The sequence below is a fragment of the Tasmannia lanceolata genome, unplaced genomic scaffold, assembly GCF_043159265.1.
Source record: "Tasmannia lanceolata isolate RefF3 unplaced genomic scaffold, GAP_Taslan_0.1 ptg000019l, whole genome shotgun sequence".
In the NCBI taxonomy this organism is placed as follows: Eukaryota; Viridiplantae; Streptophyta; class Magnoliopsida; order Canellales; family Winteraceae; genus Tasmannia; species Tasmannia lanceolata.
Window position 1 is genome coordinate 7,039,962 of NW_027518696.1, and position 71,745 is coordinate 7,111,706.

The 71,745-nt window shown below is 41.0% G+C and overlaps 4 protein-coding genes across 5 annotated transcripts in view; 1 reads left to right on the top strand and 3 right to left on the bottom strand.

Moving 5' to 3' along the window:
- Positions 1-251: 251 nt before the first annotated feature.
- On the bottom strand, positions 252-14,406 carry LOC143853113 (potassium transporter 5-like). The gene is made up of 8 exons (XM_077362835.1): positions 14,146-14,406; positions 12,874-13,099; positions 12,380-12,628; positions 4,917-4,967; positions 3,591-3,851; positions 3,273-3,440; positions 2,922-3,176; positions 252-1,361 (listed from the first exon to the last, which is right to left on the bottom strand). Exons 1-8 carry the CDS (start codon positions 14,275-14,277, stop codon positions 394-396), a joined length of 2,310 nt encoding a protein of 769 aa, XP_077218950.1. The 5' UTR covers positions 14,278-14,406; the 3' UTR covers positions 252-393.
- A 9,052-nt stretch (positions 14,407-23,458) lies between these two features.
- On the bottom strand, positions 23,459-31,784 carry LOC143853035 (potassium transporter 5-like). Its single transcript, XM_077362737.1, has 8 exons — positions 31,496-31,784; positions 30,275-30,500; positions 29,934-30,182; positions 28,475-28,525; positions 25,921-26,181; positions 25,600-25,767; positions 25,257-25,511; positions 23,459-24,610 (listed from the first exon to the last, which is right to left on the bottom strand). Exons 1-8 carry the CDS (start codon positions 31,574-31,576, stop codon positions 23,658-23,660), a joined length of 2,244 nt encoding a protein of 747 aa, XP_077218852.1. The 5' UTR covers positions 31,577-31,784; the 3' UTR covers positions 23,459-23,657.
- An 18,473-nt stretch (positions 31,785-50,257) lies between these two features.
- Positions 50,258-59,374, bottom strand: LOC143852860 (uncharacterized). Of its 2 annotated transcripts, XM_077362486.1 has the most exons (4): positions 59,022-59,374; positions 51,935-52,001; positions 50,583-50,841; positions 50,258-50,513 (listed from the first exon to the last, which is right to left on the bottom strand). In XM_077362486.1, the coding sequence occupies exons 1-3, from the start codon at positions 59,088-59,090 to the stop codon at positions 50,612-50,614; spliced, it is 366 nt and encodes a 121-aa protein (XP_077218601.1). In that variant the 5' UTR covers positions 59,091-59,374; the 3' UTR covers positions 50,258-50,513; positions 50,583-50,611. The 2 variants fall into 2 exon arrangements, with proteins under 2 accessions (XP_077218601.1, XP_077218600.1); XM_077362485.1 differs by having other exon boundaries at positions 50,258-50,841; positions 59,022-59,372.
- A 5,716-nt stretch (positions 59,375-65,090) lies between these two features.
- LOC143852548 (cullin-1-like) overlaps positions 65,091-71,745 on the top strand; it is a 15,225-nt gene continuing 8,570 nt past the window's right edge. The window contains exons 1-10 of the mRNA XM_077361970.1: positions 65,091-65,229; positions 65,815-65,986; positions 66,507-66,606; positions 69,304-69,489; positions 69,685-69,732; positions 69,812-70,015; positions 70,107-70,184; positions 70,574-70,663; positions 70,787-70,867; positions 70,975-71,037. Of these exons, the coding sequence (XP_077218085.1) occupies positions 65,850-65,986; positions 66,507-66,606; positions 69,304-69,489; positions 69,685-69,732; positions 69,812-70,015; positions 70,107-70,184; positions 70,574-70,663; positions 70,787-70,867; positions 70,975-71,037 (987 nt within the window). The 5' untranslated portion in view covers positions 65,091-65,229; positions 65,815-65,849. The remainder of the gene's footprint in view (positions 65,230-65,814; positions 65,987-66,506; positions 66,607-69,303; positions 69,490-69,684; positions 69,733-69,811; positions 70,016-70,106; positions 70,185-70,573; positions 70,664-70,786; positions 70,868-70,974; positions 71,038-71,745) is intronic.

Sequence of the window (71,745 nt, forward strand, 5' to 3'; positions counted from 1 at the left end):
TAAAAAGAGAAAAACAAAAAACCAGGTATAAAATTAGAAAAAGATAGTTGAACCTTGAATGGATTTTCTTCCTAATGGTCACAGAGTAGCTCTTCTCTACCATTTTACAGCAAAAAAAGTAAGGTATTCCTAATGACACTTGCCTAGGTTTTAGGTAGTTTTTGGCTTAGAAACCCATTAAAGATTTTTCTATTTTACCTCTAAAGCACAAGTTCATTAGAAGACATCAAAATATCAACAACCTATAGAAGAAGATAGTAGAGAGGATTTAATGCATTTATTACTTCTCTATAAAAGTATTTGTCGCATAATGAGACAACAGCGAGTAAAACAAAACAAGCTGAAAAGGTTGAATATTCACTTCATTCAGGTTGAATATTCATTTTATTTGTTCTATAGCTCATAAGTCATTCCCACCTTGAGCAAACGCCTGTGGGGAACATCAAACAACTCATAGCTCTTCCTCAAGTTCCTCTTCATGGTGTTATAAGCATAGTCTATCAATACCCTTTTCCCAAAATGAGACCCTTTTTTGGCTACCACCTCATTCTCCCCCAATAGATGAACCACACCAACCTCAAACTCCCTCTCCACCAATTCTATCTCCTTGCCTATCACCTCACTCTTATTCTCTTCCTCCACAACCCCATCTGTAATGTCTGCAGACACACCTCCTGTTCTCTCATCATTGTTTGAGACCTCTCCATTATTTACCCCTCCATTATTACCAGCAACCAATGATGGTGATCGTAATTCGTTTTTTATAGATTGCTTCAACTTCTCCACCAGCATCCTCTCAAAAGACTCACTCTCATTTCGCTGGTCTGTGTATCCATACCTCACAGCACAACGGAAGACACCGAGCCCGCGTGGCTCAATACGACGGAAGAGGAATCTTTCCTCAACTGGAACTTTGCTTATGGGAAGTGATTTGATAGAGACAAAGATGAGGACGGAGTGTAGAGCTGGCACGGTATCGACGTACTGCTTGAAGATGGGCGGAATTCCATGCACTAGCTCCGAGTAGAAGAAGGCAATCCCCGGTATGCGGAGTATGTTCGAGTTGGATACCACCTCTTTGAGCGTTTCAATAGGGATTTTGTTTTCTAATTCATATTTGTATTTCTTACGATATACATAGTTCCATACGAACATTATAGTAATAAGGAATGCAACAAAGGCTAGAGGAAGATACCCGCCTTCCATGAATTTGTAGAGGACCGAACTTAGGAAGATGAGCTCAATAGAGCCAATCACTAGAACATATGAGAGTACAAGTAGAATGTGCGTCTTCCATATCATGATCATGATCAGTACTAAGAAGGATGATGTTAGAGTCATCACGAAAACCACCGCAATCCCTGTGCATTAGAGAGTGATTTATCACTATAAGACGTTATCATATGCTAGTAAAGAAAACAATATATATATAGAGGAGGAAAGTGTTTCTAGTAGGCCGACTAGAGATCATTCTCTAGTCCGCCAACCAAAAACACATGGGTCCCTTCCTATTTGGGTGATGCAAAGCATTCATTTGATGGGCCCTAACATAGAGACGGTGTCCACAAAAAAATTAGCTCCATAGGATCATCCCAACCCTATGATTTGTGGAGCTTAAAATGGACGGCTATAAACCGCCACAAATCTGTCCTTTTTTTAGCTCTAAAAATCGAAGGGTTAAGATGATCCTATGAAGATGATTTTTTTGTGGACACCCTATCTATGATGAGGCTTATCAAATGAATGCTTTAGATCGCCACAAAAAATGTGGGACCCATGTGTTTTTGGTCGGCGGACTAGAGAATGATCTCTAGTCGGGCAGACTAGAGACACTTCTCTCTCTCTCTCTCTCTCTCTCTCTCTCTCTATATATATATATATATATATATATATATATAGAGAGAGAGAGAGAGAGAGAGAGAGAGAGAGAGAAGTGTTGGTGCGCTCAACATATTCCTCATATATATATATGAGAAAACGGTTCCTACACATATGTGTAGATAAGTTATCTACACACTAGCTTAAAATACATTGGGGGCCACATTATTTGGGTGATCCAAACCATTCATATTTAAGGCCCTCACATAGATAGGGTGTCCACAAAAAATCAGATCCATAGGATCATCCTAACCATTCGAACTGTGGAGGCAAAAAATGGACTAATTTGTGAAGGTTTAAAGACATCCATTTTACCTCCACAAATCGTAGGGTTGGGATGATCCTATGGATCTGATTTTTTGCAGACACCCTATCTATGTGAGGGCCTTTAAAATGGATGGCTTGGATCACCCAAACAATGTGGGGCCCCACTGTATTTTAAGCTAGTGTGTAGAGAACTCTCTACACATATGTGTAGGAACCGTTTTCTCATATATATATATATATATATATATATATATATATATGGCACACAGTGCCTCAGTTCTAGTGATGCAACACCAATTATGGCACACAGTGCCTCAGTTCTAGTGATGCAACTTGGGTCAAATTTTAAGGAATTTGGGTTGAGCTTTTACCATAAAACCAGGTCGGGTTCGGGTTGATTCGAATTCATTTTTTAGCAAAAGGCCAACCTTACCCAAACCAAAGTGCACCCCTCCCCTAGGTCTCAACTTTGGTTGGTCAAAATCATTTATTTGATTGGCCTTGCTTTGTATCACTTATGACATAAAAATCAAATTAATCATCCAATTATATCACCAAATAATGTGTATTTTTTGTTGTTGAACACAGATTGCCAAAAAAATATATATATAGCCATCGGTTCACATTCAACAGCTAAAAATATAAGTTATTTGCTAGATTTTTGGGTTTTGGGCGATCCAAATCAAGGCCTATCATATGAATTGTTCAAACAAATCACAGGCGAGACTACCTGAAGCATTCAAATATGAAAGGAATGCAAGGAAACAACATATTACCATATGCATTGCTAATATTTTGAGCTGGCTTGAATCCGGCAGTGACGGCGACACATGCTAACATGAGTAGGTAATTCACCTCAGGTATATATACCTGCCCCGGATACTTACTCGATGTGTGGATAACCTTTACTCGAGGGAAGCATCCAAGGGAAAGGGACTGGTGAACGATGGAGAAGGTGGCGGAGATCAAGGCCTGGCTCGCAATGATCGCTGCCAAGACTGCAGCCACAAATGTAGGCCAATACATAGGGCCTGCATCATAATTAAGTGCACATAAATAGTAAAAATTGAGCATTTTTTGGGGGGTGCTACCAATTCAATCAATGGAGAAAGATAAGGTTCCTTCACCTGGAATGGACTTATAGAAGGCATCACCAACATCGAAATTGTGTTTACGAAGGTATGAAGATTGGCCAAAATACGCTAAAAGGATTGGTGGGTATACCATGGAACACATGCTTATTTGTATGGAACGAACTGAGAAGTGCCCAAGATCGGCAAACATTGCTTCGGCTCCTGCATAATCCGTTCTTAATAAGAACAAAGATAAAACACACAAATATTCGAGTGTAACAGATTTTATCAATTTAGTATGGTTTTAGTTAGAAACAATAAACTTCTGAAAATAAGGAAATAGAGGTTAAAGTGGGGAATGAGGTGGTTGACCTGTTATCGAAAGGATGACACCACCGAGAGAAATCCATGCATCTTTCTTGTTCCTCTTGAAATAATCAACTATATATTTGGGATTGATGGCCTTGATTACTGAAGGGTCATATTTGGCAAAATTGAATATGCCGATACCACCAATAAAGAAAAACCACACAATGAGGATCGGGGCGAATGTAGATCCAACTTTATCAGTTCCGAATCTCTGGAATAAGAACAAGAAGACCAAGACGGCAACCGATATCCAGACAATCCTCTCTGGAGTTATGAAATAATAACAATAATGAAAATGTTAGTAAATTCTAATGAAGAGGAATGATAATACTCCTTGTTTGGAGGAAAGAAATTACTCATCTAAATGAAAATAGAAATAGAGAAGCCTTTGAATGTGCATCACAAGCAAAAGTAACTAGGCTTTTTCACCAAATAGTGACATTTCAGAAGGCTCCTAATTTTTTTGTCGGTGACTAGTGTAACCACATCATTCCCTCGGCAAACAAAATAATCTGAATACCACAATTTCTCACAAAAATAAATCGTATATACGCTTTAGAGAACTTAGTTGAGCTAAGAGTACTAGAAAAGTAAAAAATTCAAGAAAAAAAAAAAGCACCGAATTAACACAAATTACTACTAGCTTTATCTTGAAGAGTGTATGGTGTCAAACCCCCTCCCCATATTTTAAAAGAGGGCAATCAAAACACATTGAATGATCCAAACCACCTATTTTCAAGGAAGTACCATGTACAATCTCCTCTTGGACAATCCGAAGCGTCCAATTAATGAAAATTTCCTTGTTAAATGTGAACTGTCTCTTTTATTGTAACCATCCATTGGTAAGACCTCAACAGAAAGGTTAGGATCTTTTGAAGATGAAGAATTTTGGGGCTTGCCTTGTCAGAGTGGATTTGAATGGATGAGTGCACCCTTCTACTGGTTGAAACATATGAATGGGCTCCATTTCAACTACTTATTTTCTTATTTTGTACAATTTAGGTTACCTTGTCTTAAACAATAGTCATCACTTTGGTTAAAATGCGATTTCTTTTGTGTTTCTTGAATTGCCCTTAATGTGGGGAATATTTGTCTTTATCCTTAGCTTGGTTCTCTTAAGAAGTTAAACGTTTTGAAAACATCATTATTCTGTGTGATTAATTGGGATTCATTTTATAGATAAGATTCATTACAAACTACGCAAAAAAAAGTAAGTTTGCTTAAATTTCGAAATAATTAGAAAATGTGAGTGGTTTCGCTGCTTTAGAGATACCACAAAAGACATGAGAAATGGCAACCAAAAAGAGGAACATGGCTTAAGAAGATTACCTTCGGTCATGGAATTAGTAGCTTCCTTTATTCCACTAACCGCAGATAAAACTATCCAAAAAGTTCAAAACAACTAGTCAGCAGAGAGTTAAAATCCATGAGTTTTGAACAATGATCAAAACATTTACAATAAACAAACTAAATGATGGTGTGTAAATAAACAAAAGTTTAAAAAACCGGTCAAGGAACAATAGTAGCATGCCTACAATATAATAAAACCAATAATTATCATAACAAAGCTCCGTGCAGTCAAGGAAAAAAAGTAATTGACTGAAAATATAAGAATTCGAGGACTAGCTAGTTTATTTTATCTTTACATCATGTCATTTTGAGAACAAGTCTCAATGGCTAGGGTCTACTGTACAAGCAGAGTAGCCTATATCCAAGATAAAATTACCCAAGCAGAATACTCAATGACAGGTAGAGCTTATCCAAGGATTTCTATCCCCCTCGTGAACAGCCCCAATTGAAATTTGGGTGTTTATCTTTTTAATTGCATAAAATACTTGCCATGCATCATGAATTACTTGTTTGGTTCACTGTACTACCATTTATATTATAGTCATGTATCAAGCCATAAGGCACCCCCTTCGAGTTGTTTCATAACTAAGGAAAAAAGTCCATTGTAAAACAAAGGATCCGTTTGGATGTAAGTTAGTGGAAATAGAAGGAAAGTAAAATGATACAAAAAGTAGAAACAAAGTAGAAGTAAAATCATATTTACTTTCTGCTTGATTTGAGAGAAAACTCTCATTATTTGCAAAATTCCTTGTAGATGATCGATCAAGGAAAGTAGAATGAACAGTGCATAACAACCAAACATCCCTGAGAAATGACATAATTTTACCCTCCCCTCCCAAAAAATTACTATTTTGATGCCAGTTTGTCAATCATGAGAGGGTGGGAGTAGGGGAGCAGGAAAAGCCACTTAAAAACATGAAAAAACAAAAATTAAAATAACATATTTAATTCACTATTTTTTAGAAAATCTCATGCTCTACCCACTCACGTCGTCTCAAATCTCTCCCCTCACTACTCTGCTCCTCTCACAATTGGGCCCAAGAATGTTTCATGGAATAATTTTTAATCATTGCAAACATGTCCTAAATGAGAAAAGCTTTCAATAATGGCACTCGTCCAATAATTTAACACTTCTCTAATTTGTTGGAATGAAACCAACGAGGTTGGAGGGAGAAGATGAGTTTCAAGAGAAGAAGACTGTTATCTTGATGCCAAACACACAAAGAAAGTAACCCAAGTTGTTGTACTACTCAAAACCCTTCCAAATTTCACTAAAAACTCTTACATATGAAGAAGATACATGGTCTAAAACTTAGCCTACCTTACAAATCCGAAATTAACTTTTCTTAATTACTATTAGCTATCCTAAGCACAACTAACACACTATCACATGAAAAATAAAAGCATTACATAATTCCAAAGTGGTCAAGACTTGTCTTCCAAGCTTCCAAAAAAGAAAGTAACTTAAGTCCAAAAAAAGTAGGTAACTTAAGTTCCAAGAAAGTAAGTAACTTGAGTCCCAAGAAAAGTAAGAAACTTAAGGCCCAAGAAAGTCAAGTTGATAGATGATCAAGATCTAGTGGTCAAGATTAATTTCCAACAGCCCATCTTAAGCTAGACCACTACCATGCCGAGTTTTGTCTTCATCTTGATGAATGTATCGGTCTTCAAAGCCTTCGTAAAAATATCCACAACTTGATCGTGAGTTTTGCAAAAACGAACATTGACAACTCCATCATTTACCAAGTCTCGAATGAAATAATACTTGATCCTTATGTGCTTGCTTTTGCCATGAAAAACTGGATTCTTTATGAGTGAGATCGTCGAACTATTATCACAAAATAAACTTGTACCACGATCTTGCAGATGTTTGAGTTCTTCTAATATCCATCGTAGCCAAAGAGCTTGACATCCCACCGAAGATAATGAAATGTACTCCACTTCCGCCGTAGAGAGAGTAACAACCGATTGCTTCTTTGATGCCCATGAAATTGCACCCGAACCAATGTTAAAAACATAGTCGGAAGTACTCTTGCTATCATCAACACGTCCGCCTCAGTCACTATCTGATGCAAGCCTCTCCTAGGCTTCTTGGACTAAGGATCGGGAGAGTGACAGACACACACTCAAATGCTCAAGAATTCGGATTCAAGAAAAACAGATTTACGCAAGTTCGGTAAAATGAGCGTATCTCCCTCGATATAGGTCGGAATGACTTGATTCAAAAGCCAAAATTTTAAGGACTCAAAGATCTACAACTTTGCTGACAAAAGTTTGCTCAGAAAAATACTGGAAAGGGCTTGAAATGGTGATGGAAGTGGATGAATGCGAATAGACAGATTTCTGAAAATAGAGCGGGGCAAAATAGAGAAAGATAACTTCAATGGCTACTCTTCTAGGTTGCTAAGGAAGATAGGTAACATAAATTCTTCTAGATTGATGGTTGCAACTCTTCAAGGATGCAAACAATAGGGGAAAGCTCCTACTCTTCAAGGAAGGAGTGAAACTCTTCTGGGTTTCAAGGAAGAACTCTTCAAGGTTCAAGAGAAAATGCACTAAGCAAATTTTTCATTCAAATATTCAAATAACCCCATTACATATGTTTGATACTCTTTAAATAGATAAATACATGAGAAAATTCGTTCAAACTAGTCCACTAACTAGTTTAGGGACTCACATACATCATTAATAGTTTTAGGAACTCTAAACACATTAACTAGTCAAAGTTAGCAAACACAGTCTACCAAAATAGCCATAACTCTTCAACCATTAAGCTAAATTAGGACCATGAATATCTGTTGGAAAGATAATTCAAAGACCTACAACTTCCTAGTTAAGCATTTGCTCTGATTCGTCCATCTAGAGGTCCAAAAACGGACTCCACAAAGTGGTCAGACTCATTAATGCGGGACTCCAGCTCGATAAGCGTGTCCATGGTGGTCTTTATGCTTAATGGATTCAAGTTGGACATGGGCCTTGTGTTAGGCTTGGATGCGAGCTGACCTTCTCACTTGCTTAGGATGGTTCATCTGGGCTTCAAACTTGTCAACCTCATGGGTGGGCTACATCACTATCACAATAACCAACCAAACTTGAATCTTCAACTCTTCCATAGCATATCCCATGATCAATGGTTCCACTTACATACCTTAGGATTCTTTTACCGGCTTCCCAATGACTTCTTTTTGGTGATTCCATAAATCTATTATTCATACTCACCTCAAACATAAGATCCGGTCTTCTGGCCGTCAAGTACATGAGACTACTAACAAGACTTCTATAAAGAGTTGCATTAACTCTTTTCTCATCCTCATTCTTACATAGTTTCAAGCCAACTTCCACAGGTGTGCTAATATGTGTAGCACCTTCCATTCTAAACCTCTTTAGCAAATCTTTTGCATATTTCTTTTGAGAAATAAAAATTCAATCATTTCTTTGGTTGACCTCAATACCAAGAAAGAAATGGAGAAGACCCATGTCGGTCATCTCAAATTCTCGCATCATATTTCTTTTGAATTCTTCACACATGCTTGAACAATTACCGGTAAAAATCAAATCATCAACATATAAGCAAACAACCAAAAACTCACATTGGGTGTTCTCTTTGATGTAGAGGGTGTGTTCATAAGGACACATTTTGAAACCGTTCTTCATGAAATATCCGTCAATGCGACTATACCATGCCCTTGGTGCTTGCTTCAAGCCATACAAAGCCTTCTTCAATCAGCACACTTTGCTTTCTTCACCTTTCTTCACATAACCGGGAGGTTGATCAACATACACCTCCTCTTGAAAAAACCCATTTAAGAATGCCGATGTGACATCAATTTGATAAACTTTCTAACTATTTTGTGCCGCCAAAGCTAGAACCATACGAATTGTCTCAAAACGAGCAACAGGAGCAAACACTTCTTTGTAATCAATTGCATATCTTTGCTTGTAGCCTTTTACTACTAAGCGAGCTTTATACTTTTCAAGTTTACCACTTGCATTCAACTTTGTCTTGTATACTCACTTCACACCAATAGTCTTTTCCCCATTTGAAGGCTCTATTAGCTCCCAAGTATTGTTCCTTTGAATTGAACACATTTCTTGATCCATTGCTTACTTCCACTTTTCTTCTTGACAAGATTCTTTAAAACTAATCGGATCGGCATCGGCAAACAAAGCAAAATTTGCTAACTCTTCATCGGTAATTCTTCTAGACTTTTCATAAATTTCTCTTATGCTTTTTGTCTTCCTTGGAGAAGAGTCGGAGCTTATTGAGGACAATGAAGATGAAGAAGATGGAGAAGAATATGGAGTGATAGGAGGAGCCATATTCTCTTCATTTTCTTCAATTCTACCTTTATGAGTATCTTTGCTTTCATCCATATCTACCAAAACTTCTTTCTTCTTCTCACTTTGATTCCAATTCCAAGTCTCTTCTTCATTGAACTTCACATCCCTACTTATGATAATCTTCTTGGTCATGGGATTGAACAACTTGTATGCTTTTGAACTTTCACTATACCCAACAAGGATGCATTTTTCATATTTATCATCCAACTTTCTTCGTGTTTCATCTGGCAAGTAAGAGTAGGCAATACTATAAAAAATTCTCAAGTGAGCAACACAAGGCATATGACCACTCCAAGCTTCTTGAGGAGTCATACCTTGAACATTTTTTTATGAAGCCTGAATGACACATGCAACGGCTTCCCCCCAAAACATATTAGGCATCCCTTTTGCTTTCAACATACTTCTAGCCAATTGCATAATCATCCGATTCTTCCTTTCGGCAACCCCGTTTTGTTGAGGTGTGTACCGAGTAGTAAGTTGATGCCGAGTCCCATTCGCTTTCAAGAAATTCTCAAACTCATGAGAAACATATTCACCACCTCTATCAGAACGGAAAGTTTTCAACATAAAACCACTTTGCTTTTCAACCAAGCTCTTGAAAAGTTTAAAGCATCAAAAGACTTCTGATTTTTCTTTAAGAAAATAAACCCATATCTTTCTACTATAATCATCAATGAAGGTGAGAAGATATCGATTACCTCCAATTGATGTTGTTTGCATAGGCCAGCATAAATCCGAATGCACTAGGTCAAGAAGATTTGATGCCCTCTAAGCCTTTCCAATGGGAAAAGAGTCTCTTTGATGCTTTTCAAGTGCACATCCTTTACACACTTGATCTTGGCGGTCGATGTTCGGCATGCATCTCACCATATGCTTCTTGTTCATGAGAGATAAAGTGCTAAAGCTCAAGTGACCATAACGAAGATGTCATAGCCATGACATATCTTTGACAATGGTGTTGAAACAAGGAAGACCTTCACTTTGAAACTTTAGAGGAAACATCTTGTTTTGAGTCATTCTCACCTTGGCTATGAGAATATGATTCTTGTCATTGATTTCACATACATCTTCCTTGAAATGAACATCGTGCCCTTTTATTGGAAGTTGCCCAACACTCAAGGGATTGTGCTTTAGACCGGGAACATAGAAAACATTGGAGATGCGCTTGACGCCTTTCTTTGTTTGAACAAGAATATCACCACTTCCCCTTATGGAAAGCCTCTTGTCATCGCCCGTTCGAACTTCACTTTGGAGAGATTCATCCAACTTTGCAAACACGCCTTTGTTGCCGGTCATATGGTTTCTACAACAACTATCAAGATACCACGTCTCTTCAAGAGCCACTTCTTGCACATTACAAGCAAGAAAAAGAGTGTCTTCTTCTTTACTTTCTTCCTTCTCACGCATGAAGATAAATTCTTTCTTGCTTTCTTCCGCAATCTTCTCTCTACAATACTTCATGATATGACCAAACCTTTGGCAATGATAACATTGAATTTGCGATAGATGTCTTCCTCTCCCTCTTCCTCTTGTAGAAAAACCACCTTCATTTTTTTATATTCTTGATTTCTTTCTCCACAATTTCTCCCTCTTCCACAAAAAGAATTTCTTCATCTTCTTCTTCCTCTTCCTCTAGAGTCACCCTTAAAAGAGACTTGAGTTTGAAAAGCTTGTTCTAGAAGAGAAGAATCAAATTGCTTCATTCGTAGTTCATGGGATTTGAGCGATCCCAACAAACTTTCTAAGGATAAAGTAGCTAAATCCTTTGATTCTTCAATTGCAACAACAATATACTCAAATTTTTGAGTCAAACTTCTAAGGATTTTTTCAACAATCCTTCGATCTTGAATATCTTCACCATTTACTCTCAATTGATTCACAAGAGAAATAACACGATTGTAAAAATCTTCAACCGATTCCGAATCATTCATCCTTAATGCATCAAACCCACATCTAAGGGTCTGTAATCTTACCAACTTTACTTTGTCTTCTCTTTTGTATGAGGTATAGAGTGTATCACATGCTTCTTTTGCCGAAGTCACCGATGAAATTCATTCAAAGATGACTTCATCTACCGCTTGATAGATAAAGAACAAAGCATTTTTGTCTATCTTTCGCTTGTCTTTTAACTCATTGAGTTGTTGTGGAGTGAGAGCCGCTTGATCCTCCGGTTCTTTAACACCGGTCTCAACAATATCCCATAGATCTTGAGATCCATACAACACCTTCATTTGAATGCTCCATTAGTTGTAGTTCTTGCCATTGAATCGAGGAAGTTGAGGTTGCAACATATTGGAAGCTATGATCAACCTTCAACCTATGCTCTGATACCACTTTGTTGGAATGAAACTAACTAGGTTGGAGAGAGCAGATGAGTTTCAAGAGAAGAAGATTGTTCTCTTGATGCCAAACACACAAAGAAAGTAACCCAAGTTGTTGTACTACTCAAAACCCTTCCAAATTAGAAGATACATGGTCTAAAACTTAGCTTACATTACAAATCCGAAATTAACTTTTCTTAACTACTATTAGCTTTCCTAAGCACAACTAACACACTATCACATGAAAAATAAAAGCATTACATAATTCCAAAGTAGTCAAGACTTGTCTTCCAAACTTCCAAGAAAGAAAGTAACTTAAGTCTAAAGAAAGTAGGTAACTTAAGTTCCAAGAAAGTAAGTAACTTGAGTCCCAAGAAAAGTAAGTAACTTAAGTCCCAAGAAAGTCAAGTTGATAGATGATCAAGATCTAGTGGTCAAGATTAATTTCCACCATAATTACCTGTCAAAGATGTCACAATTCTCAACAACCCACAAGCAGTCGAACATAGAAGTATCAAATAAAGTAAGGTATACCATTATTAAAATTAGACAGAGCAAATACCACTACCCTAACAATAATAATAATAATAATAAGAATACAAGAGAAAAAATTAAAATTCCTGATCGTCTTTAATGACGATTGGAAAGAGGAATATTGTCATCTAAACCTCGATCTATCTTCAACTAAATTTAAATTAGAAAAGTACGAGGAAGTGCTATATTATAATTTAATCCTAAACAGGATAAAAGAGATGAATAACTAAGTTCAGTTTACCAAACCTGAGATGCAGGGAGTGAGAATTCCATCACCAATGACCATAGAAGTACCAAGCATGGTCACAAACAGTAGAAGATACTTTGCAAATTGGCTATTTTCGAGTGTGGATTTCACTCGTGAAGCTCGACTGAGGCGGCTACTCGGCACTTCTAACTCGAAATTTGACACATCTTTGTCTTCAGCTTGGTGGCTTGGTAGCAGTCCAACCTTAGCATAACGGCAGATCAGTGAATATAAAGCGAATGTCCCCCCTACAAATACAACGGCTTAACATTACAAGAATAGTGAAAAACAAAACAGTAAATTTCCATGAAAGATGAATCAAATAATCATATACAACGGATTTACAAATTGGATGCAGAAAAGATTTATCTGGCATGTCGATTGTGGGCACCACCTTCAATTGCTAATGACTGCGAAATTCCTCCAGTTTTGGATGATACTAAAGGCCTAAAACTCAGTAGTATAACAACTATAGCAGGTTTCTTATTCTTACCTTCGCCATTATCGTTTGCCTGGAGGATGATCAACACATATTTGATCACAGGAATGAAGGTGATGGTGTAGAAGATTAATGATAGAGCGCCCAAGATATCGTCGTTGTGTTTGATGCCGTTGGGGAAGATACCCGGGTAGGTATAAAGAGGAGAAGTGCCAATATCGCCATAGACAACTCCGATGCTCTGAAAGGCGAGTTGCAAGATGGTTGTCCAGCCTAATTGCTGTAAAAAATTCAAAACCCTCATGTATCACTCAATGGAAGCATAGAAAACATTTACTTTTGCTTCATTTTCATGATGATAGTTATAAGTTTGAGGTAAAAACATTTCAAACTGATTTTATTTTTTTTTGCTTTTCACAATGATTTAGAAGGAAATGATATGGTTATTATTGCATATTTAAGGGAATATCATTATAAAATGAAAGTCCCACTAAATAAAATTTGAACCACATTGGTTCAAGTTACTTTTTTCATGTGTAATCAAACAATGAAAAATCAAGAATATTAGAAAATGATTTTCATTTGGAAATTTATTTTTACAAAAAAAAATCCATACACAGATTGAGAAGCCGAGCGTAAAAACAATATAAATGAGAGTTGAAAAATATGGTAGTCGAAAGTCAAGTTTGGAACCAAACATCTTTATCATTTATACTGTTCGATATGTCGGGATATTATCATGAATCATAATGGGATTGGCTTGCGACCCTCACTTAACATATAAACAGACTATACCAAACAAGCACGATATTCAATCCAAGTAAAAGTGTATCGAAATGAATAGTGTATACCATACAAGCAGGATATTCAATCCAAGGAAAGCGAATCAAATCATAACTATCCCTCGATCACAGAAACACACACTATCTTAAGCCGTGCTCATCATCTTCTTGTGTTGAAAATCTAATAAGGGTATCTCCTTTTGCAAATGCAATGGTCATTTGGGCTCGAAAGTGAGGAAAGTTAAGGTTAAGGCTTTTAGATTTTTAAGAAGGTAGGGTTTAGGGTTTTAGGATTGATAAAAATAATTGGTGATTGGAATTTACAGGGACAATAGACAAAGTACACTCAGTCAAATCCTAGGTACCTGATGAAGAGAAAAGTAGTGTTTCATCAAAACTACAGAACCCAACATATCTCTCATCTCAATCAAAAATACAGAAAAATCAACTTATAGAAGAGAACCGAATAAAAAAAGAGTATAAGAAGAGTGAAAATCCATAGATTTTTCCGAAAATATAACAGTAAAGTTTACTGAAAACATACCTTAAGTCGGTTTCCATGGCCGTAATCAGATTGAGATTCGAGCGAGTTAAACCGACGCAATGAAGCTTTATTCTCATTCGATTCCTTCGCCGGAATCTCGCCGGAGACATCTTTTTCGGTGATTTCCTCCATATTGGAAACCCTAATGAGAAAAGAATGTGAGGAATGTAGAGATGAAAATTAGGGTTTTGCTACTCCCACAATTTATAGGGAACCAAAGCGCGTTAACAACGTGTTTATGCTTGAGACCCCGCCTTCCATATTTACTTGCCATCCTTTTTAAGCTTTCAAGTTTCCTAAACTAAAACAGATACCGCTCTCTGTTTTAACTTTTAAGAGGAATGATAGAATGAAGGGCGGGAGCCCCTATTCGTTTTAATATAAGCTTTGAAAAACCTTTTTTAGGCGCTTCGCTGTGAAAAACCCACCAACCGAGCTGATTTGCCCTTCATTCTATCATTCCTAGCGTTTTTAATAATTACAATTGGGAGATGATTTTTAAGTCACAGTAACAGAGCGGCGCATTATCCTACAGTGGGGTGGGGGTGGGGCGAGAAATTCATCGCCAATTACAAAATATATCACTTTCACGTGAATTTCTCAGTTATTAGAAACTTATATTTATACTATTTTAAATAGAGGAACGCTAGATCGCCTCGTTGGCACTCCCTTCTTTAACTACGATTAATAAAGGGAAATGATATTTACGCCCCTTTTATCACCAGGGACACCCATTTGCCAGTGTACTGTGCAATCAAAGCCTCTGAATTTTTCTGACATAAAGTACATGAGCCCCTTTTTTGCCGTTGATACACTGACGCTGGGTGTCCCTGGTGCTGAAAAGGGGCATAAATATCACTTCCCATAATAAATCGGCAAAACATTCGGTCAAAATTGTCGGCCTGGTATCATGTCTCACTTTATTGGGGGCTATTTTAGACTCAACAAAAAAAAACCATCAAACGAGATTATATCTGGTGGCCGGCCCCACATTGTTTGGGTGATCCAAATCGTGCATTTGTTGGGCCCCAATGTAGATAAGGTGAGCCCAAAAACTCTTTTGTACTGTCAATTTTAAACCTACATAAATTGGAGGGTTAGGATCATCCTTTGAAGTAGATTTTTTAACAATCGTAGATGATTTTACGCGATGTACGTGGGTTTATCTCATGAAATTCAAGTCTGAAACACAATCTCTTTTGAAATCCTTTTTTGCTCTTGTTCAAACCCAATTTAATCGCAAAGTTTGTTCTATAAGATCTGATAATGGTGCTGAATTTCTCTCTATGTCATCATTTTTTGAACAAAATGGAATCTACACCAACGCAGTTGCGTTGCCACACCACAACAAAATGGTGTTGTTGAACGTAAACACCATCATGTTCTTGGAGTTGCACGTGCCTTGTGTTTTCAAGCTAAATTGCCTATCACTTTTTGGGGCGAATGTGTATTAACCGCAACTTATCTCATTAATCGTATGCCCACACCTCTTCTCTTTGGAAAAACGCCATATGAGGTTCTTTTTCACAAACAACCATCTTACTCTCATTTGCGAGTGTTTGGTTGTCTTTGCTTTGCCACTAATACCAATCCCCATCGTAATAAATTTGATCCCCGTGCATGGAAGTGCATCTTTGTGGGTACCCTCATGGTCAAAAAGCGTATCGTGTATATGATCTCAATACTCAAGAAATATTCTCGAGTCATGATGTAGTCTTTCATGAAGACGTTTTCCCTTTTTCCTCATCCGTTTCTAAATCTTTGAACCCATCCATACCCGTATTACCCTTGCTTGCAACTGATTACTCTTCACTTGAGCCATCTCTTGTGTCATCACCCTCCAGCTCTGATTGCGTTCCTCCAACCACTATGGATGTCACACCCACCATTCCTGCATCTCCATCTCATATGGTACCACCTGACGCTTCCCTTGAACCTACCCCTGTTTTACCTGTCACTCGCACTTCTAAACGACCTCGACAACCCTCTACATGGTTGCGCGATTATTATTGCTCCATTGCCACGTCCTCTTACCCATCATCTTCGTCTCTGTTGCCAAATTCTACCAAAGGTACTCGCTTTCCTTTATCTCATTTCATTTCTTACGAGCGATTTTCTCCTGCTCATCGTGCATTCGTTGCAGCAATCTCTACTGTTTCGGAACCTACTTTGTTTGCTCAAGCTGTGCAGAATCCGAATTGACGTCATGCTATGGACATTGAACTTCAGGCACTTGACAAGAATGGTACCTGGACCGTTGTGCCTTTGCCGCCACATAAAAAACCCATTAGTTGCAAATGGGTTTACAAGATTAAGCATCGCTCTTATGGGAGCATTGAGAGATACAAGGCCCGTCTTGTGGCTAAAGGCTACAACCAAACTGCTGGTCTTGATTTTCATGAAACATTTGCTCCTGTTGCAAAGTTGATCAATGTCAGATGCCTTCTTGATGTTGCCTCCATTCGTAAGTGGTCCCTTCATCAATTAGAAATACATAATGCTTTTTTACATGGCGACCTCGACGAAGAAGTCTATATGACTCTTCCACCCGGTTACTCTCAACAGGAGGAGAAGCTTGTATGTCGTCTACGAAAATCCATTTATGGGCTCAAACGGGCATCAAGGAATTGGTTTTCCAAGTTCTCATCGGTTGTTCGCGCTGCGGGATATACGCAGTCAAAGGCTGATTATTCCTTATTCACTCGTTCCCATGGTGCATCTTTCACAGCCGTTTTGGTGTATGTTGACGACATTATTGTCACTGGCAATAATGATGATGATATTGCTTCCCTCAAGACTTTCCTACACCGTCATTTTCACATGAAGACCTAGGTTCCCTCAAGTATTTCTTGGGAATTAAAGTAGCTCGCTCTCAGTCTGGTATAGCTATATCTCAATGCAAGTACACTCTTGAAATACTTGATGACATGGGTCTTCTTGGTGCTCGACCTGCTGATTTTCCGATGGAGCAGACATTGAAACTAACTACGGATGATGGTGAGCCTCTTCGCGATCCCACTATTTATCGACGTCTCGTGGGCCGATTGATTTATCTCACCATCACTCGCCCAGACATCGTCTACTCTATTAATATTCTAAGCCAGTTCATGCATGAACCTCGCAAGCCCCACCTTGAGGCCACAATGCGTGTCCTTCAATATTTGAAAGGGTCTCCTGGTCAAGGTCTTCTCCTCCCTTCTAATAGTACTCTCGAACTCAAGGGATTTTGTGATTCTGATTGGGGTAGGTGTCCAATGACTCGCCGTTCAACCACTGGCTATTGCATGATGCTTGGCAATTCCCCAGTTTCTTGGAAGACCAAGAAACAACACACGATTTCCCGTTCGTCTGCAGAGGCAAAATATCGTGCTATGGCTTCCGCAAGCTGTGAACTCACTTGGCTCTTATATCTTATAAGAGATTTAAGTGTGCCACATCGGCATCCTGCAACTCTATTTTGCGACAATCAAGCTGTCCTTCACATAGCCGCAAATCCAGTCTTTCACGAGCGGACGAAGCACATAGAGCTCGATTGTCATCTCGTTCATGAGAAAATTCAGTCAGGCATGATTTGCACACGTTACCTTCCAACCTCTCAGCAACTTGCCGACCTATTTACTAAGCCTTGGGGAAAGCTCAATTTCAAAATCTTATTCGCAAGTTGGGTCTTCACGACATTAACACGCCAACTTGAGGGGGAGTATTAGGAAGTTTGTGTCCTAGGAAACGTTTGTGTCTTTATTTAGAAGATTGACTCTTCTATTGGAAAGACACAAATGCTCTTTCTTTATATTTGTATAGTGCAATATTAATTGTGTCTTTATTAGAAAGACAATAGCTTGTATATAGAAAGAAATCCCATGGTAGGGGATTCTATATTCGGCAATCCCATTGCAATGGGATCCATTATTACTACTGTACAAGTTTTATTATTCATCTTGAATGAGATTATTAGACACCATTCTCCTAAATTTACATTTTGTACATCCAAAAAATACATTGTCACCATAAACTGTTTTTTTTTTTTAATTGTTTTTTTTATCGGTAATTTGGGGCTAGGGGTATTTTTTTTTTATTGTTTTTTTATCGGTAATTTGGGGTTAGGCAGACCGACCAGATAGATATATACTAAAAAAACAGCAAGATGATACAAACCAGAAGAAGGGTCTCAAGAATAGCCCACATTACATATTCTATCATAGGGAAGTCCCAAGAAGTCATCAGCTGCAATTTTAAAGAGCTCAGGGGAAAAAGAGTGTCCACCGGTATAGAGGCTCCTTTGATCGGGCAATTAGATTTGGATAATAGATCTGCTCCTCTGTTTTCTTCGCGCCAAATGTGGGTGATGGTCCATGCAGAAAAGGTATTGAGGGTAGAAATTGCAGTGGCTATCATAGGTTTCTCTCTACAGGGGCCTTTGAAGAGACCTTTGATGGAATTAACAGCCAAAAGGGAATCGGATTCGATCCAAATATTGGGGAGATGGAGCTCTTTTGCCAGGTGAATTCTGTGAAGAATGGCTTCCAGTTCAAGATCTTGAATGGTGCTAGAAGGGACATCGACTGAAAAGTCAGCAAGGATAACTCCACTAAAGTTCCTGATAAGGCCTCCAATCCCTGCATCATTTGTTGAAAGTGATGCATCTGTGTTCAACTTGAATCGGTGGGTGGCGGGCGGAATCCATGTGCATGACAGAATAGTTTGCTTGAACTGAAAGAGGGGGAGATGAAGTTTATTTTTATCACCTCAACCTATTATTAATATTCTTCATATAAGTAGGGAAATGATAAATTTGATATTAATATTCATCATATAAGTAGGGAAATGATAAATTCGCCCCTTTTCTTTACATGGGACAGCCAGTTGAGATGTATGTGGCAATCAGGTCTGTTGAATCTTTCCCATGTGCAGTACAACAGCCCCTCAATAGTCAACAGATATACTGCAGCTGATTGTCCCAAGTAAATAAAAGGGGCGGAGATAACACTTCCCTACAAGTATTATTCAATACCTAAAACAACTTTCATTGTAGAGTAAAACCATGGTGTATCTATGAATTCCATGCCCAAAAGCAAGTTAGTCTAGTTAGAGGATAGCTTTAGCCTAACTATTAAGCGTTGTGATAGGATTCATGCCTAAGGCTCAAAAGTCTTTCACATGCCCAATCTTAAGTTTGAAAATGTCACGAAATCTCTTAAACTTTTTAATGGCATCGGAACAATTCATTGCCAATATGACCTAGTATGCTTAATATTTTATTGATGTCTAAAATTTTGCCTCCACAAGTTTACAGAAGTGTCCAGAATCCGAACTTTCGTCAGTTGAGCATTGCTCTTTCTACTCGAATAAAAGAGGGGAGTTGTAGAGGTTCAAATCCACATGTTTATCCAATATGCATTTCCTCATAACTCATATCTTCCACCAAACTCTGGTAAAACTAATTGCAGAATTCTCATTGCGTCCCACTTCACATTTTAGGTTAGGCCCTCACATAATTCTTCCGCTGGATGTATCGGTTGCCTCCGTGTAAACTTTCACATGTAAAAGCTTTAATGACTTTAGAAACATTTCAAACTCAGAGCATGACTCTAGCCATGATTACCTGTATGTATCACTACATCCTATATGATTATGTATGAACTACTTTATAGATATTGTACCAATATTTGCCACATTCAGCTTAATGATGTTTTCTTATTTCCTCTCTTATGCTTTCTTATTTCTTAGTTGCTCTGCTTTTGAAGGCTTGTTTGTGTAGTTTAGGCACATTCTTCAAATCAATCAATAAATGTGCAACATAATTTAAGAAGTTTTCCTATTCATATATATATATGTGTGTGTGTGTGTGTGTGTGTGAAACAAGAAACAATGATAGTACCCATGAAACAAGTATTTTTGTTTTTTTGGGGCAACTTTACTAAATTATGTAATAAAATACTTAAGTCGCTATTGGACGTGCATCTTTTACTAGTTCCTATAAAGTATAAATATAGTTTAGGTCACAAAGGTAAGACATTAGCTATAATGAAATTTACGTCTACATCTAGAAAATTTATATGAGGAATTAAATAGCTACAACGAAATTAAGTCTCATTTTTAACTTATTTAATAGGAGATTTTATATGATCGGCACCCTCTTTTGATGAGTGGGTGTTTGGTATGGATGACAGTGTAAAAAACATCTACTGATCAAATGTTATATTTTCCTATAATAAGTTCAATAGGCATGCTGGGGCACATGATATAGTTTCACATGGCAAAAAAAAGAGATACAAGAACATGGGAGTTATTGTGAGAAGCATTCCTATGTTATATGGGAGCTATGAAAAGAAAGGTGTGTAAAGGAGACGGGAAGGAAAAGATAAGAGTGCTAATTACATTATTTGGAAAGTCAAAGAATGGATCACAAGCACATGTAAGAAATTTACATTACATCCCAATAACAGGTTTGAATGTGAAGTTCTAAGATGGTTGGACATTACTCCCCAATATCACAAAGATAATAAAATCAGTCTAATTCAATGGAGGAGGCCAGAAATAGGAAGGTTCAAGCTAAATGTTGATGGAGCATCTAAAGGTAATCCAGGAAAGTCGGGCGGAGGGGGCATTATTAGAAAGGATAAAGCAAAGATGTGTGTAGCATTCTCACATTTTTATGGTGAAGGATCCAATATGCAAGCAGAATGTAGGGCCCTTTTAGATGGATTAAGACTTGCTAAGTCTTTAGATATAAAACTACTTCAGATTGAATCTGATAGCAAAGTGCCAGTAGACATGGTCCTAAATATAGCTCAAATTCCTTGGGTCATTCAATACTATTAGTCAGACATTTCCTGGCTAATGCAAGAGCTTACCCTCTATATTTCTCATGAATATCGAGAGGGCAATCAAGTTGCAGATGCTTTGGCAAATGAAGCATGCCAAAGTCAGACCAATCAACAAAAGGAGTAATGAGATGTGATAGTGTGGGGATCCCTAGTCTCCGTCAGAAGGGTTGGTCATGTTTCTTGTATTTAAGCAAGCTTTAGACGTACATGTCCTCATTGTTTTGTAAGCCTGTTTGGGCCTTGATCTTTAGATTTTTCTAGTAAAATCATCAGGTCCGTCCCGGGACCTCAGTGCAAAATTCCGGACTAAAAAAAAAGGCATGCTGGACGGGGCATGTTCAAATAATAAATAATGGCATTAGTAAGAGAAAAAGATGTTTAGGAAGAGCTTATATAACGACTATATTTAAGTTCGTGATCTGACTATTTGAATTGCCTAATGCAATTTTAAGGCACATCTCGGTCATGGGGCCTATAATATGAATGGTCTAGATCATTGTGTCATGTAGGGTGCTCCAAATCACATGAAATAGTGCTAAGTTGTCCACACTCCACAGTGACCATCAATTTTTAACACAGGAAACAGTGACGTGTCTTTACATATATATACCATTGTCATATCATGCAAATCTCCCAGGACTTTTTTGTATGATATGAAATCAAATATGCTTAGACAACTTCAGATGCTTGAATAAATCTCTCAAGACAATCACAGAGGCCTAAGGCCACTTTAATAAGGTACCTCTAAATGTTATTTCGAAACCGTGAGTGGCACAGTTGGTCCCATTACTAGTAATACCATAATGTCTTGCATGTACAAAGTCTCAATCAGCGTTATGGAGAGTCCCATTACTATGATTTTTTGAAAAGGGGTTTTTGCGAACGAGAGCCCTAAGGGCACCCGTTAAGGCGCTTTGGTAATGATATTTTGCACATGTTTTCATAGATAATTATAAGAATGTGTGTATTTTTATCAAAATATTTGTACCTTAGCAAAACCCTTTTTTTAAAGAGAGCGACAAGAAGCTTTTTCCTTACAGCCCTCCTAATAACTCACTTTCTTGAGAATGACAGAGACAAATAAACCTTGAATCAGGAATACACTTAGGCCACGTTTGGATACCAACAAGATTTAGATTTGGATTTAGTTGATATTTTAATCTGGATCAGATCCTTAGATTTCCAAATCAGCTACAACAGTGCAAACAATTCCGATTTTCAAATCTATTCTGCGAGACATTATTTGGAAATCAATATTTGTGGCAACGTCCTTCACCATCGCTGCTCCTCGACGTTGCTCCGGCAGTAGCAAGACATCCCTCCCTCCCTCCCTCCCTCTCTTAAAACATGATCATGAAGATGATTGATGTGTTTTGTATCCAAAATTCAAATCCAAATCAAAATACAAATGCACGAGGCATCCAAACGGGATGCTAAGAAGATTTTGATTTGGAATTCTCACATTTGCAGCCCTTTTGCGTTGAAATTTGGATCTCGATCAAATCCTTGAATTTCCAATTCAGCGACTGACAATGAAAAAAAATAGATTTCCAAATAAGCTGTGAAAATAAGAAATTTGAAATCCACAAATCTGGCAATTTCCTTCACCCTCTTGGCTCCTCAACCTCTCCCCTGCAGCAGGAATTACCCCCTTCCCTCTCTGTCTCCCTCAACCATGGTTTAAAATTTCAGTTTCGGTAACCGTTTCGGACCCCACTGAAAACCGAAATTTCGGTGAAATCCGAATTTCAGTCCGAAATTTGGTAATTTGGTTCGAAATTTCGACCAAAATTTTGTAACACTTTTTTTTTAATAAATAATGGCATTTAATCGAAATTTCGGAAATGACGAAAAATGAAATTTCGGTAAATTTCGGTTTCGATCCCCACCGAAATTCGGTCGAAATTTAAAACCATGCCCTCAACATGAGCTGGCAGATCTATTCATTTCAATTCCAAATCCAAATACAAAATCTGAGGTATCCAAACGGGCCCTTATTTCCTATGACAAATATACCCTTATTTTGGGAATCTTTGGGGTTCCATCCATGGATAGAACCGGAATGATGTTCGACAATTGGAGATCCGAAGGTCATGACCAGGTGCGATGTTTCGATGGGGCCCACCATGCGGAGATGACTCCCGACCCTAGCATATTCAACAACCTACCTAAACTCTAGTTGTTCCATAGAGTGGTATGAATTTAAAAAAAAACGGGTTGCCGATTCATGGAAGTATTACAAAACCGACACAAGAACGGATCATCACAAGTGGAGATTTTAAACAAAATAATAATAAATTCGCAACAAAAGTAAGGTTTTACTCTAGGGAGATGATATTTTCACCCCTCCCTCTGCTGTACGCATTGGCCGCCTTTTAAAGTGATTTGACGTCAAAAAGTTGCCCACTGTTCACGTTATAAGGGAGGGCGAATGCGTACTGAAGAGGGGTGAAAATATCATCTCCCTTATTCTATTGATGAAGAAATACAACCAAAAAAAAAAAGTAAGGTTTTCTTCTATAGCATAGCATAAGCCAAGGTTTTAGACAGTTTTGGGCATAGAAACCCATTTAAGAATTTTCCATACAACCACTAAAGCACAAGATAATTGGAAGACTTCAAAAGACAAGCCGGTTCACTGCAGCTGATATCGTGTCCCTTGTTTTATTCACATCTTTCTTTGATCTACAGCTCGTAAGTCACACCCACCTTAAGCAAACGCCTGTGGGGAACACCAAACACCTCATTACTCCGCCTCGAGTTCCTCTTAATGAAGTTGTAAACATGGTCTATCAATACCCTTTTCGCCAAATGAGAGCCTTTTTTTGCTACAACCTCATTCTCCCCTATGAGATGAACTACATCAGCCTCAAACTCCCTTTCCACAAATTCCATCTCTCTCTCTATCACCTCTCTGTTCTCCCCTTCCTTCAGAATCTCGTTTGTAATTTCTGATGACACATTTCCTGTCCTTTCATCTTTCCTTGAGGCCTCTCCAATATAACCACTAACCGATGATTGTAACAAAAATTCATCTTTTACAAAAAATTTCAACTTCTCTACCAGCATCCTCTCAAAAGATTCTCTCTCATTTCGATGGCCCGTGTATCCATACCTCACAGTACAAAGAAAGACAGCGAGCCCACGTGCCCCAATACGACGGAAGAGGAATCTCTCCTCTACTGGAACTTTGCTTATAGGAAGTGAATTGATAGAGACAAAGACGAGGACGGAGTGTAGAGCTGGCACAGTATCCACATACTGCTTGAAGATAGGCGGAATTCCTTGCACTAACTCTGAATAGAAGAAGGCGATCCCCGGTATGCGGCATATGTTTGAGTTGGATGCCATCTCTTCGAGCTTTTCAATAGATACTTTGTTTTCCAATTCATACGTGTATTTCTTACGATATACATAGTTCCATACGAACATGATAGTCATAAGAAATGCAACAAAAGCCATAGGAAGATACCCACCTTGGTCGAATTTGTAGAGGACAGAGCTTAGGTAGATGAGCTCAACAGAACCAATCACTAGAACATATGAGAGTACAAGTAGAATGTGGGTCTTCCATATCATGACCATGATCAGTACCAACAATGACGATGTTAGAGTCATCACGAAAACCACCGCAATCCCTGTGCATTAGAGAATGATTAATTACTACGAGATGTTATCATATGCTGTAATAGGATTAGCAAAGAAAAAATATAGTGTGTTAGAATATGTGTCTCCTAAATTTATCACGGTGTAAGAGGGATGCTATACCAATAAAGAAAAAAAAAAAAAAGAGGGATGCTTCAATAGGGAGCGATGCCAATTATGGAGCACAGGGTCTCACTTCTAGGGAAGGAACTCAGGTTGAATTTGGATCGAGATTTTACCATAAACCGGGTGAGGATCAGGTTGATTCAAATTCATTTTCTAGCAAAAGCTCAACCTTACCCGACCCACTAGCACCCCTAGCCCTAGGTCTCAACTTTGGTTGGTCAAAACCATTTATTTGATTGGCCTTGCTTCAGATTACTTATGGCACAAAAATCAAATTAATCATCCAATTGTATCATCAAATAATGTGTATTTTTGTTGTTGAACATGAACTCTCAAAAACTATATATAGCCAACAGTTCAAATTCAACAGCTAAAAATATATATCATCGGCATGATTTTTGGGCCTTAGGGGATCCAAATCAAGGACTATCATATGAATTGTTCAAATCAGTCTACGGTGAGACCTACTTAAGCATTCAAATATGAAAGGAATACAGGGAAACAACATATTACCATATGCATTGCCAATACTTTGGGTGGTCTTGAATCCAGCAGTGACTGTGACACATGCTAACATGAGTAGGTAATTCACCTCGGGTATATATACCTGCCCCGGATACTTACTCGATGTGTGGATGATCTTTACTCTAGGGAAGCATCCGACGGAAAGGGACTGTTGAATGATGGAGAAGGTGGCGGAGATCATGGCCTGGCTACCAATAATCGCTGCCAAGACTGCAGCCACAAATGTTGGCCAATACATACGGCCTGCATACACAAATAGTAAAAAGTTGAGCGCTTTTTGGGGGGTGCTACCAATTCATACAATCGAGAAAGATAAGGTTCCTTCCTTCACCTGGAATGGACTTATAGAAGGTATCTCCGACATTGACTTTGTGTTTACGAAGGTATGATGATTGACCTAAATACGCTAAAATGATTGATGGGTATACCATGGAACACATGCTTATTTGTATGGAACGAACTGAGAAGTGCCCAAGATCGGCAAACATTGCTTCGGCTCCTGCACAATCCGTTCTTTATAAGAACATAGATAAAGGCACAAATATTCATGTATATCAGATTTTACCTATCTAGTATGGTTTCAGGTAGGGATGACAATCTAATGAAATTAAAATAAGGAAATAGAGGTCATAATCTATCTAGTATGGCTGACCTGTTATCGAAAGGATGACACCGCCAAGAGAAATCCATGCCTCTTTCTTGTTCCTCTTGAAATAATCAACTATATATTTGGGGTTGATGGCCTTGATTACCGAGGGGTCATATTTGGCAAAATTGTAGATGCCAGTACCACCAATAAAGAAAAACCACACAATGAGGATAGGGGCGAATGTAGATCCAACTTTATCGGTTCCGAATCTCTGAACTAAGAACAAGAAGACCAAGATGACAATCGATGCCAAGACAATCCTGCCTGGAATAAAGATAATAACAATAATGAAAAAGTTAGTAAATTCTAATGAAGAGGAATGATTATACTTGTGTATAAGAGAAGGCCCTCATGTGCATCACAAGATAAAGTAACTAGGCCTCAAATCTTGGCTGCTCATTCACCCCCATTATACCGAGCCAAGGAATGTGTATGGACAAAACCAAAGCCAGGGGTGTCAAAATTGAATACTGATGCCTCTTTAGAGGGGGATCGCCCATCAATTGGAGGAATTCTTCGCGATTCTAATGGTGAAATCCAGGGAGCCTTCTCGATCAATGTAAAGCCCAAAGCAATCCACGAACTTGAGCTAAAGGCTGTTCACTATGACATCAAGCTTGCAATCCTGAAAATATTAGGGAGCTGCAAGTAGAACCAGACTCATTAACTGCTGTTAACGTCATTAAAGGCCATTTTAAATGCCCATGGAGGAAGAGACCCACTCTTCTAAATACCTCAAGGAATTTGACAATTGGGAGATATCTCATATTTGTAGAGAATCAAATTCTGTGGTCTGATTTCCTCTCCAAATCAGATTGTGCGATCAAAGGAGAAACATCCCTCTTTTTTCTATATATTCCTGGCCTCCTCCCCTCTTTGAGCTTGTATCTAAATTAAGATATGCATGAAGTTTTCGCTCGTTTGTAATTTTCATTTTTATTAATGATCTGGTGGGGGTCTTTCCAACCCCAGCTTACCAACCCAAAAGATAAAGTAACTAGGCTTATTTAACCAAATTGAGCTAGAAGAATCCCATTAATGTATGTCCACTCAAAGGAAAAGACCCATTAATGTGCATCGCAAGCAAAAGGAACTATGCTTATTCACCAAATAGCGACATTCTAAAAGGCTCCTAATTTTTTGTTGGTGACATGTCTAACCAAATCATTCCCTCAACAGACAAAATAATTAAAATACCACAATTTCCTACAAAGACAAATCGTATATACGCATTATAGATCTTACTCGCGCTAAGAGTACTAGAAAAGTATCAAATTCAAGGGAAAAAAGAGGGAAATGTTATTAGCACTGCTCTATTTTGATGATCGCACTCCTCACATTATTTAAAGTACGGTATGGCCCGCACCATAGGATGATCCAAACCGTCCATTAGATGGGCCAGCGCCCAAATAGGTTGTGCCCCAAAAATTATTTCCATAGGTTGATCCTAACCCTCCGATCCATGGAGGGTTAGGATCAACCCTCTAACATGAAGTCCCTCTACAGATGGGAGGGTTAGGATCAACCTATGGAAATGATTTTTGAGCACAACCTATTTAGGCCGTGGCCCATCTAATGGACTGTTTTGATCATCCTATGGTGCGGGCCATACCATACTTTTAACAAAGTAAGGAGTCTTATAACATTTCCCACAAAAAAAAACACCGGAATGAATACAAATTACTATTTACTACTATCTTTTCCTTGAAGAGCGTGTGGTGTCAAAACACATTGAATGATCAAAACCATCTAATTCCTGGGCAGCATCACGTACAATCTCCTCCTTTGGACAAATCGAAGCGTCCAAACAATGAAAATTTCCTTGTTAAATGTGTGGTGTTATTTCTTTTAGGTGGTGATAAATTCACACCTTCTAGGATAAATTCACCCCCTGTCACTATTTAGCCAGTTGTTAAAGCCCACATCCACCGTCTCTCTCTCTCTCTCTCTCTCTCTCTCTCGCCTACAATCTCACGCCTTTCTCTCTCACAAGTCACAAGGTTTTTGTAGGGTTTTAACCCCATGTAACCTCACAAAGCCAAACCCTTCAAAGCTCTGAAACTCTCCAAAATTGACGAGAAGAAGGGTTTTGTAGGGTTTTAAACGCCGATAACCATACAAAGCCTTACACGTCTACAAAGCTTTCTTCTCCTACACTAAAATCTGCTGAAAATTTAGGTTTTGGATTTGAATGGATGAGTGGTGGAAAGTATATAAATGGGCTCTAAATGGCCTCCATTATTTTCTTACTTTGACCAATTTAGCAACAATCATCACTTTGCATAGAATGCGATATCTTTTGTGTGTCTTGAATGTGCGGGATATTTGTTTTTATCCTTAGCTTAGTTCTCTTCAGAAATTATACTTTTTGACAAAATCATTATTTTCTGTGACTAATTGGAATTCATTTTAAAGATAAGATTCATTAGTAACTAACCTAAAAAAAACGTAAGTTTTCTTAAATTTCGAAATGTGAGAGGTTTCTTTGGTTTTAAAGTTACCACAAAATACATGAGAAATGACAACTGAAAAGAGGAACATGGGTAAAGAAGATTACCTTCACTCATGGTACTTGTAGCTTCCTTTATCCCACTAACTGCAGATAAAACTATGCAAAAAGTTCAAATCAACTAGTTAGAAGAGAGATAAAACCCATGAGTTTTGACAATGATCAAAACATTTACAATAAACAATAGTATATATAGTAGCTTGCCTACAATATAATAACAACAATAATTATCATAACAAAGCTACATGCAATCAAAGAAAAACATGTAATTGACTAAAAATATAAGAATTCGAGGACTAGTTTATTTTAGGGCAGTGATACCCCACTCCACCTCCAACCGTCCTCTCTCTCTCTCAACCTTGATGGGGCCCAAAAACTTTATTGTTTAGATCTTTGAACAAGGTGGACCCTACCCATTCTCTCACAACACTCTCTCCCCTCTCTATTTGAACATGAATCCTTAGTGGGGCCCAACTATGAACACTTGAGGTCTTGGAAGAAAGTGCACACCATAAAGAGTCTATTTTTCAAAAAAAAAATCACTTGTGGTCACTTTATTCAAAGATCCAAACCGTTCATTTGTAGCGACCTAGCATACACAGGCCTTGCCCAAAAAATCATCTCCCTAAGATGATCCTAACTCTCCACAATGTAGAAGTTTTTATTAGAGGCGTCATCATTTTAGATTGGAGGGTTAGGATCAATGGAGATGATTTTAGGGGCACAACCTATTTGCGTTGAGGCTTAACAAATGAACGGTTTGGATCTTCAAAGGTGGATACAATAAAAAGTAAAAAAAAAAAAAAAAAAAATTTAAATCACTTTAGCCCACTCGGTGTAAAGACCCAAACCGTTCATTTGATGAGCCCCAATGTAAATAGGCCTCTCCCCAAAAATTATCTCCTTACGACGATCCTATCTCTTCAATATGTAGATCTAATTGGAGCGTTTGGATCATCCTACGGAGATGATTTTATGGGCGAGGCCTATTTACGTTGGGGCCGAAGAAATGAACGGTTTGGATCTTCAAACCAAGTGGGCTCAAGTGATTTTTTTTTTAAATAAATTATAGTTTTTATTGTATCCACCTTCAAAGATCTACACAATTCATTGTAGGTCCCACCAAGGGTGTGTGCTAAAAAAGGAAAGAGAGGGAGAGTAGTGATCTCCATCGGATAATCCTAACCCTCCAATCGAATAAGTAAAAGCCTCTACTGTTTGGAGAGTTAGGGAGATGATTTTTTTGGGCAAGTGTTATGGCCCCACCAAGGGTTCACGGTTGGAGAGAGCACTTGAAGTATCTTTTTTTAATGGTACTTGAACTGTTTAGTTTGTAATATTGCTTTATTATTTGGATGAGCTATGTCCATTATTATATCGATTATTTAATGTTCAGGCATAATTGTTTTCCTCCCCCGTGCATCATCCCACTAGTTCTTGATTATATCTAATGAAGAGTAGAAAGAGGAATATATATTGGCATCTAAACCTCAATCTTTAACCAAACCTGAGATGCAGGGAGTGAGAACTCCATCACCGATGACCATGGAAGTACCAAGCATGGTCACAAACAACAGAAAGTACTTTGTAAATTGACTACTTTCCAGTGCGGATTTCAATCGCGAAGCTCGACGGAGGCGGCCATTTGGAAGTTCTAACCGGAAATTCGACACATCTCTATCTTCAGCTTGGTGGCTCGGTAGCAGTCCCACCTTGGCGTAACGGCATATCCGTGAATATAAAGCAAATGTCCCCCCTACAAATTATTACAACGTATGACTTAACATTACAACAATATGAAATGAAAAAAAAAACAGTAAATTTCCATGAAAGATTTCTTATTCTTACCTTCGCCATTGTCATTTGCCTCCAGGATGATCAACACATATTTTACAACCGGGATCAAGGTGATGGTGTAGAATATCAATGATAGCGCACCCAAGATATCATCGCTGTGTTTGATTCCGTTGGGGAAGATGCATGGGTAGGTATAAAGAGGAGAAGTGCCAATGTCTCCATAGACGACTCCGATGCTCTGAAAGGCGAGTTGCAAGATGGTTCCCCAGCCTAGTTGCTGTAAAAAAATCCAAAGACGTCGTGTATCACTTAACAGATGAAAACAAGGAATATGATAATGAAAAAAAAACTTAAACAGATGATTTTACTAACTCCTAACTGCTGTATTATTCCTTGTTTTCTTCTGTCTTATCACTCTTCTCTATTATTCTTTTGGTTTAGTTTACGGTTTATAGTTTAGGTATTTCTTAAACAGAAATATTGTCCCCAGGAGTCAAATAACTATGGCGGGTGATTTTAACAGTGGGATCATTCCAAATAGACCTGGCAAACGGGTGGGCTGCGCCGGGTCACCCGTTTTTTCCCAAATTCAACTTTTCAAGGAAACCTCATCTGCAAAAACCCGTTTCTGAAATCCTAACCTGCAAAAAAAATGGAAATGGGTTCCACATTGCTTTCTAACACCCTAATCTACAAAAAGGAAACCCCATCAAAGCATAAAATCGAAATCTTAAAATCTATAAAATTCGACCTAAAACTAAGGAAAAATGAAAGACTAAAAATCACCCCTAACAGAGTAAACCCAAATAAAGATAAGGAGATGATGAATAGAACCCAAGTAGCAAAAGAGAAAGAACACATAAAACCTGAATTTCGGCCCAAAAAACCGACATTTCGCCCGTCTTTACCGAATTTCGGCTAGGTCCGGTCCGAAATTTGAAATCATGGTCCCAGCGGTAGGGAAACCTGGAAAATATATGACCTCTGGGAAAAGTATAAGCAAATGTGGAGAATAGAGGGAGAGGAGAAAGAAATGTACGTCCACGAAACGTAGAAGAAGAAAAACAAGTATTTAAGAAGAAATTAAGGTAGGGTTCAGGGTTTTAGGATTGATAAAGAAGTGGTGGTTAATTGAAAATTGTAGGGACAATATTCAAGTCCACTGGTCACTCTCAGATAAAGACAAAACTGTTTCATAAACCCGTCTCCCAACTCAATAAAAAATACAGAAAAATCAAACATATTGACAGAAGAAAGAGAAGAAGAAAAAACCTTTGGTCGCAGGGAAGCTCTACTCTCATTTGATTCCTTCACTGGAGGTGCCTCTATCTCGCCGGCAATTTCCTTCTTCATATCGACAGAGGTAAAACGTGAAAAGAAAGAGAAAGTCAGACTAGTTTGGAATATGAAAAACACGTCTTCCTCCTCCTCCTCTCCCGTATTTTATAATAAAAGGGAATAGAAGGGACGAATTTTCTTTTCTTTTACACATTTCTCCTTGAACAGCTCTTTAAACATCGGGAATTGCTAGCGTCCATTGCAAAAGACATTTCGCAGCCACCTCGTGAATGGAGACAAAAGGGCTGGTCTGACGAGAATAGAAGTGGAGTATTATAGGGTACATGCTACCAAAACAAGAAGCCTACACATCAAATCTCAGTGGAATAATTTTAGTCTATTAAACTGCTAGAACGCGTTGAGTCTATTTGAATTAAACTTGAAACACAAGAAACACTTCTTTTGGTTTATTTAGAACATTATCAGTGCACGTGCCAGTCAATGGGAAAGTTAAAGATAAAATATTAAAGTAACCTGATTAGAATGATCGGATGATCCTAGGCCCTTGATCAATAACGGCCTTAGCATGATAATGACAGCCCTATCTTTTGATAAAATTATTCCATGGAATATTCATGGGCAAAAATGGGAGTTGGATAATGACGTCCAACTAAGACTTAATGCCATGTGCCTCCTTTTTTTTTGAACGGCCAAAGTGAGGTCTGTCCATCGCCCCCCCTATCTCTCATAACTTGCCCACAGATATCCCATGAAATATATATTTTCCCGAGATAGTATTCCCTCAACCCTAATCCAATCTGACCTGAACCTCGGGTTGAGAATGGCCAACCCTAACCCAACTCATCTACCCGATTTCGGGTCGGGTTGGTTCGGGTTGTTCACCTTAGGCCAAAAAGAAAAATACAATAACCCAAAGAAAATCAAGATAAATTAGAGGACGCAGTTCGGGTTGGGTTGCCAACGCCCCAACCCTAACCGAACCCAAATTTAAATCGGGTTGGGAACCCTAACTTAACCCAGCCCTCCTCGAGGAAATGCCAACCCAACCCGAGCCAAAATCTAGTTGAACCGGTTGGGGTTCGGGTTGACCCCGACCCAAGTTGCACCCCTAGTTCTTCTTCTCTCTTTTTCAATCCTCTTTTGTTTACATTTTTTTGTTTGTGTTTCTCTTGCATTGTGTTGGTATTTGGTAAACACACTCTGTAGAGATTTTATTTTGATTTCTCTTCTTCTAGCACTTGATATCATAGCCAAAAGCTTAACCTGTTAGAGTTGGTGGTTTCATTTCTCTCATCAGTCTTACTCTAGTTTACAATATCATTTTCCATACAAATATAACTATGCAAATACTTACAATCCCCAACAAATATCTACACTAGTTTACAAGCTCACGTGCCGAAAGCTTAAGCCGTGGTGATGATGGAAAACTATATGTCAATGGCAAATACTAACAATCCCCAACAAATAATGAAGAGCAAATATAGAAGCGTCCAATAAAGTGAGTACAGTATGTGTTACTATAAAAACGAGGGAGTGGGTAACATTCTCAAAAAAGAAATGAGATATGCTATACAGCCTTGCATATTCTTGTAAAAGCAATCCTCAATTGATTTTAACCATCCATTCGATGGCCCACAACCTAAATAGGTTGCACCCAAAAATATTATAGATCAGAGGGTTGCGAAAATGATTTTGGGGGCACAATCTATATACCTTGCGGCTCATCAAATGGACGGCTTGGATCATCCTATTTTGTGGACCGTACACTTCATTTTGAAAAACATAAGTGGGGCCTACAATCAAGCCTTAATGTTACTATACGACCTAAACCATAGGATGATCCAAACCATCCATTTGATGGCCCACAACGTAAATAGGTTGCACTGCAAAATATCATTTCCAAAGGATGATCACAACCCTCCAATCTATAGAGGTTTCCGATCTAAATGTTAGATGGTTGATCATATTTCTCTATAGATCGGAGGGGTAGGATCAACCTATGGAAATGATTTTTCGGGCACAATCTATTTAGGGTGTGGCCATCTAATGGACGGTTTGGATCATCCTATGGTGCGGGTCATACCGTACTTTTAATAAAGTGAGGAGTGCCCTCATCAAAAACACTAGTGCTGATAACATTTCCTATCTTTTTCATTAAGGGATTTGCTAAGGTCCATCGCAAAAGGCTTTTCGCGGCTGGTCTGTCGCACGTCAGACCAGCCACCTCGTGAAGGTGCAATAGACCAGCCGCGAAATGCCTTTTGTGATGGATGCGGCAATTCCCTTTTCATAAAATATGATTTCATAAAGGTGCACACTTTTTGCATGAATTGAAGAGTACTATCTCGTGGGTGGAGGATAATGACAGCAACCCTCAAATATTTTTGGGATGTGCTAGCGTCCATCGCTAAGCCACGTTTGAATACCCCACAAGATTTACAATTGGATTTCTCACATTTGAAGTTGAGATTTGGAAGTGGATCAGATCCTTGGATTTCCAAATCAGCTACAACATGAAAAAAATCTGGCAAGACATTATTTGGAAATCTATATTTGTGGCAATTACATTTCACCCTCGCTGCTCCTCGACCTTGTTGCTGCAGCAGCCAGACGTCTCTCTCTCTCTCTCTCTCTCTCTCTCTCTCTCTCTCTCTCTCTCTCTCTCTCTCTCTCCAACAAGAGCATGAGGGTGATTGATGTATTTTGTATCCAAATCCAAATCCAGATACATAAACATGAGGTATCCAAACGTGACCTAAAGGCATTTCACGGATGGGCTGTTGCATGTGAGAGCAGCCACACTGGCTCACTTTTCAGCAGATTTTGTCTTCATTCACGAGGTGGCTGCGCTCAAATGCAACAGCCCATCCGCGAAATGCCTTCTGCGATGGACATTAGCAAATCCCAATATATTCAGGGAGATGATTTTTTCGCCCCTCTATAGGATAATGTGCCCCACTTTTAATGTGAATTGTGGGGCCCCGTTTGGATGCCGAGAAGATTTGGATTTTGATTTCCTCACATTTGCTACCCTTTTTGCATTGTAATTTGGATCGGATCAAAGTCTTGGATTTCTAATTCAGCAGCTGACAGTAAAAAAAAATCAGATTTCTAAATTTGTTGTGGAAATAAGAAATTGGAAATCCACCAAGCAGTTTCCTCCACCCCCTTTGCTCCTCAACCTCTCCCCTCTACTAGGGAGTACCCCCTTCCGTGTCTGTCTCCCTCTACATGAGCTGCCGGATCTATTCATTTTGTATTCAAAACTCAATTCTAAATACAAATACAAAATGGGAGGTATCCAAACGGGCGCTTTAATGCTTTTTGAGATTACATCACGTTAAAAGGGGGCGCATTATCCTACAAGGGGGTGAAAAAATCATCGCCCTATTTTAATTAGAAAATGTATCTTGTCAAATATTTTTATTAGAAAATGTATCTTTTTATATGTGCTTTCCAAGCATGTCCCTGGTGATCTCCGAGGAGTCACCTTCCTCCCCCTTTCCGCATTTAGCTTTTAAAATTCAGGTTTTAGTTTATTAAATCCAGGTTTGAGCTTGTAAAATTAAGGATTTTACAAAATCCATGTATCCATGGCCCCTGTTTGGATTCCAGAATTTTTTTGGAAATGTTATAAAGGAAAATATTTCTAAAATATCATACTTTTTTTTACACATGAAAAGAGATCATTTGAACTAGTCCTATTCAATTTTGACTATAGTAAGGGATTTGCTAAGGACCGTCGCAGAAGGCATTTTGCTGGCAGGCCGTTGCAGGAGAGGGCAGCCATATAGGCTCAATTTCAACAGAATTTGTCTTATATCTGAGCTGTCTATCATGCAACGGCCTGCCCGTGAAATGCCTTCTGCGATGGTCCCTAGCAAATCCCTTGTAATAATATCCCTCCGAATTAACCATAGTATCGGGGATGATTAGTTATTCTGTCTATTGTTGTTTGAACTTTTTTTTTTTTTTGATAGGTAAGCTGGGGTTAGGCGGGACCCCTACCAGATATATTAAACAAGGAACAAAGATACAGCATGAAAGCCCAAAGACCCCCAGCACAGTGCACAGAGAGCAACGAAAACAACATAAACCAGAAATCACTCCAGCATTAGCTAGAGCAAACAGACCAAAAGGACCAAGCAAACATAAGCAAAACAAACATACAAATAGGCTCCCAAAGAGAAATCCACAGCATGGGAATCTCATATGCTTCGTCCAAGGGAGAACTTGGAGAACGATGGGAGCCCGTATGGAGTAGGAAGGAAGCTGGAGGTCGATTGTTTTTTTTTCTCTGGACCTTATGCCAAACACCTTGATCCGACAAAGGGGACTGAAAGTCAGGATGGTCATCATGGCCAAATTGAATCTGTTTGCCTTTCTCATTAGCATGCTCGATTTCATCCTCTAGAACTGCAAATTTGTTTGGATGGATTTGATCTAGAAGAGCTGAAAATAAGGCCACAGAGGGTTGAGAAGTGATAGGGTCCGGACTCAGCACTGAGGGAATCCGGACTCAGCAATCCGGACTCAGCACTGAGGGGTCCGAACTCAGCATCCAATTAGCTTCTGGCACGTGGCCCTCACAAGGACCGTTGGAAGGCCAACACCTGTCTCCCCTAGGTGTGACACCTGGACCAATCAGGGACCTCCACCTGCCCTCCTTAGGCATGAAACCTGGTCCATACAGAGGCCACCACCTGGCTCACAACTACCACCTGTCTTAGACAGGTGGCTCAGAATCACTATAAATAGCCTTCACTTGTTCTAAGGTGAGGGTCCTGAAAATCTGAGAACCAAAACTCTAAGCTTTTTGCTCTGACATTGCTCTACACTCCTGCTCATACTGACTTGAGTGTCGAAGCACCCGTCCGGAGTATCACTCCGGGTTGGTCCTCTGACCCTTTTCTTTCTTGTCTGTACTCTGTGCAGCGCAGGACTCAACCAGCTATTCAGCCGTGGCTCGTTAGCCCGGACCACCCAGTCCTACCATAACCTGTTACCGATTTTAGGCCTAACAGATTTGGCGCCATCCGTGGGACTACGCAACAAAAAAGCTGTTCGAAAATCTCACCCAGATAAAAATGGTAGGACAGACCGGCAAGCGAGCACCTCCGACTTCTCGGGCTACCCGGGCTACGGCCCCCCGTGAAGGACGAAGTGAGCGTCTGGCCTCACAGGTGGAGGTCGGGGCGGCCGTGGAGCGGACTTCGCCCCACTCGGACCGTTCAGACCCCACCCCGACCCCGAGGGAGATGAGGGCCCTTTTTCAGGAAATGACCGCTGTAGTTGCGCAGTTCAGGAATGCGGCTCCCGCACTCCAGCAACACCCCGTCGAGGTTTCTCGACCTGTTCAGAGGGGAGAAAGCTCCCGCAGAGAACGCGCGTCTCCACCCCGCGACCAAACTCGTCACTCCACTCGAAGAAACCACCACTCGCGGGACAGGAGCGTGCGTCCTGAGCCTCGTCGACAGCATCGCCGGTCACGATCTCCTTCCGTGCAGAAGCGGGGCAGCAAGAGAGACCCTATGCACGGAGAGGGATCGCGGCACCGGCGAAGGAGTCCCCTCAGCCAGTCCGGATCCGCAAGGAGCCCATCAGCCGTAAGAAGTAGACCTGCCCGTCTGGCCGAACAGAGGGATGATCCGATGTTGCTAAGAATCCAGAAGATCGATAACAGAATCGAGGAGCTGGCTAGAGATCATGGCCGCCCTGCTTCAAGGATCTTTAGTAGCAATCCCCCTTTCACAGATCGGGTACTCGGTGCGGCAGTCCCTTTGGGCTTCAAGATGCCACAGATCCCGCAGTATGATGGGACCACCGACCCCGTGGATCATCTGCAGACCTTCAGGACCACGATGCTTCTCCAAGGGGCGTCGGACGGGTTCCTTTGCAGGGCACTCCCCACCACATTAACCGGAGCCGCAAGAGATTGGTACTCACGGCTCAAGCCCAAGTCCGTTGACAATTTCGACGACTTCGGGGACGACTTGGCCCGGCATTTCATGAGCAGCAGGAGGCCTCGAAAGACGACGGCTTCACTAATGGCCCTGAGGCAGGAAGACGGTGAGGCCTTAAAAGCGTTCGTTGGCCGGTTCAACAGGGAGGCCCTTCAGGTGCCCAACCTGGATCCCTCCGCGGCAACGAATGCTCTTCTGGCCGGAGCCCGGTCCACCGACTTCCGAAGAGCAGTCGCCCGGCGAAATCCGCAGTCCTTGGCAGATCTGATGACCGGGGCGGAAGAGTACATCTCCGTCGAGGAGACTCTCGCTGCCCTGGATTCCGTCAGCAAGAGAAGACCAGAGGAGAAGAACCCCGCCAAGCAGCGTAGGGATGACAGACCTCAGAGGAAGGAGAGCAGTCCGTCCCGGAAGGAAAGGAGCTCCCCCCGGCCTCGAAAGGAGAGTAGCCCCCCGACGAGGGAGCGCTACACGCCCCTCACCGCGTCTAGGGCTCAAATTTTGGCAGCCATCCGGAAAGAAGACTTCATCCGGTGGCCGAAGAAGCAGACGTCGGAGGCAGGCACCCAAGACATGTCCAGGTATTGCCGGTTCCATAAGAGCCACGGCCACGACACCAACGCCTGCATTCATCTCAAGGAGGAAATCGAGCAGCTGATAAGCAGAGGGTACCTCGGGAGGTACTTAAAAAATAACGACAATAGAAGGGAGCGCCAGGACAACCCGAGACCCAGAGACAGAAGTCCTCGAGACGCCCAACCCCTGGGCGACCGCATCCAGGCTCCAGCCCCGGCCGTTCTCCCTCCTCAGGTACCTCAACCTCAACTCCAACCTCATGGTGTTATTGGTACCATTTCAGGAGGGCCGACCGCGGGAGGGACCTCTTCATCGGCCCGCAGAACCTATGCCCGGCAGGTCAACGCCATCCATGCCTGCAGCAAGAGGGCCGAACCAGAAAATGAGATATCCTTTTCGGAGGCAGATCTGGACGGTCTGATCCTCCCGCACGATGATGCCCTGGTCGTCACAATGCTAGTGGCGAACTGGGAAATGAAGAAGATCCTGGTCGACAACGGGAGCTCCGCCGACATCCTCTACTACCACGCCTTCGAACAGATGATGATCGGAGCTGACCGTCTGAAGCCGGCCAACTCAGATCTGTTCGGATTCTCGGGAGAAGTTGTCAAGGTCGAAGGGCAGATTGAGCTTCCAGTTCTGATCGGGGAGCCGCCCTGCCAGTCCTTCGCAATGGTGACCTTCCTGGTGGTTAAGGCCAAGTCGGCCTATAACGCCATTCTAGGACGCCCTGGCCAGAACCTCCTCCGAGCGATTCCCTCCGCTTATCACCAGAAGATGAAGTTCATTACGCCAGGAGGCGTAGGTGAAGTCAGAGGGGATCAGCCCCAATCAAGACAATGCTATGCGGCAGCACTGAGAGGGAAGAATGCGTCTGAGTCTCTTCCAATCGAGCTGTACGATCTGAGAGACGAAGCGCAGATCACAGTCAACCAGCCCGCAGAGGACCTCATCTCTATTCAATTGAGCATCGATGACGAACAGAGGGTTGTCCAGATCGGCTCTGCCCTGCCAGAAGCCGCGCAGCAGGATCTCGTTCAGTTCCTCAGGGCCAATGCAGATGTCTTTGCCTGGACTCCTTCAGACATGCCCGGCATTGACCCGTCGATTAGCACCCACGAGCTCGGTGTCGATCAGACCTGCAAGCCCGTGAAGCAGAAGCGTAGACACTTTGCACCGGAGAGACGGAAAGCCATCAGAGAAGAGGTGGAGAGGCTTTTGAAGGCCGATTTCATTCGTGAGATCCAGTATCCGGACTGGCTCGCGAATGTGGTAATGGTAAAAAAGTCCAACGGGAAGTGGAGGACCTGTATAGACTTCACAGACCTGAACAAGGCCTGCCCAAAAGACAGCTACCCACTTCCAAAAATAGACCAGCTCATTGACGCTACAGCGGGTCACGAGCTGCTCAGTTTCATGGATGCTTTCTCGGGATACAATCAAATCAGAATGTACGAGTCTGACATCCCGAAGACATCATTCGTTACCGACCAGGGGACGTATTGCTATCGGGTGATGCCTTTCGGACTGAAGAATGCGGGAGCCACTTACCAGCGTCTCGTCAACAAGCTGTTCAGAAATCAGATTGGCCGGAACATGGAGGTCTACGTTGATGATATGCTAGTGAAGAGCAGAAGTGCTTCCAACCACGTCTCCGACCTCGAAGAGGCCTTCCAAGTCCTGAGGGAACACAACATGAAGCTTAATCCGACCAAATGTACGTTTGGCGTCGGAGCGGGCAAGTTCCTGGGCTTCATGGTAAGCCAGAGAGGAATAGAGGCGAACCCGGAGAAGATCAAAGCGGTAATGGAGCTGACTCCTCCCAGCACTATCAGAGAAGTACAGCGGCTGACCGGGCTGGTGGCAGCTCTGGGGCGGTTTATCTCAAAATCCGCTGAGAGATGCCTCCCTTTCTTCAATGCGATCAGAGGTATAAAAACCGCGCCCTGGACTCCGGAATGTCAAGCAGCGTTCGAGGAGCTGAAGCAGTATTTGTCCTCCCCTCCCTTGTTGTCCACGCCGGAGCCAGGAGAAGAGCTGATTCTGTACCTCTCAGCGGGACCCTTGGCGGTTGCAGCAGTACTGGTCAAAGAAGAATCTAATCAGCAAAAGCCGATCTACTATGTTAGTAAGGTCCTCCATGATGCAGAGACCAGATATCAGAGAGTAGAGAAGCTCGTGTGCGCCCTCATTACGGCGGCCCGGAAGCTAAGGCCGTACTTCCAGGCGCACACAATCAAGGTCCTGACAGGACAGCCCCTCAGACAGATCCTCCACCGGCCAGACACTTCGGGCCGGCTTGTCAAGTGGGCCGTGGAGCTCAGTGAGTTTGATATCAAGTTCCTACCCAGGCCGGCGATCAAAGCTCAGATCCTCGCTGACTTCATAGCCGAATGCACAGTTCCGGACCCAGACCCCGGGCTAGTAGCAGTTCCATCTCCAGAAGCAGAGCTGGCCGTGCCAGATCCTCGGGTCGTTTCCAGAGCATCACCGCCCCCCGGGCCTGAGACCGTCATCCCGCACCCAGTTTTTGATGAAGAGCCGCTCTGGGAAGTTTACGTGGACGGGTCATCGAACAAGACAGGGTGTGGTGCAGGGCTAGTTCTCACTGGACCAGAGGACTTCGTCCTGAACTATGCCTTGAGGTTCGGTTTCCGTGCGTCCAATAATGAAGCAGAATATGAAGCGCTCATCGCCGGGATGAATCTTGCTGTGCAGACCCGCGCTCAGAGGCTAAAGGCGTACTGCGATTCACAGCTCGTCGTCTGTCAGATCCAGGGAGTATATGAAGCCCGTGAAGAGCGAATGATCAAGTACCTGGGGAGGGTTCGCAGTCTTGCCGTTCATTTCAAGAGCTTTGAGGTCGTCAGAATCCCCCGAGCAGAGAATGTAAAGGCAGATGTGCTATCAAAGCTCGCAGCCTCAGGTTACACCGCCCTCAGGGAAATTCGCATGGAGTTCCTGAAGAGGTCCAGTATCGACGCCCAGTCCGTCGTGGTGATGCAGATTGACGATGAACCGTGCTGGATGGATGAGATAATCAGGTATCTGCGCAGCGGAGAGCTCCCGGGAGAGAGAAAGGAAGCCCGTAAGGTCATGCAGAGGGCAGCGAGGTTTTCACTGGATGGCGAGACTCTATACAAGAGGTCGTATACCCTCCCGTATCTGAAGTGTCTTCGCCCCAGTGATGCCTTGTTAGCCCTGCAGGAAACCCATGAAGGAATCTGCGGAGAGCACCTCGGGGGCAAGGCCCTGGCCATCAAAATCCTCCTGAGAGGTCTGTACTGGCCTACGCTGAGGAAGGACGCGCTGAGCCTTGTGAAAAAGTGTGAGAAGTGCCAGAAGTTCTCTCCAGCCGTCCACCAGCCACCCGTCCCGATGGCCCCGATCATCAGTCCTCTTCCCTTCGCAGTATGGGGGATGGATATTCTGGGCCCCTTTCCGCCGGCCTCAGGAGGCCGTGAGTTCGTCGTTGTCGCCATTGATTATTTCACCAAATGGGTAGAAGCAGAGCCTCTGGCCAGGATCACAGAGCAGAATGTACAGAACTTCTTCTGGAAATCGGTGGTGTGCAGGTTTGGAATCCCCCGGGTCCTCATAACGGACAATGGCAAGCAGTTCGACTCGAGGAACTTCCGAAAGTTTTGTTCTGACCTGCACATAGAGCAAAGATTCACATCTGTGGCACATCCTCAGACGAATGGGCAGACAGAGGTGACGAACAGAACCCTCTTGCAGGGGATAAAGAAGAGACTAGATGGCAAGGCCGGGCGTTGGGCAGATGAACTGTATCATGTGCTCTGGGCGTATCGGACTACTCCGCGTACGGCCACAGGCGAGTCGCCTTTTAATCTCTCCTTCGGAACAGAAGCAGTGATCCCGGTTGACATCGGCGCCCCCTCCCCAAGGATCGTCCATTTCAGTGAGCAGCTCAACGGGGACGGACTCCGTGCCAACCTTGACTTGCTTGAAGAAGTCCGTGAGGAATCTCAGATCAGGTCGGCGGCCTATAAGCAGAAAGTATCCAGATATCATGACGTCAAGATCCGACCAAGAGAATTCCGCGCTGGCCACCTAGTCCTGAGGAAAGCCTCCGTTTCCCAGCCAAGAAGCGTGGGCAAGCTCTCTCCGACCTGGGAAGGACCATACCGAGTCAAGGAAGTCATCCGCCCAGGAAGCTATCGGTTAGAGTCCCTCGACGAACAGATGCTGCCACATGCTTGGAATTCTAGAAATCTTCGGATCTACTATCAGTAATTTTGTTTGCCTTCATAGGCTTGTAAAGAACTGCTGTAATCATCCAAATTCTGTAATGAATAAAATAAGTTTCCCAAATAATTGTCCCTCTTTGAGTAACTCATTTAGCCATCAGTATATAGCAGCAGTGGTGCACTCCGGCTCATCCTAGTGGCTTGGAGATCAGTTCCAGCCAGGACGCCCGCAGTGGAAACCACCTCCAAATATTTCCTAAGTGTTTGAGTACCAAGCTTCCAGCTCGGCTCTCGCAGACTTAGGACGAGCAGCAGTGGTGCACTCCGGCTCATCCTAGTGGCTTGGAGATCAGTTCCAGCCAGGACGCCCGCAGTGGAAACCACCTCCAAATATTTCCTAAGTGTTTGAGTACCAAGCTTCCAGCTCGGCTCTCGCAGACTTAGGACGAGCAGCAGTGGTGCACTCCGGCTCATCCTAGTGGCTTGGAGATCAGTTCCAGCCAGGACGCCCGCAGTGGAAACCACCTCCAAATATTTCCTAAGTGTTTGAGTACCAAGCTTCCAGCTCGACTCTCGCAGACTTAGGACGAGCAGCAGTGGTGCACTCCGGCTCATCCTAGTGGCTTGGAGATCAGTTCCAGCCAGGACGCCCGCAGTGGAAACCACCTCCAAATATTTCCTAAGTGTTTGAGTACCAAGCTTCCAGCTCGGCTCTCGCAGACTTAGGACGAGCAGCAGTGGTGCACTCCGGCTCATCCTAGTGGCTTGGAGATCAGTTCCAGCCAGGACGCCCGCAGTGGAAACCACCTCCAAATATTTCCTAAGTGTTTGAGTACCAAGCTTCCAGCTCGGCTCTCGCAGACTTAGGACGAGCAGCAGTGGTGCACTCCGGCTCATCCTAGTGGCTTGGAGATCAGTTCCAGCCAGGACGCCCGCAGTGGAAACCACCTCCAAATATTTCCTAAGTGTTTGAGTACCAAGCTTCCAGCTCGACTCTCGCAGACTTAGGACGAGCAGCAGTGGTGCACTCCGGCTCATCCTAGTGGCTTGGAGATCAGTTCCAGCCAGGACGCCCGCAGTGGAAACCACCTCCAAATATTTCCTAAGTGTTTGAGTACCAAGCTTCCAGCTCGGCTCTCGCAGACTTAGGACGAGCAGCAGTGGTGCACTCCGGCTCATCCTAGTGGCTTGGAGATCAGTTCCAGCCAGGACGCCCGCAGTGGAAACCACCTCCAAATATTTCCTAAGTGTTTGAGTACCAAGCTTCCAGCTCGGTTCTCTCAGACTTAGGGCGAGCAGCAGTGGTGCACTCCGGCTCGTCCTAGTGGCTTGGAGATCAGTTCCAGCCAGGATGCCCGTGGTGGAAACCAACTTCAAATATTCCCAGCTCGGTTCTCGATGAAGCACAGAAATAATACGTACAAAAAAATAAGAATGCTGTACAGACAGTTTAACAAAAAATGTATTTGTATTCAGTATTCATATTCGCATTACAAAATTGCTCTCTTCGCCGAGCTGGCTTACAAAGAATAGGCGTTACCGACTGTGCAAACAAAAAAGAAAGAAGGCTGCTGCTCAGGCCTCCTCGTCGGCCACCACCTCGGTGACGACCCCTTCGGGAGTGAGGGCTGCGAGCTCGCCACCCTCCGCCGAGGAGACGGCGGCCACAGTCACCTCCGCATCCACCTCAATAGGCCGGGAGGAGTCCGGTTCGTCTTCCTCCTCATCTTCCTCGTCCTCTGGAGGTGCATACGGGACGGTTAGCGCGTCCAAGGAGATGCCGGGGTGAATCCTCTTCACCTGCTCGGAGCAGAGAAGGAAACCCGCCCTGTAGGCCTGGAGGCCTAAGTCGAAGTGCTGGGCCTCCTTCCTCTCCTCAGTTTCCTTCACGGCCGCCTCCACGGCCGCCTTTTCCTTCCTTCCGGCCCTCTCAGCCGCACTCAGGAGATCCTGCACGGCCTGGTTTTTGACCCTCTGCAGCTCGTCCTGTAAGCTGTTGAGCTCGGCCTCTTTGATCTGGACGGCTTCATTGAGCTCGCCGTTCTCCTTCTGGAGCTGGGCCTTTTCGGACTCGATCCTTGTGATCGTCTCAGAGAAGAGATATCGCTTCTTGGCCATATCCCTTGAGTACACCTGGAGTTGATAGAGGGCGGAGCTGATTGCCGCTTCGCAGGTCTCCGGCACCTCTTTTTCGACTGCTAGCCGGTCGCGGGCGAGGACACCCTTGTACATCAACTCTGCGGCCACCCGGGTATCCCCCAGGCCGGTGTCCGTTTTCTGCACGGCCCAGTTCGGGCGGAAGACGTTGTCGCCTCCAACCGTTGCCGTAGCCGGCATACCCAGTACTGCCCCGCCGTGCTTTGACCCCGTCGCCGCTCCGGACTTGGAGCTCTGACCCGTGGTGTCTGCCCGGCTAGATAGGGCAAGCTTATGCGTCGCCCGGCTGCTTTTAAGAGGCTTAGCCAGCGCGACCATCGGCGGGGTCGACTCCGGCACCTTCCTCTTCTTGCCCTTTGGTTGGGGCTGCTCCTGCGCTGGGGACGCGCCCGAAGACTGCTTGATTCTGTCCAAGAGGGACATCTGCTTCACCATTTCTGCAAAAGAGAACGGAGCGCAGTCAGCAATATGAAAGTTGAAAAATACTTCAGAAAAATAAATGCTATCCTATAGTGTCTACGTACGTGCCGGCGTCGCACGGCTGACCCCGAGTGCGACCAGCTCGGCCTCCTCTTCGAACTCTGAGCAGTGAACTGGACCTCGCTTGAGCTCTTCTTTGATCAGAGCGAAGGTCATATGGTCATAGTCTTCGAGAGCTGGTTTTTTACTAAGGCGGCGAGTGTCTGGCGTTCTCCATTGTAATGAGAACGGCCACTGCGAGCCCGGCGCGGTGTCCTTTACATAGAAGAACCTGTTCTTCCATGTGTGAATGGAAGAAGGTATCCCAGTGATCATTTTCATTTCAGGCCTCTGGCTAATGTAGATCCAGCCGCCGTCCTTATGCCTCTTCAGGTGCGCACACATCCTGAAGACGGGCACGGTGGGGTTCCTACGGAGCCGGACTTCAAGAAGGTACAAGAAGCCGATCAGTGTCCTCCAAGAGTTCGGGACGACCTGTGTAACTGCCAGCCCGTAGTAATTCAGTGCATCCGCAAAGAAGGGGTGGAAGGGGAGCCTAAGCCCGGCCCGGAAGGCCTCCTCATACACGCAGAGGTCTGCGCTATCGTTGCTGGCCCGATCCCCTTCGACAGCCGCCCTCAGAATGTACCGGCTAGGAATACAGTATTTGTCCCTGACGATCTGAAGCCTGTTCGGCCACAGATGGTTCACCTCGTATAGGGCCCCGATGTTATACTGCGGGTTGGCTTCCATCTGTGCCTCCGCTATCACCTCGACTGGCATGCGCGACGATTGAGGGACTGCCGCTTCGACGTCCTCATCATCGTCGCTGGTTTCTACCCGGTCCGGTCCGTCCCCACAGGCCGGGATTGTGTCTAAGTCCACACTCATTTCCTCACCGCTCTCCTCGTCTATTATGATCACTAGCTCTTCGCCCTCAACACCGGCCTCCACTATAGGTGAGGCCGGAACCGCCCTCTCTGATGCCTCGGACCCCGATGCGGTACTGGTCGAACCGGACTCCCTTGAACTGGAGTCCGTCTCCGAACTAGTGCTAGACATAAAAAGAAAAAAAAAAAAAAAGAAAGGCTAAAAGCTAAAAAAGATTATCGAACTGGAGTGTTGGACGAGGACCTCCGGGCTCACTGATCCGAAGCGGGCAGAAAACTTGAGCAGCCGAACAGAAGAGGAGGAGAGTAAAAGATGAAAAGTAAGAAATGAAGAGTAAACTCCTGTATTTATAGAGAAGCTGGGAAGAGCGGGAAAAATCCCGCCCATTTCCGCCAGCCGGAGTGCGCCACGTCGCCTTCCGCATTAAATGCGCCGCTCGCATTAAATGCGCCGCCTGCATTAAATACAAGGCACAGGTCCCAAAGCGCCAGACGACAAAAGACCTGTCCGGCTGTCCGGACTGGATATGGCGCGTTCGCTAGACGACAAAAGCGCTAGACGACAAAAGACCTGTCCGGCTGTCCGGACAGGATAATTCAAAAGACAAGAGACCTGTCCGGCTGTCCGGACTGGATATGGCGCGTTCGCTAGACGACAAAAGCGCTAGACGACAAAAGACCTGTCCGTCTGTCCGGACAGGATATGGCGCGTTCGCTAGACGACAAAAGCGCTAGACGACAAAAGACCTGTCCGGCTGTCCGGACAGGATATGGCGCGTTCGCTAGGCGACAAAAGCGCTAGGCGACAAAAGACCTGTCCGGCTGTCCGGACAGGATATGGCGCGTTCGCTAGGCGACAAAAGCGCTAGGCGACAAAAGACCTGTCCGGCTGTCCGGACAGGATAATTCAAAAGACAAGAGACCTGTCCGGCTGTCCGGACTGGATATGACGCGTTCGCTAGGCGACAAAAGCGCTAGGCGACAAAAGACCTGTCCGGCTGTCCGGACAGGATGATTCAAGAGTATAAAAGACCTGTCCGGCTGTCCGGACAGGATAATTCAAAAGACAAGAGACCTGTCCGGCTGTCCGGACAGGATATGGCGCGTTCGCTAGACGACAAAAGCGCTAGGCGACAAAAAGTTTCACCAGCAAAGACCTGCCCGGCTGGCCGTTCACAGCCTTAGCCGAGCAGGACCCCATGACTTCCTGAACCAAGGACGTCCAGGACCCCTGGCCGCCCGGGCCCCTGGTCAAAAATTCAGCCATGCTGGATAGTCGAATGCCTTCTGCCCGGCCGTACTCCTTCAGGCTAAACGCCAAGGCCAGGCCAGGGCGCCAGGAGTCTCCTGTCCAGCCACTATTTCTCCTAGCTGAGTCTGAGCCCGGCCTCAGCTGCCTGGAGGTCTTAAGGCCGGCCCGACGCTGTCTTTACCTTCTCTTTGCTTCTTCTAGCCACTTTCATGGCTTGAAGAACCAGGGGGCAATTGATAGGGTCCGGACTCAGCACTGAGGGAATCCGGACTCAGCAATCCGGACTCAGCACTGAGGGGTCCGAACTCAGCATCCAATTAGCTTCTGGCACGTGGCCCTCACAAGGACCGTTGGAAGGCCAACACCTGTCTCCCCTAGGTGTGACACCTGGACCAATCAGGGACCTCCACCTGCCCTCCTTAGGCATGAAACCTGGTCCATACAGAGGCCACCACCTGGCTCACAACTACCACCTGTCTTAGACAGGTGGCTCAGAATCACTATAAATAGCCTTCACTTGTTCTAAGGTGAGGGTCCTGAAAATCTGAGAACCAAAACTCTAAGCTTTTTGCTCTGACATTGCTCTACACTCCTGCTCATACTGACTTGAGTGTCGAAGCACCCGTCCGGAGTATCACTCCGGGTTGGTCCTCTGACCCTTTTCTTTCTTGTCTGTACTCTGTGCAGCGCAGGACTCAACCAGCTATTCAGCCGTGGCTCGTTAGCCCGGACCACCCAGTCCTACCATAACCTGTTACCGATTTTAGGCCTAACAAGAAGTCATTTCTTACCAACTGTCGTGATTTGATTACTTAACTGGACCTCGGATATAGATCTGGATTGGGTTCTTTGGTTATTGGATCTGTCAAGATGCCCCGGCCCATTGACAATGCGTAGGAACAGAACAAAGCTCTGTGTCGAGCATGAGGTATGCTTTGGCAGGGCTGCCTCATCTGTGCCTAGCTACGTCATTCGTAATAGAGTGATGTCTGCCTAATATACATAGGTGGGCCCAGCTGAGGTGATCTCGACCGTACATCTTATAGGCTCTATGTTGGAGTACAACTCGGGTCGGGTTGGGTTTTCCTAACCCGGGTTGAATTCGCTTCGGGTTCGGGTTGAGGGCTTGGGCAACCCAAAACCCAACCCAAGTGAAACCCAACATTTTTTTTATCATTTATTTAAGTTTTTAGTGAGCTTAAAAACTCAGGTTTGGTTTGGGTTGGCCTTAACCCTACCCAACCAGACCCGAGTTGCACCCCTAGCCACGACTCCCGCAATATAGCCGCCCTTTTCTTTCTTTTTACAGCCTATAAGGGTTTACACCGTATAAAATCTTGACTTCAAATTATCATAATATATTGTATAATAAACATGAGAAATTATATGGTGCACGGCCGTGTATGCACATGCAGCCCAAAAAAATTGTGGAGCCCACATTATTTGGGTGATCCAAACCATTCATTTGTTGGGCACTAACATATATATGGTGTGCCCAGAAAATCTTCTTCATAGAATGATCCTAACTCGCCGATTTGTGGAGGTTTATAATGGACGGCACAGTATAGAAACCTCAATGGATCAAAGGGTTAGGATCATCCAATGGAGAAGATTTTCTGGGCACGCCCTATCTACGTAGGGGCCCAACAAATGAATGGTTTGGATCACCTAAACATATGTCAAATGAACGGAACATTCTATGTTACAGAGAGGATGGTCCATGTTAATGATAACAGAAATTCCTTGTGCCTATTAAAAAAAAGGGAATTGCTAGCGTCCTTCTCAAAAGGCATTCCTCGGCTGGTCTGTTGCATGTCAGACCAGCCATCTCGTGAAAAAGCTGTTGTCTTCATTCACGAAGTGGCTGGTCGGACAACCCTATCTTTTGAAGGGCCAAAATCTCTCCATCGCCCCCCTATCTTTCATGATGACTTGTTAACTAACCAACTTCTCCAAAAGCTTAAGCTGTTAGAGAAAGGCGTTATTAATCTTTTATAACTTAACACTCCCCCTCACGTGTGGCCCACTTGACAAACACGTGGCACATGTGGTCCCACTTATGCACATGTTGTCCCACTTTGAGCCAACCATCGCATGTGGATTTTTACTATCCGGGAGGTTTGAACTCGAGACCTTTGGCTCTGATACCATGTTAAACTACCGTTACTCCAAAAGCTTAAGCTATTGGAGAAAGGCGTTATTAATATTTTATACCTTAACACTCCCCCTCACGTGTGGCCCCCTTTCTTTGGGTTGGCCTACACGTGGCACACGTGGCCCCTCTTTTGGATTTGGCATTGCATGTGAATTTTTTCTTTCAAGGAGGTTTGAACCCAGGCATTTGCTCTGAGCTTCTGATACCATGTAAAACTACCGACTTCTCCCGGATAGCAAAAATCCACATGCGATGGTTGGCCCAAACTTGGACCACATGTGCCACGTGTTTGCCAAGTAGGCCACACGTGCGGGGGAGTGTTAAAGTATAAAAGAAAAATAACACCTTTCTCCAATAGCTTAAGCTTTTGGAGAAGTAGGTATTGGAGAAAGGCGTTATTTACCTTTTATACTTTAACATAACTTGCCCTCAAATATTCCATGAAATATATTTTTTCTGTGATGGCCTTAAAGTATAAATAATTCCTTTTGAGTAACTGAATAAAAAAGTTTTCTTCTGCTCTTCTTTCTTCTCTCTTTTTTAATCCTCTTTTGTTTACATTTTTTGGTTTGTGTCTCTCTTGCATTGTGTTGGTAAACACACTCTCTAGAGATTTTATTTTGTTTTCACTTCTTCTAGCACTTGATATCATAGCCAAAAGCTTAAGCTGTTAGAGTTGGTGGTTTCATTTCTCTCATCAGTCTTACTCTAGTTTACAATATCATTTTCCATAAGATATTGACGGTAACACTTTCCTCTTTATTTTGAGCCGTTTGTATTGGCTTTTCAATTGTTTTTGGTAATTGGCACAACTATAGAAGAATTTTCACAAGTTTTCAACAGCCAATCAAAAAAGTGAAAATTAAGAGGAGAATGCTAGACTCACAGGCGCCCTTGCAAAAAAAAAAAAAAAGGTTTATCTTATCCATATTGAGGCTTTTTACCATGGAAATAGAAAGTCAAGGTTTATCTTATCCATCGGATAGACTTGCTATCTTTAACCCAAGTCCACCTTTGTTCTTGGATAAAATAAAAATATTACTCAAACAAAATTGATGAACAGTGGACAAGATAATTTCAAGATAAACTTATCAAAGCAGGATAACAAATACAGAGAACAGCTTATCCAAGGATTTTTATCCCTGTGGTGAACAGACCCATTAGGATCATGTTCCTTCGAGACGATAATTTGTTACCCATCAAAAAAAAAAAAAAACAGAGGATAATCTGTTGTGGCTATGCGCAAAGGCACTGTACAGTGCCCCAAGTAGAGGGCATGCGTGCCAAAAATGGGCCAGGGGATTGAAAGAAAAAGGGAGAAGTACCAACTGCAGCCCAAAACAGAAATGAGAATAAAGATTGAATTAAAGTAGGTTTGGAACCCATGCAAGACTTACAGAAGAGAGATTGTTGTGCAGTAGCCCTTTCACTGATTAGGAACTAGATTGACAGCAGCCTCTACATACCCCCAACCATCTTCAATATCAGGTCCAACCCAATAGCCAAAGATTGTCAAATGGATGCTGGAAAGTACAGTTAGGCGACCATAAAGAGGTCCGCAAGTATGTCTACAAGGTGTTAACAAATGAGTACATTGACCTCGATTCACCGCAAACTTGCTGATAATCAGGCTCTTGGATCTCAGGAATTTCAATGCTACGGATACACATTCAAAGTGTTAGCCAGAGTGCTAATAAAACGTGGAGAAGCCGAATCAGCTTGGCAGAATATTGAGTCAAGTTAAAAGAACGGATTCAAGTTGAAAGCAACTTGGGTTAGGTTGGGTTCAACTTTTACAAAAAAAAAATGAATTGTAATCAACCCGATCGAAACCCGATTTTATGGTAAAATGTCAACCCGAATTCCCAAAAATCAACCATAGTTGCACCCCTATAATTAATTCAGTATCAAGAAACTCATGACTCTTGAGTCCAATCAAATGGCAGACTCATTGATGACTCACCGAGTGATAGTGTTATAGTCTTAAGGGCATCTTTGGGTACCTATAAAAATTATTTGCATAACAACTTGTATATAAATGGTTTTGAAGTTAAATACGATTATTTGCAATAAAGATTACGAGTCTTAGAAATGATAGCGTTAATGTCTTCGAAAGAGGCCTTAAATGTCTCATCTGCAAACAGGACTAAACTAAAATAATCTTATTTGCAAATAAGCACCAGTTTTGGTGGCATCGAAAGAGGCCTAATGTACAATAACATACCCGCTGAGGCACTACTGTCTCATTTGCAAACAGGACTAGACCAAAATAATCTTATTTGCAAATAAGCACCAGTTTTGGTGGTGTCGAAAGAGGCCTAAAGTACAATAACTTACCCGCTGAACTACCACTTCACATCATATTACTATAAACATACATCTAACCATATATGCATACGGGTAAAATGACCAAAAATATGGGCATTACAAATGGAAAAAAATGTGATTGGGTTTCTATCAAGTCACTGATAACAAATTCGAGTTAAATCATGAGTTAAATCGAGATTTCTACTCAGGTGAGACAAGATTGATGGGACGAATTTTTATTTTGAATCGGGTGAGCGAAAGGACCTTTTTTATTGATGTGCGCCAAAAGCATGTTCACTTGGGCAAGTTAATGATTGACTCAAGAAATTTTTCAACAGTGGAAATTGTGCTTAAAATCAAGACTTATTAAAGTTAAGATGAGAATCATGTCACATACTTGAAAAAAAAATGAGAAAGGAGCACAAGAGATAAGAAAACAAACCCATCCTGGCAGTTGCTCGGCTCGAAACTCTGTCCAAAACCACAATCTGTTGGCAGGTCCCATCAGACTGTAAATGTCAATGGGAAAAAACAACATATAAATAGATTTGCGGGAAAAGAAATGCTTGCAAGCATCCATGGTAGAAACGGTTCATGGCAAATGTTAATGTGACTGATATTCAATTAAACTTCAGACAATACCATAAGATAGAGTATACTACCCATATTCCACATATATCAGTAAGTGGGCATAGGGATCCTACATTGCAATAAGCACGTTGTTAGCAGAAAAGATCCATTCATCCTTGGGGAGGCCTCATGCATGGAACTTAAAAATAGAACTAATGACTGAAAAATTCAATATTTGATAAACAAAATTTTATAAAAAAACAGACCAGAAAAAAGTACTTACATCCCCCAATGCAATCTTGATCATCCATCCTCTTTTAATTAAAAGTATTGATAACCTTGAGCATAACCTTGAGCAAACCCTTTTTAGGCTTAAAAACTCCTTAATAGAATCACAAAGCCTACTCTAGAACTGGAAACAACTAAATCTAAAGACACTGTCCACCTGTCCTTTGATAGATTGCATGTAAAACCAACTTAAACTCACCCTAACTTCAATTAATATTCACTAAAACTTCTAAGATTATAATGACCAAGACTGCTAAGTTTCAGCTCAAAAGAACAAAAATGTGTCCCACTGCTGGCATCAACATCCATACAGACAACAAACCACTCTTATTCCACTCCTTTCCCTCTTGGACTTCTTCAAGGATGGGCTTCTGGCCAGATGGACCCCACGAGCTGCATCAGTTACTGAAGCAATAGATGATTCTTACGATCAATCTTGCTATCCATCAATAATGTAATCTATACTCATAGAAAATAAATAATGTAATTACAAGTATGGTATCAATATGATGGGCCCCATCCTAAATGCAATGAATAAGCCAATATAAACAACTCTATCTCCTAACACTAAAATAAATCATGAATCCATTAAATATTTGGAAGTCATGATTTAAAAAATCTCGAGTAAATAAATTTAATAAAAATGCCAACATAAGATTTATAGGACTGATACGGTGATCATACGGTGGCACATCATGGCTGTCTGGCCCATTACATACTGTACAAAGTACATACACCTGGTATTGTACCTATGCCACATTACCATATTCGTAGTACACTAATAACAACTATACAAGTATGCAATTATACTCAACTCAACAAAGCCTTTGTCCCAAACTAGTTGGGGTCGGCTAAATGAATCCTTTAGAAAAATTCAATGAAGAAGGTGTTACCTCAAGTAGATGCCATTATATAGAATAGAAACATTTAGACACCCAACAAGGTAAGCTAAAACTTATGCACGAGTCATCAAAACATCTCAGCTAGTGGGTTCCAGGAAATTCTATAAGGCCCCGTTTGGATACCTCATGTTTTTGTATTTGTATTTGGATTTGAGTTTTGGATACAAAATACATCAATCATCCTCATGCTCATGTTGTACCAGAGAGGAGGGGGGGAGAGAGAGACGTCTGGCTGCTGCTGCAGCAAGGTCGAGGAGCAGCGAGGGTGAAGGTAATTGCCACAAATATGGATTTCCAAATAATGTCTTGCAGAACAGATTCGAAAGTCCGATTTTTTTGCACTGTTGTAGCTGATTTGGAAATCTAAGGATCTGATCCAGTTCCAAATTTCAACTGTAAATGTGGGAAATCCAAATCTAAATCTTGTGGGTATCCAAACGTGGCCTAATTGTGCTGGTTTCTGATACGATTAGTGCCACAATCCAAAGATATGTGTGCACAATAAACAATAGCCTTCGCACATCGCACATCGCACACTGCACACTGCACACTGCACACTGCACACTGCACACTGCACACACACACACACACACACACACACACACACGAGCCTGCACATTCACAAGGATTGGGGATCAATGTGTAGGTGTTGTTAAGAACCAACATCACTCCTATAAATACTAATGAGATATAATTAGCAACCAGCAAATACATCGCTCAAATGGTAAAACCTGTTGCATGACCTTGGTATACATGGGGGAAGTTCACCTAAGCGCAGCCCATGGCGGTCGACTAGAGGTAGAGAAGACTGCTGGCCCGAGAGAAGCCTCTCTCGGTAACTAGGGCTCTTCTTTCTTCTTTTTTTAGAACAAAGTTAAGACGGCCAAAAAACCCTCAAAAAGGGTTATAGTCAATAGAAAGAAAAAAGCTACTCTAAGAATTCATTATGCCCAATAGGCGGTAGCCATCTTGCTTTTGAGGACCTTATGCCCTATTACTGTCCATGACTGTATCCTAGTACAATGCAGAAAGGATCATCCCTTGATTTCAAAAACTTTGATTCCCCCAAAATATGTACATAGAAATTAAATCTGTAAGCATAGATAATATATCATCCCTTAATTCTTTATTCATAAAAGTGATAGCTAAGTGTTCATAATAATTCTCCAAATAGTTCATATTAATACTCCAAATGGACTTAACCTTGTGATCCTCTGCGTGGCCCATTTAGCCAATTTCTTACCTAAAAAATGGAGAATTACATCATTAGATTGGACAAGAAGTTGTGCTTTCTACATGTTGGACAAAACATTGTTCATGTTGCCTGCCATGTTGTTCCCTTACATGACAACTCTGGAAGTATAGGGTCTATAGACACACGCTACAGATGTCGACAAAAATGACTTGCATACCATAGAGAAATCTAATAACTCTTGTAAAGTTGTTTTTGTCAACAACCATGTAACACAACCCATATATATGAAATTAGTAGTCTAACCCAGCAATCAACAATTAAAAAAAACATTCAGAGCCCAACAATCAATAAACTAAACCAACCATAGTCAGAATTACCCGGTGAGATGATGAAGGCAAGGAGTGGAAAATTATGATTTTAATTCATAGGAAGTATTTGTCATATTAGATTCCATTATGGGGGTTTGATTTTGACACAATTTGAAACCAGGAAAATTTTTCTCCTACTGGCATGGACTTCCATTAGGATCAACCATTCAACAATACGGTCATGAATAACTCCTACCAAGCATGCTTGGTTACGGATAACTCTGAGATTCAGAATCACCTAACTCTATGCATAAGTTGATAATTTCTCTAAGTAATATGTGATAAAAAGACTGGAAATTAGATTGGTCCGTGGTAAATATTATATAACTCAAATTTCATCCAAGATTATTTTGCTCATTTAGAAATATTGTTGAGCAACAAGATAGACTTCTCCCCACCCTCAACAGGGCTCATATAGATGTAAGGATGCCTTTCTTGTTTCTTTTAGAAGCAAAGAGATGTAGATCTTTTCCGTCCCTTGGGCGGGCAGTGGGCATGCCATGTACCATAGGCGACCCTCTAGAAACAACAAAAGCACCTTTTCATTCTTTTATATACTGGGGGATTTCACGTGGGAAAGAAAATGTTCCATACTAGTGGATTCAGGTCCATAACCATGGGTTCCAATGCACAAAATTTGACAACAAGGACGGAGCCAAGGGGTGTGGCGGCAATTGACCTCCCCAGAAAATTCGAGTCAAGTAGCTTTCTACATTTTGTTTTTGTTTAAGTTGAGACATTTCTCTATTGTTCAGCGAGTTCTTGAAACCAAACCACTCAAGATAAACACCCTTAAAAGGAAAGGTGTTGAATGAAATGTTCTCCATTTTTAAGAAAACAATGAAAATGCCGTGTCTCCCTAGTGCTTATTGAAGCGACCAAAACATTCGCATCTAGTGATCTGGTCTTTTATTGCTTTTAGTGATTTTAGTGTGACCAATATACCTCCCACCCCACCCCACACACACACACACACCAAAACACCCTTGACGTCAAGCCAATTGCAAATGAGAAATTTTGTCATAGAATTACACCCAATACTCCCTTGATGTCAAGCCAATTGCAGATGAGAAATTTTGTGCCGATCTCTTTCAATTAGACCTTTTTTAGATATCCATCAAGAATCTATCCAATCTATGTGCAATATCCAAACTAGCATTATATTAGGTTCAAAATGGAAAAAAACATTTTTTTTCAAATAGATAATTTTCCATGAAAATAATGACCAATATCAACCAAAAGTGCGTTCTATTTTTTATTTAATTGCTGCTCTTTGATATAGGCTTTGAGGTACAAGAGAACCTATGAGCATGGAAAGAAGCAACCAAAAGAGTACCAAATACTTAAATATTAATGAATATCAAGGACCTTATCAAACCCTAAATCTCACAGATGAGAGTGGGCCATAGTCGATCGAAAAAGGGACCCAAGTCGTCGGTAAGTAGTAGGCCTATACATAAATTTTGGATTTAGACTAAGCAAGAATTGTCATTAATGCAAGAGAATTTTTAATGCATTCTAATTAGACTTCATACCAAGGTTGATTTAATTGGAGCCATCAACAAAAAGGTTAATGGTATTTTTAGGTTAACTTGTTCTAGTTTGGAGTTGAACTCTATCTTTCTAACCCTATTCATGCATGTTTAGTCTTAAGAAAGGGTTTTTTAACATTTGTAACGGTTGAGGCTAAAAGAAGGTGAATGGATAGGATTTTGTTAGAGGTTTTAGGGTTTGTTTAAGAAAGGTTTTAGACATCGAAATAATTTCACAATTGGGCAAACTTTCTGTGGTCATGAAAAACTAAATGTGGATGATTTCTTAAAATTGAAAGCAATTTGAAATGCAATTTGTATGATCTTTTAATTTATTTACCTTACAAAGATTTATTGATTAGTGATTACTATATAACAACTTTTTTTTGGCCCCCCTAGAGCAAATTCTTGACTCCGCCCCTGTCTGACAAGATCTATTTCGAGAATGAATAAAGAGAACACAATATATAGATCCAACAAACAAGAAACTAGAATCAATCTAACAAAGGTTTCAAGCAAAACTTGACCCAAGTCAATTCAAATCGGTGTAACAGCTAGTCAATAGCTCAGTCCCACTTGTCAAACATCATAAACAATCTACCTAAGGTCCTGAGTAAGTAACAGATTATCCCCTTCAGTTTAGTTCATAGTCATACCAACTGTGTTTAAAACCTGAGGCTATTGTATGAAGTTCACATTGTCAGTATAAAGTTTATCCTGACTTGAATAAGATCCAGACATTCACAATAAAATTAACCCTAAGTCAACAGAATTAGCAAGATTATTTCAGTAGGAATTTTATGTATCTTCACCACGAAACAGATAGAATTTTTTTTCTTGAGAACATTTAAAGTGTGAAAAGAAAACTACATCAGCGATGTGTCAATTAAAAGAACTTCCTATTAAAAATGGAAATCAGATAAATTTACCCCAAAGGTCCGAATTTCTAAATCATTGTTAAAAATAGAACATGTACAGTGATTCTGATGCACACCAATCATATCTATATGATTAAATCAAGGAACCGATGCAAAGGTCCTCACAAAAGATACATGCAGAAATTGCATGGTACCATTTTTAAGAAAGAAAACCAGACTCATCTGTAAAGTGAAGAATGTAGTGAGAGTATTCCCCTCAGAATAAACATCGCGTGCATATGGGGACTTCTACGGGACTAGACTGTTAAAGAACACCATTGAAGCGACATAAAACTCAGTATAATTGCACAGATATCCCTCTACAAACACTTGAAATAGGCATTTGTAGTTACCCCACAAATTCCAAAGCCGTGTGCCCTCAAACTCATGACCTAAAAATTAAGCTATTTAAGAAAGTTACGGTTTATCAGAGCTTCCAAGAAACAACTAAATCTGTTTGTAAGAAGCTAAGGCAGCCGTTCCAAATCAAAATATAGAGCCCATGTCATCCACAAGGCCACCCAACAGAACTTTTCAATTGTCCAATGCTCTAGAACTTCTCAAATACATTTATTGCCACCACATGTACAGAGTCATAGACCATTCTCCCTGGGTTCCTTCAGATTCAGGTTTACATATACAAAATAGTTTCTCATCTACTGCAGATGCACATAAATGATAAACTACAGAAAGCAAGCCCATAGGCACATAATGATTAGATCTTAGCTCATAAAGCAGCAACAGGAACAGTAGTGTGAGATAATTACCATAATCACATTCCAAATTGTTGACTTACCAACTTCTCCAAAAGCTTAAGCTGTTGGAGATGGCGTTATTTAATCTTTTATACTTTAACACTCCCCCTCACGTGTGGCCCCTCTTTCTAGGGTTGGCTTTCACGTGGCACATCTGGCCCCTCTTTTGGGTTTGCCATTGCATGTGGATTTTTGGTATCCCGAAGGTTTGAACTCAGGCATTTGCTCTAATACCATGTTAACTTACCAACTTCTCCAAAAGCTTAAGCTGTTGGAGATGGCGCTATTAATCTTTTATACTTTAACACAAATATTCATATGGACTTACTATACAACTTAAGGTGTTGCATCTCAATGCTCCAACATATGGATTAGGAAACTTGTAAATCAAACTTAACGCCACAAATCCTAAAGATGACAGATGAAAATACGAGTTCAAATCTTGCAAATCCTTCACAAAAAACGAAAGCTCTCATTGGCACTAATCTGCCTCTTCCCAAGCTAACAACATAAATAGCCAGTGTAGTCGATGGAGCTATGAAAAAAATGACCAGAGTAGAAGAGCTAGATATAATACAAATATTAAAAAAAGGGCAATCATGAAATATCCCACTAGACTTCCTACCCTAAAAAATTTTAGAAACTAAGTGATGTAATGTTCATATACTTACCAAAGAATGTAATGTTAATTTCTACATTGGAATTACATACCAACTTTTAATCACAAGTCTTAACAGCATTTGTAGATATATACCAAGAAGCACTTGATTAAAATGGATTCAGTCATTAGCATTTGAGTTCTATGAAGCATGTAAAATGCCTACTATGAAACAATAACAGGCAAGATAACAAAACCCAACAAATCCTGTAATCTAACAAAAGAACAAAACCCAGAAAATATTTGAATCTGTATACTCTTTTTCTCAATTTTATGATAATGGGTAGGCATGAAAAAAAGCATTGAAGCAGCCTAGGGTTTGTAAGAACTCTCTCTATTCATACCTCTTTTTGTGCTTTCAGAGCATGAACTGAAAAAGGAGTACAGAGAGCAACACAGTGCCCAGAAGCCATAGAAACTTTTCTCTATTTCTACTACCGCTACACCAGGGCGGGCGTTGATTTTACTGAAATTCCAAGTGACTCCGTGGAAGCGCGCTACCCCGGCGCACGCTAGCACTGGCTCGGCTATATTCTTACGCGACACATGGTAATACAGTGTGGAGTTCCCAGTACGGCAAAGTGGGTCCCGGTCTTGATTGATCTGAACCGTCCACTTGATAGACCTTGCTTTGGATCTCCCATGGCCTAAAATTTTGCCAATCATCCAAATTTTGGGATGTTACAATTGCTTGATTGGATTGATTTTGGGGCTATAAGACGTCCAAATTAAGGCATCTGAGACGAGCTGTTTCGGTCAATTGAATGTGTGACCGACTTACTATGTTGCACGGATTGGCACATGTTATCAGTAGTAGTGTATTCTGATGATTACACTCATCACTTTATTAAAAGTACGGTATGGCCTGCACCAAAGGATAATCCACTGTTCTTTGCCAGAGGGTTGATTCTAACCCTCTATAGATGGGAGGGTTAGGATCAACATATGAAAATGATTTTTGGGGCACAAACTATTTAGGGACCCCTACATGACTATGTAATATACCAGGCACTTGTAAATAGAGAAAAGAATTATTTTGAAGAAATTTTATGTAGAAAATAAGCTAGCAAAACAAACTTTCCAAAAACCCAAAAAACAATATTTTATAGGAAATAATTCACGATGCTCTCAGATTAGAGTTTTTATATGATGGCCGACCGGGTAATTTACAAGGGCTTGCTATTTTGAGGTTGGGCATCATATAAATTCTCCTCAAATTATATTTAGTAATGACCATCACCACATTGTAGACATCACATATTAGTAGTTTAGATGATTAAAATTTTAAAAGGGCGCTGATACTCCCCCCGCCTTGACGGCTAGCTAACGTTAAACGTTAGGCTAACGTATATGTCATTTTTTTGTCTTTTTTTCCTATGATGTAGTGTGTCCCCACCCATTTAAGTTATGGCCCATCAAATGGACGGCTCGAATCATCGGTCTGGACGGTACACATCATTTTCAAAAATATGGGTGGGGCCTTAATTGGGCCTTAATGTTACTGTACGAACCACACCATAGGATGATCCAAACCATGGACGACTTGGATCATCCTATGTTGTGGACGGTACACTCCAATTTGAAAAATATCGGTGGGGCTTATGATTGGGCCTTAATGTTACTGTACAACCAACTCCATAGGATTATCCAAACCATAGACGCCTTGGATCATCCTATATTGTGGACGGGCCTTAATGTTACTGTACGACCAACCTCATAGGCTGATCCAAACCATTGCATAAGATGTAGTTTCTATTTAGATTGGAGGGCTAGGATCAGCCTATGGAAATGATATTTTGGGACGAAACCTATTTGCGTTTATGGCCCATCAAATGGACGGTTTGGATTATCCTATGGTGTGGTATGGGCGGGGCCTACGTTGTTCAAAGATGGGCCCACGATCCCACCAACGGTTTCTGTTGGGCCCACCAACTGTTCCTATTGTCTGTGCGTGTGTGGAGAGAGAGAGAGAGAGAGAGAGAGGGGGGAAACGTGACAGCCTAATGTTTAACGTTAGCCAGCCATTTGGGGGGGGGGGGGGGGGGAATACTAATTATTATTATTATTAGATATTATTCTAAAAACTAGATTGGTTTAGGAACCAGGAAATGATGGGGGTGCATCCCTCATATCGCACGTATAAAGCATCAAGAATGTCAGACTTTTAATCAGACTGCCCGGGACCCTCGGATCAACCATCGGCCGATCAAGAGCATACTATGGCCGAGGAATGCCTCCCGCACACCAATTATCTCGCATCAAATCAAAGATCAGAACACCGATAAAATCAACGGTACTTATTTACCAAGGATCTAGAGTTTTAGTTTGATATAGTTTGTTTTAGTTTATTTATTTAGGAGAATTCCTATTGGCTAGAAAATAGCCTTTTTTGTCCAAGTTAAAATAGAAGTTTTAGGAGACTTGAGTTGGACGAATTTTGTTGGGAAATGATATATCCGCCCCTTTTGAACACGAGGAACACCCCATGTCAGTGTATCAATGACTAAAGAAGGGCTGTTGTACTTATGTCAGAAGAATTCATTGCCCCTGACCTGATTGCCATAAACAGGAGTCTTCCTGGTGATCAAACAGGGCGGATATATCACTTCCCATTTTTTTTCACATTGAAGTTAATTTGGAGGAATTATTGATGTTTTAGGAGTTTCAATTTGGTTTTTCATAGTCAACATAGGAAACAAGTTTTAGTTTTGGTAGGATTTGGATTTGGAAGAGTCTATGAATAAGTTGTCGTGTAAACGATTTCGATATCTTGTTTTTAGAATAAAATTTCAGGCCTTTCTCAGTTTTGTCAACTAACTCCCTCTCATAATTCTGTCGCATCTTTCCATTATTTCAGCCGTGAGAACTCCTTGCAAACACACCAACCTCCGTAGGACTAGAAATATCAATGGTTTTAGCTTTTATTGGTCGAAGCTTAAATGAGATTTGATTGATGAAAGGCCTAGGATCATCTATCAAGCTATTCCCAAAGCATTTGTCCTCTACCGGGCGCGGGGCAGTCTGACTTTGCTAGTGGCCCTATGCAAGCTCTGTGGTGAAATTTAGAATTGTGGGATCTATCCGAGAGTAAATTTCACTCTCTTATCTGCTTAATCTCTTTGGGTATTGATGCAGGTGCATCTCGCCCGATGACAATGATAAACGGTCAAGATCATTGGAACCATGATCAACAATGGTTTTAAATTTCGACCCAAATCCGAAATTTCGGACCGAAATTTTGGATTGAAATTTCTGAAATTTCGGCCGAAATTTAATATTGAATAAAATATTGGTTTCGGATTTTGTACCAGATTTCCACCAAAATTTCAAAATTTTGGTCGAAATCGAAATTTCAAGGTCCGAAACCGGTACCGAAACCGAAATTTTAAACCTTGCGATCAACGGTCGGATTGGAAGATATGAGATGGCGTCTCGATCAATGGTCCACGTTGATGACTACGGTTCAGGACTTTTAAATTTAATAGAATTTTTAAATTCTTTGTTATCTTGAATTGCACGTCACAAAGTAGAGAGAGTACTAGGATTTCTAGGAAATTTATAGAGATTCTAGGAGAAGATTGGATTTACCTAGTTTTTGGGGATAGAGTTGGACGATTGAGGTTTTGCATTAGAATAGTAATTCTAGTTTTAGTTGGAAACTACAGAGTTTGTGTTATAGGAGTAGGATTTTTTTTTCGAAAGCTTATAAAAAGGCATCATTGTAAACGTTTTTATTAGCTTTATGATTAATGAGAATTCATTTTTGTTAAAGGAAATCTTCACAAATTAGTTCCGGTCCCCAATTGCCAAGCCATCTGCTGCTTGTCCGTTGTCCGTCCGAAAGAAGCATCTTGCAAGGTCATCTGCTACATGTGTTTTATATCCCCAAAACCCACCACCTGCTAGCCTTCCTTATCCCTATTCGACCAAAACCCATTCCCTATCTCAGCCCCTGAAATTACAGGCGAGTCACCCTTGGCTTTTCTCAACTTCATATTATCCAAATCAGCCACCCGATCACCTCTTTATTGTTGCCTCAAATCCCAAACGGCCTTGACCTTAGCACCTAAACGTTAAATAATTCTCAGCCTTCCCTCGCCTTAAAACCAGTCCTTAGAACCTTCCAAAACCAGTCCCCAAACTACCTTTTGCCCACATTATTTCAGCCATAGATTCCCAATCCTTATCAATCCATACCCCATCTTTCTTGTTCTTTCCGCTTCAACCATACACCCCTCCATTACTTGGTATCAAAGCTTCAATCTGCCGTGTCTCCCCTACATTATTTGGTATCAAAGCATCAATCCGTTGCATCGACCCTGCGTCATTTGGTATCAAAGCATCAATCCGTTGTGTCGACCTTGCGTTAGGTATCCACCCAATTCCATCTCATGTGCACTTTGTTTGTGAATTTTGAATTGTTAACCCTTATTAGTATAGATTGTAGGTGTTATGAATCCGAATAACGGAATTGATCTCCTTAGAGGGAAGATCAGGCTCTTAACCATGAGAAGGGTCGTCCTCTTTGTGTTTATGGACAATTTCCTTCCTTGGGTCCTCCTCCTTTGTGTTTAGGTTGTGTTTAGGGACAATTTCCTTCCGTAAATTTCAAAAAAACTACTTACACGTTAATCTAGATAACCCTTATCTCTAAGTACCCCACCTGTACCAAACAACTAAGGAGCAAATTTAAAAACTGTAAATATCTAAACTAATTTATGCTACGCCAAGTGGGGCCCATCTAGTTACGTTGCTTATTATTTGAACTTCCACGATAAGAGGCTTCCACAATTCTGTGTTTTTTTTTTTCACTCTATTTGTTTAGATAGAGCCCACTGCCAAAAAAGTCACTTCAAAGATCAATGGCAAAAGGCAAATTTTGGGTATTGGGCAGGGGCATAAGGAGGCATGTATGTGAAAATCGAGACCGTTGATCTTGTAGAACATCGTCATATGATCCCCATCTGGAAGGAGCATAAAAGCTTAAAAACCAAAATCTGGATGCACTAAACTTCTTTTGAAAATCTCATTCCAAAAGAGAATTAAAAGAGTAACGCAGTGGCGTATAGCGGAAGCTTAAATGTAGAGAACTAATGGGGGTTTGGGCTAAATAAGAGACAAGATTCTTATTGTTAAGAGGGCTGGTCCAAGAACAAGGTGTAAGAGGTCTTGGGTGGCAAGATTAGGAGGGCTAGAATTGGTTAAGAAGGAATCTAGAAAGCTGTTGGAAAATAATATTTAGAATATGGATCTGATCTATGATTTATTCGAACCCAAAAAATCTGTAATTTGAAATGAAAAAACTCTTTCTGTTTGAAAACTAGAAATAAAATAGAACTTATCTGCTTGATTGATGTGTTTTGTATCCAATACTCAAATCCAAATAAAAATATACATCATGTAGGGGTATTTAAAGAAATCCCATTGGCCAAATCCTAGCTAACTAAAATTTCTCTATTCTTCTCCTACTAAAACTCTCCAAATAAATCCCTAAAATCTCTCTACCTAAAATCTATCCAATGCAAACTTCCTAAACTCTAAAATTCCTAAAATTTCTAGGAAGTTGGACGATAAACTACAAGGAAATTCATCCACTTCATGATCGGAATAAAATAAACTTTCTAATAATATGTAAAAGAAAAGTCTAACAAATGTAAAACACTTGCTATGGGATCAACGTAGGCCGTTGATCTATAGGCCATTGATCTGCATGCTCGGATGAGATGCACCTGCATCAAAGAGTTATGCTAGAAGAACTAAGTTTCATAAACCCAGCAACCTAGCCATAGGCTTGGTTCCTACATCATTTTCTATAATTAAAACTTTATTTCTATATTTAAGAGGGATCCAATATAGACTGCCTAATTTACAAAAGAACTTAACAAATCATTCAGTCTTCACTATTGGATTGGCATTTTAAGAATAAGAGGCTGTTTGAAAAAAATTTCCATGGAAAATGAATTTACAGTGTACACGTTCTATGGACGATGGAAAAATAAAACCTGATGTGGTCCATCACACATCCCAACTCTTTTCTGTGATCACCTTTCATATCCATATGAAATTTACTAATATTATAGCCCCACCATAGGACGATCCTAATCATCGTATGAAGTGGGCCCCACAATTCTAAGCACCATAGGATGATCCAAACCGTCCATTTGATGGGCCACAATGTAAATAGCTTGTGCCTAGGACGAACATAGCCGTCCGATCTATAATGTGTACATAATAAGCAGTTCCTCTATAGATGAAAGGCCTAGTATCATCTTATAGAAAGGATTTTTGGGGCACAACCCATTTATGTTGTGGCCCATCAAATGGACGGTCTGGATCATCCTAAGGTGTAACCCGTCCAACACGCACTAAAGAGAGGTGCCAATATGAAAAAAGGGAGTCCATAAATAGTAAGACTCTACCTCCAGTCATCCACCCTTGAAGAGAGAAACAAAGAGGCCAACGTCTTTCCCTTTTCTTTATGTACCTCGTACAGTCCCTCTCTCTATATCTCTTCTCAAAACATTCTCGATTTTTAGGGTTTCAAGTCTCAAGGTAATCTGTTTATTTTTTTGCTCCTTCTCATCTTTTCCTCCTTTATAATCGATTTTTTTTTCAATTTTATTTATTCTTTTCGTGTTCGATTTCTTCGTGGTTAAGATTCCATTGTATTCTTCTGTTATCTCTTGGTTTTGGTCTCGTTGATTAGGTTAGGGTTTTTGAGTCGATGATTTATTTTTATTTTTGGATTTTTTCTGCAATTGGATTATTCTTGGAATCAAGATTTTATCTCGATCTTAACCGGGTTTTTTGTTTGATGCGAAAAAGATTGAGATTAGGGTTTTGGGTTCTCTATTTCGAAATCGCATACACAAGAAGGTAATAGTTATTCATTGGATTAGGTCTAGTTTCTATTCCTTTTGTATGTAAGAGAGGTTGTGATTTGCCTTTTCTTATGATTCTTTTGAAAATAGGGTTTTGGGTTCTCTCTTTCAAATTCGCATATCGTGTTTTGGTGTACGAAAAGATAATAGTTATTGATTGGATTAGGGTTTTTAGTTTTGTTCCGTCTTTGTTTATATGACCTTTATTTGTAAGCGAGGTTTTGATTTGCATTTTCATATGATTCTTTTGTTGCAGAGCTTGATTAGGGTTAGGGGATTTAGAGTGGTAAGATGAGTAGCCAGAGGATGCCGACTGACTTGGAAGAAGGATGGGGGTTTATGCAGACGGGTATCACAAAGCTGAGGAACATCCTAGAAGGCCTTCCTGAACTACAATTCAACTCAGAGGAATATATAATGCTTTATACGTATCCTTTGGGTTTATTCCATGTGTTTTTTTTTTGGTGAAACAACCACTTACTCCAATCATTCGAAGAAAAAAAAACCAACCTCTTACTCCTGTGTTATTTAATCATTTAGGGTTTTGCTTGGCACTTGTTGAGGTACATTAGAAACGTAATTTTACATGTGTTTCCAATGACAAAGTCTTAAAACGTTTGTAAAAATCTCAAAACATTCTCAAAAGTCAAAACATTTGTAAAATTATGTTTCCAATGCACCTTAACAAGTGTCCTTAGTAAAACCAATCATTTATACTTCGATACTCCCCCCCTCACATGTGGGCTCTCTTTTTTGTGTTGGCCATACACGTGGATTTTTTTTTTTTTAATATCAAGGAGTTGTTGGGTTTTGAACCCATTATAGTCCGTGAGGCAATAGCTCTGATACCAAGTGAAACAACCAATTACTCCAAAAGTTTAAGTTGTTAGAGTTGGTGTTTTTTTATTCATTTTCGTATTGGTTATCTTTCCTTGACTTTGAGAACAGAACTATATATAATATGTGCACTCAAAAACCTCCTTATGACTACTCACAACAGCTGTATGACAAATACAAAGGGTCTTTTGATGTGTACATTATTTCAACGGTAAGTGAGATCCAAGCTATGTATTTTTATATGCCTATGTCAACATCTTGCGAGTGTAGTACTTTGCTGCTGCTTGCTGGCTTGCGTCGTCTAGTTCTTTTGCTTTTGATTGCGTTGTTTCTTTCTTATTACTTAGTGTTTGACTACTTTTTAGTGGGCATTTGGAACGAACCTGTGGCACCAACAATGCACCTATTATCACTAGGTTACATACTTGATTAATTCATTTTTTTTTGCTTTACATATCATGAATTATAAGAAAATTGTTTGCATGTCACTAGACGTATAAGTTAGTATGATTTCTATTGATCTATTTTTCTTCTTATTTTAGGTTGGTGCTTCTGAGGCCTTTGTTATATTCGGATTTGTAAACTGAACCTTTATATTCATATTTGTAAATTGAACTTTCATCTCTGACTACCCTCATTTGAAACTTATTGTTGACCTTTCTTGCAAAACTATACATCTGTGTTGTATATGTGAAAGCAGTTTTGAGATGGGATATTGTCATAATTTTGATAGAAAAACTTCTTTTAGTGCTAAAAGTTTGTGAAAGTAGCTACAAAGGTCATGCCAATGATTACATACTGATTTAAAGAGTAGACTTCCATCGAGGTTGAACTTTTCTTTTGGATTTGAAAAAGAATTGCACACAAAAAGGACACGTGGTAGATAAATTTATTTGAGTTGTGATGCTGCCTTTTTTTGTCAAAAGACAGTTTGTTGAATTAGAGAAGCTGGCAGTTCTGATGGTCCGGTTTGGAAGTTATCACATGCAATGTTTGAACTCTGAAGCTTTTGTTTGACGATATGCTAACTTGCGATGTCTAAAAATTTCATTGACCTGCCAATGACACACTTCGATGAACTAGGGCTTGAGCCTCAGGTTCATACAAGTCTGTGATGCCAGTAGGCACTGAATTAGCCAAAATAACCTCTTCTTTACCGTCTCTAACTACAACACAATTGAGCTCGGGTTCCCCAACAAAACCCGTCAAAGTTGAGTTTAATCGTGTGAAAATGTGCCGTCACCCACTCCACACTCTTTTTATCCTTAGCAACATCTCCTTCAAAAATTCCCTTCCACTTCCTAAAGGAAAAATTCATCATCACACACCAAAAACGTTTCCTTGCAATGTGCCAATTCACCACCAAGTTCTAAGCATAAAAAAGAAGCCCGTTGAACTTAGTGCATTTATCTTAAAAGATGTTAATTTTTCTCCTCCCAATGGCACATACTACCAGAAAAGGAGACATGAACCAAATCCAACCTCTACCAATGGCAAAAACCCTTTTTCTAGCAAGCATACAATGTAAGTAGATATATTTCATTGAATCCTCTATGGCTTCATGTACCTTTTTTAGCTAATCGAAGGCTCTTCCTCCTTTTTTTGAATTACGGGATTTTATAAAAGAAAAAGGGCAAGGCCCAATGACTTAGATGGTCATACAGTGGCAAAACAGATCAGAATAAGGAAAATATATAGATCTCATGTACCCCTAAATCATTCTTAAAAGTTCGATGACTATGACGAAACCTTTTGTCATAAGGGGCACAAGTTATCATCACGACCGAGCACAAGTTATCATCATGACCGATACCAATATGCCCAAGTAAAAGAGCAAGAGGTGCAACACAGGGGCTTCCTAGGAGGCCTAATACTACTCTTGCTCAAGCACGCTTAACTTCAGAGTTCCTATGGGATTTATTGCATTTGTGCTAGTACAATATCACCCTTGAAAGTTATTCCCTTTTCACCATTAAATGTTGATCCTGTTAAACACCACCGTCCAACATAATTCTTGAACCCTTGGAGGGATTGAAGCGTTACAAATCCACTCTTGATTGATTCATCTCACATTCCTCTACAGAATAGCTAGAAAAAAAATACTTAATCAAGAAGGCACATTGTGCATTCGCCTTGCAAATTCTTTTTTCTTCTTCTAGGGAAAAGGATAGCTAAAATAGAAAACCCGCCACTGTTAAGGTTCTAAACAAATTGCTAATTCAGCGCAATAAAAGGTTAACTAAAATAGAAAACCCGCAATCGTTAAGGTTCTAAACAAAGTTTTTATATGGTGCCAGACCGTCAAGTACCGTCATAGCGGTACCACCCTTGATATTTGATCCAACAGCAGCGCACTTTTTAAGAGGCTGCTTTTCAAATATCAAGGATGGTACTTCCATCGTACCACCTTCATGGGACTTGACGGTCGGCCACCATATAATTTCTCCTAAACAAATTCCTAGTTGCTTGTTAACCAGTTAAGCAACAATTCACTACGTGAAATTAATCATTTCTTGGACCCTTTAAGTAGTCATGCATTTTTTCTCCCTTGCTAGTGTTCATCATGAAAATGAGAAACTAAATGGATGGTATGATATCCTTAATAACATGCTTTCGGTTATATATTTCAAATGGTCTTTCATCTTTGATATTTTGGCAAATTGTTAATTTATCTCGGTATATTTGAAAACCTGCTTGTTGGAAGACTCATGCATAAAATTTATTGTTTCTTCGTATTTTCAATTAATTTTCCTTCTTTAGAGTTTTATTTGTAATTCTTGATTTTATCAGCAAAGGATATGTGAGTCATCCATCTTTGGCTAAAACTTTAGTTATGCTACAAACCGTGATGAATTCTATTTTTTTTCTCTGTTTTGAATGGAAAGCAACTTTATGAATTCTTATTCAGGTATTGCCGTCGTTAATAGAGAAGCATGGTGAATTTATGTTGAGAGAACTTGTGAAAAGGTGGGCAAACCATAAAGTTATGGTCAGGTGGCTCTCGCGCTTCTTTTACTACCTTGATCGCTACTTTATTACTCGGAGATCACTTCCTCCACTCAATGAAGTTGGTCTAACTTGCTTCCGTGAACTGGTACCTAGCATTTTATATTCTTATTAAGTTTTTGTATTATTAACTTTGAATATTCTCTTCTGCATGATGTAGGTTCAAGTTTTCCCCATTGTTTTTCTCAACTCCTTTTTCGCCTATGCTCTTTGTTGCCTTTGAGACCCGTAGGCTTTTTTTATGCTGTGAATTATCTTAGATATCTTTGTTTTTCCATTTCAGGTTTACAAGGAAATCAATGGCAAAGTCAGAGATGCTGTAATCTCTTTGGTATGTTTACAGAATGTATCAAACATGTAATATTTCTTCTTTCCCATTGAAGCTAATTAACCGAACGTTTGTGCATCAGATTGATCAAGAGCGTGAGGGAGAGCAGATTGATCGGGCCTTATTAAAGAATGTCCTAGACATTTTTGTTGAAATTGGAATGGGGAATATGGAATGTTATGAAAATGACTTTGAAGAATCCATGCTCAATGATACAGCTGCTTATTATTCTCGAAAGGCTTCTAATTGGATTCTAGAAGACTCCTGTCCTGATTACATGATAAAAGTAATTTCTGCTATAATCTGCATGCCATTTGATAAAATGGATTTCCTTTACCCTCAGAATTATATGTGATGACTTCAATGTCGCTTCTCAGGCCGAGGAGTGCTTGAAACGGGAGAAGGACAGAGTTTCCCATTATTTGCATTCTAGCAGTGAACAGAAGTTATTAGAGGTTTGCTGCATTTTTCGGTCTATTAGAATTGTTCGCGATCGTTAGTTTGCGTAATTAGAATTGTGAAAGGAGGATTTGTGGTAATGTCCGAAGTATAATGTTTTGAATGAGATGCATATTTGAAGTATTAACTGTTGAAGGAGATGCATTCTAAAGTTAGTTATTATTTATTTATGAGAAGGAGATGCATTCTAAAGTTAGTTATAAATTATTTATGAGTCTCATGTTTAGGGATGGAATCTAAAGCGTTCTAATGTTATCTTGCTGTCCATTATTATCTATTTATTTATTTTTGATGGGTGTCCATTATTATTTATGAGTTTCATGTTCAGGGGAGAAATCTAAAGCGTCCTAATGTTATTCTGCTGTTCTCTATGTTCTCTTGCTAGAAAGTGCAACATGAATTATTGTCTGTATATGCATCCCAACTGCTTGAAAAGGAACACTCTGGATGCCATGCCTTGCTAAGAGATGACAAGGTATAAATTGAATTGGTTTTATGCTATTCACTGTGGGTTATGTTCCTTTGATGTATGAAGCTTATGCATTCCCACTTCATCTAGCAAACATAAATATTTGTCATTACCTTCCACTGTCTTTAGTTGGAGGATCTTTCAAGGATGTATAGGCTCTTCTGTAGAATACCCCGAGGCCTAGATCCTGTTTCTCAGATATTTAAACAGGTGGGAAAATTTTCTCAAATTTTTGTATTTTGGTTTTACATGTATATGGGAATTGCCGTATTTTCTTTGTCCTGCATCTGATGGTTTCTGTGTTCTACATGGCGCAGCATATTACTAATGAAGGTACAGCTTTGGTCAAACAAGCAGAAGATGCAGCTAGTAACAAGAAGGTGAGTCAGTCTAATTGGATTTCCATTTTTCTTTTTCAATTTTGCTTTTCATTTATGGGGTTTTAAATCCTTTTATTGGAGATGATCGATATGATGCTGTGTTTTATATTGGTTTTACTTCAAACCATTGTATTGGTCAAATTTTCTCCTTTCTTATGCTTTGACTTTGCTTTGAATATAGAAATTTCGGTTTTTTGTGTTCTTTTATTTTTCCTGCATCACCTACACTACGTCCCTTTTATAATACTGAAATCTCCTGGTTGTGAGATTATTAGAGAGGGACCTAAAACCCTTTGTTGGCACAGAAGTTTGTTGACCACAATTGGTTACATGTACTTTGACAAGTTATTTTCAATTGGAGGCAACTCGAGTAAAATTTATTGTATAAACAATCTTTTTTCCTCTCGAGCAATAATTTAAAACTGTACCTTTTATAAGTTAATTACAAAAATCTTTTGATGTTCCTAACTAATCTCTCAGTCGATGACAAGCCTTTTGATGTTCCCAACAATCTTCTCAAATGAAGAACACCTATTCTTAGAGATCCTTCTATCCCTCCCATTCCAGCTCCTCCAACCAAGTAAACCATTGATGAAATTTACCAAAGGATATGTCCTTCCTCACTGCGGTTGCCTACTTTCATTGGCTAAAAAGTCCATCAAAGCATTTGAAAAAACCCAAATCACTCTAAACAATTTGTTGAAAGAC

Bases quoted from the DNA above. Each gene is read 5' to 3' on its own strand.
- LOC143853113 (XM_077362835.1), bottom strand. From the start codon at position 14,277: ATGGAGGAAATCACCGAAAAAGATGTCTCCGGCGAGATTCCGGCGAAG. The intron at 4,968-12,379 runs GTTTGGTAAACT...CTTTTTGGATAG, and splicing joins TCTCACTCCCTGCATCTCAG to TTTTATCTGCGGTTAGTGGA. The intron at 3,177-3,272 runs GTGAAGGAACCT...ATTATGATGCAG, and splicing joins CTTCTATAAGTCCATTCCAG to GCCCTATGTATTGGCCTACA.
- LOC143852860 (XM_077362486.1), bottom strand. From the start codon at position 59,090: ATGGCTTCTGGGCACTGTGTTGCTCTCTGTACTCCTTTTTCAGTTCAT. The intron at 52,002-59,021 runs GTATGAATAGAG...TGACATTTACAG, and splicing joins CTCTGAAAGCACAAAAAGAG to TCTGATGGGACCTGCCAACA. The intron at 50,842-51,934 runs GTTTGTTTTCTT...GTGTATCCGTAG, and splicing joins CCGAGCAACTGCCAGGATGG to CATTGAAATTCCTGAGATCC.
- LOC143853035 (XM_077362737.1), bottom strand. From the start codon at position 31,576: ATGAAGAAGGAAATTGCCGGCGAGATAGAGGCACCTCCAGTGAAGGAA. The intron at 26,182-28,474 runs GTAATCTTCTTT...TCTTTATTCCAG, and splicing joins TACAAGTACCATGAGTGAAG to GCAGGATTGTCTTGGCATCG. The intron at 25,512-25,599 runs GTGAAGGAAGGA...TTGTGTATGCAG, and splicing joins CTTCTATAAGTCCATTCCAG to GCCGTATGTATTGGCCAACA.